Source organism: Cavia porcellus, unplaced genomic scaffold (assembly GCF_034190915.1).
Source record: "Cavia porcellus strain 051 isolate PalLab524CR breed Dunkin Hartley unplaced genomic scaffold, mCavPor4.1 scaffold_32, whole genome shotgun sequence".
NCBI lineage: Eukaryota > Metazoa > Chordata > Mammalia > Rodentia > Caviidae > Cavia > Cavia porcellus.
This window is the reverse complement of record NW_026947515.1, coordinates 21,555,040-21,626,962: the sequence shown is the minus strand read 5'-3', so window position 1 is coordinate 21,626,962 and position 71,923 is coordinate 21,555,040. Positions and strand designations below refer to the sequence as shown.

The following is a 71,923-nucleotide window of genomic DNA, read 5'->3' as shown; positions in this document are numbered from 1 at the left end:
CATCTCAGAACTGGCCCATGTGCATGTAGTCAGGGGTCACTGTGATCCCCATCCCAAGGGAAGTTGAGGTCAGCTTTCACAGCAACCTCGGGTTAAATATGGCCTTAGCAGAAACCTGGAACACTGCACATAAGTAGCCAGAACCAGCCTCATGTGTTATGGCTTCCCATTTCCTTTATTGGCTGATTCACTCATCCTCTGTCTAGTGTCACAGCCATCAGAGTACACACTTTATCCTCTGTTCCTGGGGGACAACCTAGCATCACCCTGCTTTATATCTCCTTAAGCATACAATGAGAGGGGGAGGGATTTTACCAATAATGCTAACACTAAAAACTTGTTGGATATAGAAGTTTGGTTGTTTGAAATAATGGCACTGGATTAAAATACAAGAAAGATTTCATGATTTTTTTTATCTCAATTCATTCGTGAATTAAAATACAAGAAAGAAAGTGTATTTAAAGCTCTTGGAATCAGGTTTCCAAACCAGCATTTTTGAGGGGAGTAAATTCTGCCAGCAGGTGGCAAGATGCACAAAGCAGAGCATTCACTGCAGCTAGAATGTAGCCAAGTCTGTTATATTTTAAATATAGGGGCTGGGGGTTTAGCTCAGCGGCATAAGCACCTGCCTTGCAAGCAGGCGGTCATGAGTTCGATTCCCGGTACTGATAAAAATGAAAATGACCAAAAAAAAAAAAATGCAATAGGAAACATCTCAAGTAAAGAGTCAACAGGCAAGACAGGTTTTATATCTTAGTTTTCAATATTTTGGAAGGGTTTTTTTCACAAAAGCACAGCCCACATTTTTGAAACCTGAAGTTTCTGAAATACTCTCAGTTAGAATGGATGGTCCACCCAATTTATTAAGCAGAAAACGTCTCCCTTTTTTCTAATGGCGCTTCTTTTCCTTTCTGAGTCTGAGGAGGTAAGAAATGATTCTGGAATGGAATGCGAATACCTGTGGAAGCCATACTCCATAGTTCATTTTGGAGTACGGGGTAGATAGAAAGGAGGTAGATATGGTCAAAGTATGTGTATGTATAAAAATGTGATCAAAGTACATGCCTGGGTGAAAATGTCACAATGAAACCCAGTAGAAGTATTTTTCTAAAAAAAAAAAAAAAAAAAAAGATTGTGTAAGTTGATGCAGTTATTCTAATTTGCAGAAAAGGCTTCATTTGTGAATTTTTAAAGACACTACTAAGTCACACCGAGTATCAGTTTGCCAAAGAGGGGAGTCAGAGATTATGTTATAATTCTTCTCTAACTCAGTCCTACAGCACACCTAGATTGAATTCTCATGATATTAAAGCCTATAAATGATGTCCTACTAAGTAAAAAAAATAAAAATAAAAATTGAAGTCATGGAGAAGGATTTACCCAGTATGATCAAAAATATGGTGAATGTTTAAAAATTATTAGAATGTGTCACAGTAAAAGATACATTGCCTTTAAACCCTCTCAAAGATATTCAAAATACTCCTCTCATTTCCAAAGCATTTATTCGACCATTCTTGACAATGTAATAATTTTTTTTTTTAAAATGTAAACCTTCATGGTATTTTTCAATCATGGTCCTGCAAGCAGGACAAAAAGAAATCACACAGTGCCCAGAAGGGTGTTCTGGGAATATGGTCTTTGGTGAGATGTTAGCTGCCACTTAGGTACCACTAAGCTTTGCTCAAGAACTCATTTGTTCACCCTGCACGTTCAACGTGGAGGGCTACTGCAATGCATCAGGACGTAGCCACATGTGCAGAAGGATGCAGCACATCATGCCCAGTCATCCCTAGGAGGTCTATGCAGGACAGGGTGTAGTGGAGAGCTTGTGGGACTAGCAGAGCCAGCATCAGCCATGATGGAAGTATGTCAGCTGATGGTGACAGCTTCACTGTAGAATCTGGCAATGGCCAAACCATACAGTTCAACACGACCCAGGAAGGAGCGCAGTAATGTGTCTGAAGAAAATATCACAAATTCAACTAAAGTCATACTCCTTTGGCTCTTGGGGACTTTGGTCTGGTCTATTGTCTCCCAATGCAAAGCTATATTGATTTTTTCCCTTTGCAGGCTGGAAGATGGGGACGTGGCTTGGCCAGCAGCTGTCAGTTCCTCCCCTCATTTACTTCTGCTCCTCCTCACCCCTTGACTGGATTGGGACAGTTTGCTTCAGTGTCCTCCCTGGCTGTCTAACAGCGTCCTTCCCAGTAGAACCTAGCAGTGCCCTTCTTAGCTATCCAGCTGTCACTCTCCACTCCAACTGAGTGCATCCAGATGGTCAGCCTGGCACCCCTCTCCACGCCGGCCACTTCAGACACTGCTGATGCCTTTCTGAAGAGGGTAGGGAACACTCTGGCTTGGCTAAGAGCAGAAAGGAAGGGATCTGGGCCCTTATTTACATATCCACAACTCACAGCAAACCTTCTAGAAGATTCCCTAATTTCAGCCCTGCTCCTCACTGACACGGGCTTGTAGCTGTTTTATAAGCAGCACCCCCAGCCACTTCTCAGGTTTAGTTCAAGAGGGTCCCCCTCTGTGTGTTGACCCCCCATGCTGCAACATGGGCTCTGTTAAAATAAAGACTTGCTTTGGTGTTTCTGTAAACTTGCTTGTGATTTGGAGTGTGGTATCCTGGACTCCAAATGTGCCGTAAATATACTCAGGATTCTTATCCTGAATAGTTTGGACAGCATGGTTATTTCAAAAGAAAGCACAATAAACAATCAGAGCTGTTAGCCCTGAAGAGGGCCAGGGACCAGCAGCCTTCGAAGACCAGAACCTGGGAGAGTGCAGGGGCCAGAAGCTGACAGTCTCAACTGTTGACACCCAGTGTTATTTTGCCAATTCATGATTTCCACTTGAATTAAGTGCAAGAGCCCTAGGCTGATTGGAAATAAATAAATTGATAAATATATGCTTTCAAATATTCAATATAGGATTGATTTGACTCTGAATTCAGATAATTTTTGTCAAGATGTCTCCTCCCAGTCCTGGCCGAAGGCTAGGTTCATTAGCTACCAGGCAGTCCAAAGCCCTGGATGCTGCAATCAGGGGTCTCTGAACAGAGCTCAAGGGAGACTCACGAGCAGTTTCCCCTGTGAATTGGACACATTACGACTTAGTCCAGAGAGAATTCTACATGTATTCAACATCTTTCTGCATTCGGTCTTCAGCCTGACACACATCTGATAGAGACATTTTCCCAGAGCTCAGACTGGCCCCTCTCCTGTGAGAGGTTTCATCAGTGTGTAACTGCTACATAAGGCATTGGAGACTGCCAGATGGTAGCTTCCATGGGTCATGAGCTATGACAGGGGAACTGTAGAGGATAGTTGTAAATGTGCCATGTGAGACTGGAGAGTGTCTACTTAGCATGGTTAAAGAAATATTCTTGCCACAGCCAGTACGAATATGTACAGAAAAATAGGTAGATGAAAGCCAGCTGATGTCTTCAGGTGTTCCTAGCACCACATTGTGGTTTGAACAGGGTTTTTCGCTACCATACTGAGGCTTAGTCCCCAGTGTGATGCTGATGAAAAGTTGAGAAGCCCAGAACACGCATTTTAGGACACAGGGTATCAGCTTCAGAAAGGATTAATGGCTCTCTTGCAAGAATGTATCAGGTCTCGGGACTTCCGGGAGAACATGGCGGACAGATAACAGCAACTGCCGGAGGCTCTCTGAAAAACTAGGCTCAGAAGCCAGGTATGGTGCGGACTAAAGAGACATAAGCTGGTGGAGTTATGCTCTGCTGACTCAGGAACGAACTCGGCTGAGAGAAACCAACTTGGAATGCAGTCCTGGTGCTAAAACAGGAACAGAAAAGCCTTGCTGCCGAGGCTGGACCCCGCGCCATTGGAAGCCGCGATTTGGGTTTCCCGCCGCGCGGTGGCTGGCTGCCTCTACATCGGCTCGGCAAGGAGAGAGACGCGCGGAAACTCTGGTAGCGGGAGTCTGCGAACGGAGTCGAAAACAGGACGGGCAGGGAGGCATGTTCTGACTTGTGGCGAGGTGAGTGAGAGAGGCTGACACTCAGCCACAGTTTGAGCCACAGTTTGACTCCAGCGGACTTTCTGGGCCGGAGCAGTCCTGCTGGAGCAGGGCGCGGTGGCGACTCCAGCCACACATTCCCCTCTCGGGCGGGATTGGTGAAAAGTGCCTGGCCTGCGTGACGCTGCTGGCGGATCCCGTAGGCTGTCCCAACCCAGATCCCAGAGCCTGACGGTGGCCGGGAGGGGAGACGCGTAGGCTGCCTGGTCCATAACTCCCTGGTGCGCAGCGGTGAGCTGGAACACTTAACTGGCGCAATTCGATCAGGCTGTGGCTGACTGGGAGAGAAGCTGGGCCTCTTATATAAGCTTACTTATATAAGGAACAGAGAAGAAGAGGCAGCATGGGAAGAGGCAGCAACAAGAAAGGCTCCTCGGCCCCCAATTCTGAGAATCAGGCAATAGCAGACACCGCACCAATACACATAAGGCGCCATATAGAGAGCCTCATAGACCAATTCAGGAATGAAGTTATCAACGACCTGAAGCTAGAAGTAGGCAAAATAGTTAGAGAAATGCTAAGTACCACCCAAGAAAAAACAGGTGGTGGAATGGAAGAACAGAAAAAAAGGGGAGAATTGTTTGATGGAGAAAACAGAGAAAGCATAGAATACGTGAAGCAGGTTCAAAGGGACTACCAAGATACTAAGAAGTCTATCGAAGACTGGCATAACAGCTTGAAAGAAACTAAGGACAGACTATCTGAACTGGAGGGCAGACTTGTAATATGGGAGAATGAAATGAAAAACTTCTTAAAAATAACAAAGAAACAAACAGCAATAATACAAAGACAAGAAGATGATAAGAGGATCCATAACTTAAGGATTAAGAACATAAAAGAAGAAGTAGGGACACAAACAAGTGAACTACAAAAGCTACTCACAGAAATAATCCAGGAGAATTTTCCTAATTTAGCAAAAGGTAAAGATACTCAGATGTATGAGGCATACAGGACCCCAGCCACCTACAACCCAAACAGAGCAACACCCAGGCATATAATAATAAAAATTCCAGAAATTCAATACAAGAACAGAATATTAAAAGCTGTCAGAGACAAGAAACAGACCACTTACAAGGGAACACCCATCAGAATTACAGCAGATTTCTCTGCACAAACCATCAAATCACGAAGAGCGTGGGGGGAAATAATTCAAGCTTTGAAAGATAATAATCTCCAGCCAAGATTGAGATATCCTGCACAACTGTCCCTGGAAATTGATGGAAAAACAAGGTGCTTCCAGGATAAAGAGGAACTGGGGGAATTTGCAACCACCAATTCAACTCTACAGAGAGTATTGCAGGATATTCTAAAAAAAGAAAAATACAAAGAATCCAGAAATAGTGGAGGCCACAACGAATGGAGCAGAGAACAAAGTGAAGAAGACAAACTGACAGCTACTGACAGAATAAGAGCTTAACAGAAATGAGACAGAGAAGATTGGATGATAGGAACAGCTTTTTTGGAGAAAATGACATCTTAATAGGTAATACTGATTTAGTATCATCTTGTTTTGAAGTCTCATCTAGCTTTTGTCCTTCTGTCTCCAATGGTCTAAATAGGTTGTATCTTACTGGATTTTATTATGTACGATAGTATAAGCAAAAACCTTTTAAAGACAAGGAGATTATACAGAAACCATTGTTCATTTTCTGTTAGTCGATTCGAAATTCTCTGTAATGCTGTCATTCTCTTAAATGGTTTTACATTGTTTTGATATACTTAATGCTACAGTATACGAAGTTGTACTCAAGGATTTCAAGGAAAGAGACAATATGGTAACTACTCTTAGGTCAGGATTATCTGGTGGTGAAACACTATTCTGCGTAAATGGTTATGTTTTGATCTGTGCTGTTTCGTTGTTATGCCCTCTTTTATCTCAATCTCCACTCCATTATTTACTTTTTTATTTTTATCCTTTTAATTAAAGGAAAAAAATAGCAGGATATGTTATAGTAACCCACTTTGACTTTCCATTACCTCGATTTAAAGCCCTGTATTACTCTCACCATCTGGTTTTTAACTGATGTTCCCCTATTCTGTTTTGCTGGATAGTATCAGGTTCGAAAATTTAGGCATCAGCTGTGAAGATAATGAGATTCATTATAACGCCCATTCTCGTTGACTTTTATCTACTTTTGAAGACCTGCAATGTCTCCAATGTTTTGGTTTTGTCGGTTTTATTCTTTACTGTTTTGTTCAATTGTATTATAACTAATGATATAGGCAATTCTATTAGAGATAGCGGGAGGCATTATGGTAACCATTGTTGATCACCTTGTATTATGTTTTCACATTATCTATTATGTCCACCCTTTTGACTTGACCGATTCTGTTCTGTTATGTCACATTTGGTTTTACTCTCTTCCAAAAAAGTAATAAGAACCGTGGGAGCAATGAAACCCAAAATGTGTAATAGTCATTGTACAAAAGAGAGGAAAAGAAAGTGCTCTAAACTATATAACTGCATGTATATTTAAGTGTATAAGATAAAAAATGATATCACAGAGTTTTATTGGATCATTGAACAGAACTGTTAGCAGTATCATTGTTGGAATGTCCACTCTACAAGCTTTAATTTTGTGACTTGAACAATTATTTCTAAGATGACAATATGTAATCCATTAACTAGTGATTTCCTACTGTTCATTTTTTTTCTGCAAATCTGTATAACTTGTACCCTTTCTCTGTTTTTTTTTCTTTTCTCCTTAAATAAAAAAAAAAAGACAAAAAAAAAAGAATGTATCAGGTCTCTTGGGACTAAGTTAGCTTGAGAGCAGGTGATTATCAAGCAAGGTGACCCCATATTTGGTCTCCTTTGCACATGCTCACTGCCCCTTCTGTTCCCTGTCCCATTGCAGTGCAGCCAGGAGGGCCTTCAACACAGGCTGATATCTTGATATTTGGACTTTCTGACCACCAGAACATGAACCAAATAGACCTTTTTCCTTCATAAATCACCCTGCATCGGGTATATTGCTGTAGCAACATAGAGGGCACTAAGATACTAAGAGAAGATATAACTAGAGTCTTCAGGGCGGAGACAAGCCCCTTGAGTCTGGACCACTGAGTGGCAGCACTCACATTCTCTCTCATCTGCTTGACCCTTTGAGTTGGCAACTTCAGCACCAGAGAGGTTTCCACCTCCTGCAGCCACAAGCCTCTCTGTGACACACACTGAAGAACCTGTAAGAAGACACCTCACGCAAGTTCATGTGCAAGACGCTTAGTTTTATTGCCATATGTGAGCAACCACTTTTTAAATTTCTAGGAATAATACTTAGCAATATTGGGAGCTATTTTCCTTTAAAATACTTCCATGATTTTTTCTTTGCACACAGTATCTAGATCAGGTTTTTCATATGATTCCCAGCAAAGGAACATATCAAAAATTGTACTAGAAGGCAGGCATAGTGGTACATGCCTATAATACCAGCATTCTAGGAGGCTGAGGCAGGAAGATCACAAGTTCAAGTATAGCCTGGGCAATTTAGCAACTTATCAAGAACTTCTCTCAAAAAGTTTTTCAAAATAATTATATAAAAAAGTCAGGGATGTCACTTATACCACATTCCCAGTGGAGCAAAAACAAAAAAAAAATTTTTTTTCCAGTAAAGGAAAGCCAAACTGCAAGCCAAGGGCATACATGGATAGACAGTGCCTTAGCCTGTTTTGGGCTGCCATAACAAAATACCTGAGATTAGTATTTTATAAAGAAATGAGATTAATGTTAACTCACTATTCTAGAAGCTAGATCAGGGTTGTGATGACCTCTGCTGTGTCACAAAAATCAAGAAGCAAAAAAGGAAATAGCCACATACAAAAGGAACACATGAGCAGGCAATTAAGCAAGAGACCAGGGAAAGACCAGGTCACTCTTTCATAACAACCGGCTCTGGAGGCGCTAACCTATTCCAGGAGACCAGCATTAGTCCCTTCCAGGGGTGATTTAATCATCTCTTAAAGCCCCTGCCACCTCTATATCATTATGTTGGGGCCCTCCGGCTCACAAAACTTTGGGAGATAAAATTGCATCCAAAACGTAGCAGAGGGCACCTATAGATGAGAAAAGACAAAAAGGAGCCCAGTGAGGACTCATCAAGAACTTCTCTGCCTTGGCCAAGGTCAGAAACTCTAGCACTCAAGTTCTGACTCACAGCACAGCTTAAAAATCATGGAGCATTTTCAGCCCAAGACCAGAAGTACTTGTTCCAGAACTTAAACCAGTGGTCCCATCTGCATCCTTCCATATTTCTTGTTTAACAGAAGAAACAGTTCACGGATAAGTGCAGTAATGTCCCCAGGCCCTAGTGCTAAATGTGCCACAGAACCAGGTCCGGAGAAAGATCATCTTTCAGTGATCTTTTCATTCCACAAAACCACAAATCCTCCTACACACACCACGTCCAGAGGGGAAGAAGTGATACGTGGAACACTACTGCTTTAAACGGTCCCTAGGGAGGATTTAATACCATCATAGCAAGGTTCCCCACTTCAAAGGCTTCGGGACTCTACAGGAGACCTGTAGAACAGGAGCATGGGGAGATCAAGTCGCATTTCTAACAGTGCTAATTTGCATCTGATCTTGGCAGATAGTGGCTTTGATGACTAGAGTAGACAAGGTGTCAGTTATTTTCACTTGATGCTGGGAGACATACATGCAGCCGGCTCTAAAACACCATATGGTCACCACTGAGCACAGCACATTGCTGTGATCAATTTGCTGAAAATGAAAGTTGGCAGCTGAATTTCCTAAATAGCAAACTTCCACACTCCCTGACCTCACTGACTAAACTCTTAGGTTAGCCAGGCATAAATTAATTGTAGAGCAATTCCCATGAGAATGGGCTGTTTCTAAATCCATTGAAGGTCGCTAGGAAGGGCTCACCAACTGGTTCTCAATTTATTTCATGGAACCCTTGGAAGGATAGTTATTCATTGACTGTTAGAGTGGTTTGCTTTCTAATGAGTATAATACTTATGGAGACATGTGTATCTGTTTCTCATATCCCTCATAATTATTCATTGAAGCACAAAATGAGATAAATATCCCAAACAGAACCACAAACAAACTAGGACTGACAGTTTAAATAAGATCAGGAAATCTACTCAGAAAAATGCTTTTCTATAGCTGTGAGGACAGTCTCCATCTGAGAGAAGTTTCTATGCAAATGGGAATAGAATAACCAACAAGTTCTAAGGGATTAGAGACACCGAGCAGACTTCAAAGGACACAGAACAGGAAACTGAGGGTCACCATAAACACCCAGAACCCCAGAAACAGAGTTTCCAGTCTTAAAAGAAAGTCACAGCTGAATGACATCAAACACGGGAACCTGTATTTTACTGATTCAGCTATTCACTGATGTGCATCTTGTTCTTACTAACAAATATACATGTCACCACCACCACCCTTTTTTTCATTCAGAAGAGTTAGTTTAGGGAGTATACATATGGATATGTCAGTCTAAACAGCAATCACAGAGATATTTTCCTAAGAATAATTATATTTACAGGACATATTGCAATGGAAGTACATGTGCCGTTATAAACCATGAGTGTATTCAAAGAGGTTGAGGCAAGGAAGAATGTTTTAGCTGTCATTATTTTGTTTTGTTTGCTTTTTTTTTAGCAGTACTAAGGTTGGAACCAAGGACCTACAGTGAACTACAGCCCCATTCCCCCACCCCTTTTTTGAGGCAGAGTTTGGGAATCTGAGGCAGGAGAATCACAAGTTCGAGCCTAGCCTGGGGGCTTGACTTAGTAAAGACCCAATATCACAATTAACAGAAGAGCTTGCCTTAACTTGGTGTAAAGGGCCTACGTTCACTTCCCAGAACATACACACACACACACACACACACACACACACACACACACACACACATACACAAATCATAGGGTGACATTGAAGCTGGGGATAGAACCAAAGGCCTGATTCATGGTAGGCAAGCACTCTGCCACTGAGCCACATCCCAAGCTCTACAGTTGCATTCTAGACACATGACCCTAGTACTTTTGTATGAATAAGCATTGCTCTGCTGTTTAAAGCATTCTTGACAACAACCTAACTTCGTCGAATTATTTCGACCTGCTTCATCCCTGGAAAGCCCAGTCCTCCTTCAGGCAGAGATGGTTCTCATAAAATATTTCATGAAGGGCAAAAATTAATACAGCATGATCAGATGCATGAAAGAGGAATAGATAGAACAGAGAAGATTCAAAATAGGCAAAGCATTTCTTCGTAGCTTTGCTGTTGTGAATGGAAACAAAATGAAATACAATCATGACAGCTTAACAGGAACATGAGCTATGAGCACTCTGGAGTGTGTTCACACAGATTAAACAGCTGCACCATCACTCGGTGATACAATCTTAAGGGACCATCATTAGATGTAAGGTCTAAACATCACTGTGTGGCACAATGATCGTAATAAAAAGTTGCCAGTAAAACCAAAAGTTTCTTACATCTAATGATAGCAGTTAAAAGAGTAACAGCAGGGGCTGAGTTTGCAGCTCAGAGGTTGTGCTTGTCTAGCATGCTCAAAGCCCTGGATTCATGCTCAGTGCTACAAAAAAGAAAATAAAAATAAATATTATCTTCAACTTGCGAGTCCCACAGGGAACTTGGAAAATGTGAAATAATAGTAAAAGTAAACCCTGGTATCAAAGGGACTTGCTAGAACAATGAACCTCAGTCCTCAGAACGTGGATGTGTCATTTCCCTCCCAGACTGCCTCTCCCTCCTGACCCCGCCACCTCCCTGAGTCACTCTGAAGAACTCCGGCCAGAGGTTTTTGTCTTCTCTGTGCTGGGAGCATTAGGTCAATACAAGATGGACACAAAGTAAAGTTATCTGAATGAAAAGGGAGCAGAGGCCAGACTCCAGCCCGCTGAGTCAGACCCAGGCCCCTTAATAGAATCTTTAAGAGTTGACAAAGAGCCTGAAAACCATTGATTCTAGATAGTCAGACTTCCCTCTCTTTCATTCCTTGACAGATTTAATTATGTAAGTTATGTTTGTTAATGAAAATAAAATTTGCACTGGACCTTTATTGTTTTTATACGACACCCAGGATGAGGTTAAAGTTACATTTCCAATTTGCCACTCTTACAGAAAAATGAGAAGAAACTCACTATTTTGAAATCTTTACAAATGAGTTCAATAATTCTTTTGGATAAATTAAAAGTGATAGGTTGGTTCACATGTGATGTAGTTGCCCAGATCTCTTTTGTTTCTTATATTCTTTATTCTTATATTGTGAACTCTGCATCCTCCTGTACTAATTATCAGGATATTTAATTTTTGATATGTGTATTAGTTGTAACGTGAAAAGAACGTAAAATTTAAAATAAAATTCCATCCACGTACTCTGGCTTTTATTTCAAGAGATAATCATTGGTAAAGTTTCTGGTGAAGAGTTTCTGAAAAGTTCTGAGTAAGTAGATCTTATAAGCATCTATGAACCAAGTCTCAATCCTTGGTTCTTTCCTATGTCCTTTAAAGAGATTCATTCTCAGTACTAACATTTCCAAGGGTTAGATTCAGCTGTTGTGATGCCCACATGCCTTTCTGTAGACAGACAATCTGCTGTACCAAGAGCATCTCTAGGAAAGCCACACACCTCCTATGAGCTTCCTGTGCTCCCCGACCCCAGCCCACATAGAGTTGTGCCATCGTCACAGAAGGCAGCTGATTGGTGTCATAAGACCAGCACAGTGGCCCTAGTGCCATGAAAGGACTGTTACCCGAGCACCCACACCTGGCTATCCAGTCTGCTAGCCTCAGGCTTGTCAGACTCCTGACAGGAGGGCTCAGAACCCCCAAGAGAGACAGCACTGAGAGACAAGCAGGACCAAGCAAGCACTAGCATCTTTAAAAAAAAAAAAACAGAAGTGTAGAAATAGTACAGAATTTTAAAAAAAAGTAAGAAATCAACACTAGTAAATATATTACACATTATTATCTTAGAAGTAGTTGCCCAAGTTGCAAAATCAAAGCACAAAAAATGAACAATCAAACAATGACAGCACAAACTATTCTTTTTGATGAACTAACAGAGAATTAGCATGGTTGTCTAACTTGCACACTTATCCATACATAGAGTTTTACGTGTATACCTACAAGGTTTTCTGTCCTTTTGAGCACTTTCTTTCCCTTTCACTATTATTGTATCTATTAAGTACATTTTGGATCTTATTACTCTTTCATTTTATTGTTATCTATTTTTTACACAAGAGACAATATGATATTTACAAATGTGAGTCTGATTTATTTCACTTATAAGTTGCCTCCATTTATCTATAAAAGCTTCAAGATCATCCTTTTTTATAGCTGAGTGACATTGGTATAAAAATACCACATCTTTTTCATCCATTCTGTGGTTGATGGGCATTTTGGTTGTTTCCAAGATTTAGCTATTATAAGTTGCGCTGCAATGGACATGGGTGCACATATATTACTGTGATATAACCTTTTCAATTCTTCTGGGAAAATACCCAGAAGGGGAATAGCTGGGTTGAATGGAACTTCCCATCCTAGTTTTTTGAGGAATCTCCATATGGATTTCTGCACCAACTGTGGAGAAGTGTTCCTTTTTCCCCACAGCCCCATCAACATTTGGTATTGGCTGATTTCTTGATGGCAGCCATTCTTTCTGGAGTGAGATAGACGCTCAATGCTATTTTAATTTGCATTTCTCAAATGACCAGTGATGGTGAACATTTCTTCATGTATTTATTTGTCATCGTATATCTTCATCCGAGAACTGTGTGTTCATCTCAGATGCCCATTTTTGAAGAGAGTCTTTGAATTTGGGGGGCTTGATATTTTTCAGTTCTTTATATGTTCTGGATATAAGTCATTTGTCTGAGGAGTTGCTGGCTAAAATTCTTTCCCATTCTGTGGGTTTTCTTTTCACTTTGTTGGTGATTTCTTTTGAAGTGCAAAAACTTTTTAATGAGGTCCCAGTTGATTCTTTGAAGTATTTCCTGTGTGACTTGCGTTTTGTTCATGAATTCTTTGCCTGCCCCTATGTCTCCAAAATTTCTACCTTGTCTTCCAGTAGATTTAGTGTTTCTGTTTTAATATTTAGATCTTTGATCCATTTTGACTTTAGTTTAGTTCATGGCAATAGACATGGGTCTAATTTCAGTCTCCAACATGGAGAAAGCCAATATTCCCAGCTCCATTTCTTAAAGAGGCTATCCTTCTTCCAGTGAACATGTTTAGCCCCTTTGTCAAATGTAAAATGCCTGAGTGTCTTCGTAGTTGAAGCACCAGCATCTTAAATCTTGGACAGAAATGAGCAGATGGATCTTCCACCCTCTCCTATGGGCATGGCTGGCAACCTGAAGGGTATGTGACCGGCCCTCTCCAAAACAGAAGTATTCAGTGAGAAGAGGCCCCCATTCATTCTGGGTCACATGAAGTCAGCCCAGCCCCCCCACTGGCCCACACAACTCTCCAGTTTGCCACCAGCTGCTCCATGGCAGAGGTATAACACCTAAATGATCAATCATTTGTGTCTCAGACACAGGATCAGGCACAATTACTCACATACTTGCTGTAGTTCCCATGGCCAACAAGTCCCCAGGTTGGGGTCTATTACCTGGACTTAAGATGACACATGCATGGCTGTAGATGGTCAGCAGGAAACTCTGTGTCTTTAGACTTAGTGTCTAAAGAGAGTACCTCAAGGGTCACCCCACAAGCCTGAGTAAACTTTGTTTCTGCCTCTAAATAACCATGGTCAGGGTTTCTAGTATCAACCCCTCTGAGCCCTGCCTCTGAGCCGTGAATATGCAAAGATGGTGTAAGGGTCATTTTTACTCTCTTTTCTATTCTATTATTCTGTCATTTTCAAGAGTTTCTTAATTAGCTAGATGAACCTTCTATTTACATGGTGCACATACTGTTTCTCAAGGTCTTACTTGTATTTCAGCTTCATTGACAGTGGGCGCTGGCCATATGAAAAGTTTTATTTAACATTTACCTATTAAATTACTCACTTGTTCTTCAAGGACATCAGAATTTTTGAAGCATAATCAGACAAGACTTCTCCATACCAGGACTTTCATGAAATTATCTTCATTTGCTCCTAGTTTTAAATGGTTTGAGTTTCCACCTATAAATCTTTTATCAATTTGGAGTCTGTTCTTGTGTGAAATGTGTCATGAGCCCATTTCATCCATGAAGGCTTCTGCTTTTCCCAGCACCAGTTATTTAAAAGCCTGTCTTCCCCACAATGATTCGAAACGACAACTTTATCACCTACTAAATTTCTGTGTATTGTTGGGACTATTTCCAGACCTTTTGTTCTTCTCCATGGGCCTGTTGGCTTATTGCTGTGCCTATGTATCCTGGTTTTATTAAAGATAGTTCTTTATATTTTGCAGATGGCATAAAAATATCAGTTTAGCTGCCCTTGGCCCCATTTGCTCTTATTTTTCAGGGTTCTCCCATTGCATTAGAGGGAGACAATTTAATTTTTCCTTATATACTAATTTATTCTCAGAACACTTGAGACACTTGTAGCTTTGTGCCTAGGAGTAACCAGGCTTTCTTTGCACCTTCCTGAATCTGACACTTGTGTTTGTATTTCTTATTTTTGGATATTTAGCCAAAGAACCATTCCAATGTGCTTTGTAGTCAGTGTGATATTTAAAAGATCTCACATATAAAAAGGCCATTGGAGGCTGTATTCAATTTGAATTCACTTTTCATTTCTTTGTAATAAAAAGTCAAAAATGGATCTATGATATCAAAACTTGTGAGTGGGTCACCGGACACGATTGTAATACCTTTAGGGAACTGTGCCTAGAGAAAGAAATCTTTTCCAGGACCAGGCTTTGCACTGAGCTACATCCTCAACTTTATTTCATTATTTCATTCTGAAACAAGATCTCACTAAGTCACCAAGTTGCCCTGTCTAGGCTCCAACTTGTGACCCTCCTGCCTCAACTTCCCAGAGTGCTGCAGTTACAGACGTGTCCCACCACACCTGGGTTGGAGAAATGTTTGCTAAGGAACCAGATGGATGTTCTAACTACCTACTAAATGATGCACATCAAAGCAGCAGGAACCACAAGGCAGATACAGCCACCTCCTGGGCAGCAAGATCTCATGGAAGGAATGCAGCTCCTCCAGCACCATGACCCTGTGACCATCACTAGGTCTCTGCGCCTCTCTTCCATTTCAGTCAGTGGAGAAAGAGCAGACAAGAGGAAGGAGTGATCTGCAGAGACTGTGTGCATGACACAGTGAGCTTAGAGGTGCACACAGCTGAAGTCCATCCGAGCTATATGTCAGAATCCAATGACTGGGTACTAGCGCACAGCGAATGTGTACTCCCTGCACTTCTGAAGCCCAGAAGTCTATGCTCAAGGTGCCAGCAGATTTGAACTCTGGTGTCTGGTGCAGGCCTGTTTCTCGGTTCATAAACAGTACCTTCTCACCGTGTCCTCACAAGATAGAAGGAGCAAGTTGCTTCTCTGGGGCCTTTTTTAGAAAAGCACTAACCTCATTCATGAGATCACCACCTTCACAACCTGTTCACTCCCAAAAGCCTCACCCTCCATCACCATTTCCTCAGAAGCTGGGATACCAATGTATGAATTTTGCTTCACAGAAAGACACAAGCATGCAGACCCCAGCGGCGGGCCAGCCTGGTCTTCTCTGAAGGAGGTGTCTGCAAGGTAGGGGAACTCCTGCTGCGCTGCACACCATCCCTAGTGGGTGGGCCCTGTACTTAGTTCCATCCACATTTAATTCCCATGAAGAGGCCGAGCAGAGTGATGGGGAGGCAGGGGCCTGGGGCCCAGCTCCCTGCCCGTGAACCCCTCTTCTGAGAATACTTCTGACATCTTCTTTGAAAACTGACATCAACTGCTCTCAGAATAGGAGCTTCCCAGAAGGGATTGGGACTCAAATAAGGATGAGACAGCAAGATTATCCTCCAGGGCTCCTACTTCGGGCCTTCTCCAACTGTGTTGTTAGTGTCAGACAAGAAAATGAGAGTTTGGGAGCTATGGCTTCTCACTTCTCTAAGCAGTCAGCCATTCATTTTTAATCATATGATTAATAATTAGCTCTGTGTGTCTGGGGGTTCCACATCCAAAGATTAAAGTCAAAGATAGATCAGAAATATCTAAAGGAAAAGTTATATCTGACCTGTAACAGACTATTTCTTATTACTATTTCCTAATCAATATAGTATAAAAATGATTTATATAGCACTTGAATTATATTTAGGTATTATAAGTCATCTGGAGATAATTTAAGCATATTTCTGAAGATGTGCATAGATTATAGCAAATATTATATAATTTTATTTAAAGGAGACTTGAACATCTATGAATTTCGATTCCTTGTGGGAAACCAAATCCTAGAGATATCAAAGGATAAGTATGTATATAATTAATACTTCTGTATCAGTTTTATTAAGACATATATGTTTCTGTGTCATTATTTCATTTTATTTTTGCCATATTAGGAATTGAACCTAGAGTCTTCACACTGAGCTACCATCCCTAGTCTTTTTAAAATTTTTAAAATTTTGAGTCAGGGTCTCAAGTGGTTAAATTTCCAAAGTTGGGCTCAAACTTTCAATCCTCCTACCTTGGCCTTCCACATTGCTGGGATTACAGGCATGCCCTGCCATGCCCAGACCTGTATTACTTATTTTTTCAATTGATAGAAAATATTTTCTTCTGGCCATGCTCATCAACCCCAAATAAAGAACTGTTTTCTACGCAGCCTTCCTTCTAAGCACAGAATGTCGGATCTCAGGCACACACAGGACCTGCTCCTGAGGACAGTTCCTAGGATCCCTGCTCAATTTTAAGGGGCATATTTGCTGTTCAGCTCAGCCTTCAACAAAGGAGGTGGCCCAGCCCAGACGTATCAGCGAAGAGAAGGTGGTCGAGCTTTAATAACCAACCTACCACAGCCTGACCAGCGTACAGGGGTTTCTACCCCAGGATCCTGGCCCTCACCAGGATAAATGGTCTTGGATTCTTGAATGCAAACCCTTACCCTTGCTCTTGTCATGCCCAACCTGTTCTACATTGATTATGCCTGGATCCCATCCCTGAGGTCTCCATCCCAAACATAGTCTAAAAAATAGAGAATTAGAAAGGGAAGATGAAAATCTATTCTTCAGCAAGAGCCCTTGGGTTCTACTACTTGATTTGTGCCCATATTTCTTTCCCAAACACAGGCAAATACAGTAACATGGCAGCAAGATCGTAGCTCTAAACAAATAAAACTATGGGACAAGGAAAATAGACGGAACCAGACTCACTGGTTCCATCACAAAATGCAAGCACAAAACACCAACCTTGACTCTTAGTTGTAGCTAGAAGGTCATAGCTGTCTCATGTAACTGAGCAGAGAAGAGGCAGTGTTCTGCAGACTAGTGGTCCAGGCCCACATCAGAGAGCTACGGGACAGTCATAAAAAGATCTGGAGCAGGGGAGGTTGGGAGATGAGGTAGGTGAACCCAAGAGCCTTCCTCACCATCTTGACCTGCATTTGGCCCACTCTCATAGTCACTAGAGATGCAGAAATAAAAATCAAAACCATGAGATAGCACTTCACACCTACCAGGATAGCTATGGTTTTATTTTTAATGGAAAATAACAAGTGTTGGCAATCATGTGGAGAAATTGGAACCCTTGTGCATTGCTGGTAGAAATATAAAATGGTGCAGCTGCTATGGAAAACATCATGTCAGCTCCTCAAAAGTTAAACATAGAATTACCATATGTCTCTGCATTTCTACTCCTGGGCATGATCCCCAAAGAATTGAAAATAGGCACTCACACAAACATTTGCATGCCAATGTGCACAGGCACATTGTTTGTAAGAGCCAAAAGGTGGAAACAACTCAAGTCCAGCAACAAATGAATGAATATAAACAAAACGTGGTGACTGCTGTCATTAAAAGGGGAGACACACTCATGCAAACGGTAGCATAAGTGAATGTTGAGAATGAGATTGAGCGACTTAAACCAGTCACAAAAAAACCATGTTTTAGATCATTCCACTTCATGAAATTGTCAGAGTAGGCAAATTCATCACTATCAATGGTACTAAACATTTGAAGAAGAATGTATGCTACTCTCTTCCTTCTCCACAGCGTGGCCTCTGCTCCAGTGGGGTGGTCAGGGCGTCTCTGTGGCTTTAGACCTGTGGCTCCCCCATCTCTGCATGTACACCCAGATTTGAGGGCTCCTGTAATTAGTTTTGACCCATCTAGCTTTTTCTTTGAAGTCTCATTACATCCACACACAAGAAATGTGTTCTATGAAGGAAATGTATTTAGAATACCAGTTTTCCCTATTTGGTGTGTGCTATTTTTCCAAGATAAAATCACCTTGCATATTTGGAAGTCCAAAACAAAATACAACATAAATGAATTTTGATGGACTTTGAGTTATAATTTATCTCAGAAAATGGTAAATTCCCTCTTAGGTGTGGTCAGTATTGTATAATTCGGTATTCCAGTTTACAAATCTATTTTCCTTTTTAACGCTTATTGAACATTTAACTTTTATTGAATATTTCAGTTCTTTAAAATGAAATCACAAAGAAGAGAAGTATAAAGATATTTTGGAAGCACTTGGTCTTATTTTAATGCTGGAAAATAGAATAAAATTGAATTCATATGTTAACTATGGCTGCATGTGCTAACTTCCTGTGATTACTGTAGAAAATTACAAGTGTGGCAGCTTGAAATGACTTCGATTTGTTCTCTCACAGTTCTGGAGGTCAGAAGTACCACGTCAGTTTCACTGGCTGAAATCGAAGTGTTGGCGGGGCTGACTTCCTCAGGAGGCCGGCAGGGAGCTCATTTCTTGTCTCTTCCAGCTCCAGTGGTTGCTGACTTCCTTTGGCTTGTAGCCACAGAACTCACTTACTTCCTTGCTAATCACAGAGCCCCTGCTCCTCTGTCCATAGTAGAATCTCTCTGTGGCTTCCTCTTAGAAAGACACTTGTGATTTCATTTAAACCACAAGGAAAACCCACCATGATGTCCCATCTCAAGACCCTTGGCTTAGTCACATCTGCAAAGCCCATTTTCCCATATGAGGGGGCACTTACAGATTCCAGGGATGAAGTCTGGATATTCCAGGGATTATTACGGCTGATCACAATGTGTCTTCCCTGATCTCACTTGACTACCATAGCAAAGACTGTTTGTTTGTCATACACGTGTGTTAGTATCTGCCACGTTTGCCAGCGTGGGACTTTTACTAAGAAAAAGTCAGAGTCAAGTAAAGATAACATGTCTCTAGGCCACTGATCTCTCAGATCAACGCTCTGGAATAATCCAGGACCTGGCAGGACAGTGCATTCCATGAGCGCCAGGTCATTGCCACACTTCCTCTCAGAGGAGCGGCTTCCTCCATCAGAGCAATGCTGGTGGAATACCTTGAAGACAAAAAGGTCATCTGTGACTCACAAATGGAACTCAGGGAAGCATTATAAGCACAGAAGTTAAATATGTACCCGGAGTGTCTTCCCCCATGAGACTATCTTCCCTTTCCACCCTGAAAGTGATATAATGCCATCGTCTACCGTGCAGAAAGCCTGACTGGGCCTCTGGGGAATGGTGCGGTATCAAGCATTTCCTTGGCTTACAGATGGCATCTTGTCCGTGTCCTCACTTGGTCATCCCTCTGTGTGTGTCTGTGTCCTATTTTCCTCATCTTATAAGGACAGATTAACGGTTCACTCAAATGTCCTCGTTTCACAACTTTAATCACCACTTGAAAGGCCTTATCTCCAGATGCAGGCATATCCCGAAGTACCAGTGGTTAAGACTTCACTGTATGAACTTGGAGAGGGGCATAGCTCAGCCCACAGCCGGAGGCAAACTGGCCTCTATATCTCTGGTGGGTTAGCCCAAGAAAAGCCGAGGGAGGAAAAGTGCTTTGTTACATGGCATATGATTCGGATGAAAAGGAGAGAAAATGCAACTCAGAAAGTCAGGTTTGAGTTACAGCCTAATCCCAGGAGGTGCTCTGTGTTCTGGGGACTGCAGTCTAGTATCCAGCCCTTGGCCTCAAACTCCCAGCCTCTAACTCGTGTCCTTTACAAGATGGTCACTCAGGCTTCTCCTGTTCCCTGCACTCTACCCCTCGGCCTCCACATCTTCTGTATCGCAGCGGGCTTCACCATGTATCACTCCACCCCTCTCATCAACACCCCACTCACTGCCCTTTTTATCAGTTCCTCCTGGGGAGAACTTCAACTTTTGTCTCTCCTATACTTGCCTCATAGTAAGGACCTGGGACCTATTGGATAAATTCTCACAAGATGCTAAATTTTGCTACCATAAACTCATGCTCAGTTTTAACTACTGATCAACTGCAACACTGCATGGAAATCACCACTTTCTCCCCTCCGACCACCCCCCAGCTACCACACCCATCCACCCACCCCTACCCCATCCACTCTGGCAGCCATGCATCCACCCCTCCGTGCATTCATTACATATACACTCAGAAAATGACTTCCTTGTTAGAATACATCCGTATAAAAAAGAGACAAAGTTGGCCACTTCCCTGAGCTTACATCAGAGGTTGCTAAACTTTTACCATAAATAGAGAGATAGTAAATATTTTAGGCCTTGCAAGGCATGTGGTCTCTGCCACAAATATCAAATTCTGTCATCATTGTACAAAAGCAGCCATCTATGATCCATGAACCAATTAGCCTGGTTCTGCTCCAAAGGACACAGACATTTGAAACTTGGGTCATTTGCATGCACCGTGAGGATTATACTTCATTCAGACAGCTGTCTTTAATCCGTGTGTTAGTGCACATCACGAGTGCTGACTCCTCCTGTCCTTGCCTGTCTTAGTATCAAGAGCTGGTCTCTCCACTCTCTTCTGTGGGAAGCCTTCTTTCTCCAGTTCCCTTGTTTAAAGAGATTCTTGCATGTCAGCTTATTACTACTTAATCTGGAGTCTTAAAATTAAGGTTGCATTTTTAAACATTTACTTGTATGCTGTTTGGGGTGAAAGTTTTATTTTTGCATGTAAGATATTAATGAAGAGATCCGTAATTGCTGCCTCCAGCTGGAAGAAGTCATGTTGCTGGCAGTGCTATCAAGGATTCCGTCAGTTAAGACACAGTTAGATCACTTAGCTTCTAAACATGATTCTCTTTGATCCATACATACGTCTATAAATGTAGAATTTGTAAATAATAAAAATTAAGAGAAAGATTAGTAATTTCAGTAGAATAATCGTCATTCACTATCTCATCTCACTCCCACAAGACTGTTCATAGAAATAATTTTAAATGAAACTTGTTATTTTTCCCCTTTACTTTGATAACTGATCTCTATCCTCTGCTAAGTCATTGCTGAAAAAAAGATCTGGATGCCTGAGTGCCGATAAAGTCAAAAGACTTACCTATGTTCCTTAAGGATGCTGAGGCCAGAGGATCACAAACTCAAGCTCAGCCTAGGCAATTGAGCAAGACCCTGTCTCAGTGGAGAGGGGTGGACCAGCTACAGCAAATGGACAGAAATCAGGGAACCAGAAAGGGAGTCCACTAGTACTGTCTACAGACTGAATCAGACTGAATCACTTATTCCTGGCACTAGAGTTTTCTGCCCCCTACTGGAATGGGATGGAATTCTCCTTTTAGATACATTCCAGAAAAATGGCTCAGGGTATTATTTTCACGTAAGTTTCCTCTGAAATACAAAACAGACAAAGATAAAGTATCAGTGATTAAATGATGTGTACTTTCAGTGGAATAGTGAAAGAGCAGAAAGTATTTTGATCCCATACAAGATATGGCGCCCTATGTCATTAGAAGGTCACTGAAACTGCAACATTTTGCAGACTATTAGATTCATAGTAGCAAGTAGAATTCAACAATGTCTCCTTCAGTCCTTCATAGAGACACCCTTTGCTAAAGCACAAGGAATGCAAACACACCACACATCTAAATACAAGTTAAGCTGGCAGACTCTTACTCTTGCAAATGCTTTTTATTTTATTTTGCTGAAACCAAGGAGCTTTCACTAGTTCAGCAAATTAATAAAACAAATGCACCCACTAGCATGCACAGAAACACACACAGGAAAGCACATAGATGTGGGTGACCAAGAATGACTTCAGGACCAGCAAACCCACTCCCTCTGACGATACTGGGTGCTCTGCGATATCTGTTACCCAGATGATGAAACGCTGTGCGCTTGGAGCTCATCTTTTTCCAGCCTCCTCTCTCTGCTGCGCTCCACTGAGTGCATTCCCTGAGGATGGTTGTGGGTGTGGACAGGTGTGCGGACACCAGCACCCCTCACTGTCTTCACAGTCCCATATCCCCACAGTGAGGGCACTGTCAGGGCGGGGGACGTACAGCTGATACAACTGCCTGGGCCTGTGACTCAAGCTCCGGGTCTTTGTTTTTTAAATGCCCATTCTTACTCCTTTCATATAAGGGCATGCCCAGCTCTTCCCTGGTCAATCTTCCCACACCATCATTGGAAGGTAGGAACTCGGGATCCAGGTCAATTCAGCCACAGGCTAACCAGCTACAGTGGTCTCAGGTGACAGTGGCCAACTGTCAACTTTACCTAACTCAGGGGAAGTTTAACTTTTGAAGGTAAAAATTTCTTTAAGTGAGGACTTGTCAGTTTACAAAAAAAAAAACAGTTCTTTGTGCATTTTAAAGAGCAACAGTGAACATGAGCCCTTAATCTATAATCCATGCAGGTATCACTTCTTCCTGTAAGGCACCATTTTGCTGTCATTTGAACTCCCTTCCTCTGTTCACACACTCAGCTCTCAAGAACTTTACTGATCTTATATGTGCACACAGCACCTAGAGAGGGCCTATCCATATTCAGCACCAAAGGGAGGCACAGACAAATGCTAACCCACCCAGTTCCCTAGATCCATTCAGAGACAGATTAGACTTTAATTCCCAACCCCACCACCTGTGTAGAGGATAAAACCCAGGCCCTTTGTACTGAGATACTTTTTAATTTTGCTTTTAATTTTGAGATAGAGTCTCAGTAAGTGACTAAGTTGCCCAGGATGAACTCAAACTTATGAATCTTCTGCCTCAGCCTCTCAGAGTTCTGGGATTACAAATGTGTGCCATCATGCCTGGCTTGGCAGTAACGTAATCAGCAGATCCTAAAGTAAACTTGGAGCCAGATATTGAATCAAAGGAGTCCTCGTTGGTACCCATGCTGGCTCTAACTGGGAAACCAGACAAAGCCAGATGATAGATCTAAGAGCTGGAAAAAATCAAGACGTGCTTTTTATTCACTCTTATACAAAGCCACCTGTCTACCTGCCTGCCATCCTCTCTGCCTCTCTGTGTCTGTCTGAGAAGCTATCTTACGCTCTATCTGTCCATTTATCTGTATGTCTACCTTTCTATTTTTATGTGTGCCTATATTTTCATCTTGCTGTCATATTGATCCATCTTTCTGCCTGCGTGTCTCCATATCATCCATTTGACTGTCTTCTGTCTGTACGTGTTCCAACTGTCTCTGTCTTTCTGCGTAGGGATGTATTGCTCTGCTCAGTGATGTGTGGGTATGAGACACTCCAGCTCCTGTGTGTCCCCTGCAGGGACAGAAGGTAGCAGCAAAAGGGCCAAGCTGAGGAGATCCCTGGCCTACATGGACAGGTGGGGTGTTCAGCTGCTCTGCTAGGGATGGTCACATTTCACCTACACATTCCCCATGTAATTATTACTAATCATGCCTCCTTTCATTTGGAAAGGGCTTTGGCTGAGACCATGATTTATTTGCTCACCCTCAGATTTAAATCCCTTTTAATGTGTTCCCAAGGGACCTGAGGTAGGTGGCCAGAGTCTAGTCTCTGCTCTTTGGCGTTTTTTCCAGGGAAAGGTTCAGCCATGGTTGATGCTACCTGGGCCCCATCCCCTCCACCTCTGCAGCCCTTCAGTCAGAACACTGACCCCTTTGCCTAGAGACATTACCCTGCAGCTCAAGAATGACGCCTCTGAAGGCATCGCCCTTTCCTGACTTTGGGGTGACCAGAGTTACAGTCTCTGGTACCTCAGGTGTTCAGCAGAAGCCCCCAAGGGGTTCCTTCGCATGGCCTAGATTCCTTGAGCACAGATGGATCCCCATTTCAGCCGCCAGTGCTCCCTCTGCCTTTAAGTCCTCAGTGACACCCAAATGTCCCTCTACTGTGGCTCCAGGCCTGCCATTGACCCATCCCCAGAACACCTCTAACTAGACCCACGTAAAGGATGGTGGCCCCCAGAAGGCGCCTATGTGGTCTCATGGCAGGAGCACTAGGAACACACCAGACGGGGTGGGGACTTGGCTCTGTGTGACAGGCATCACTCCAACAAGGACACAGTATGACTCTGCCATGGAGATTCAGGGGGAGGGCACGATTCAAAGGACTGTAGTTCTCATGATCCTAGCATTATCTGGTGCCAGTGAAGGCTGGAGTGAAGAAATAGATCAGTTGGGTGCCGAGAAACCCAGAGGCCTCTGCTGATACCTCGAATTCAGCACCACCCCACCTCCTCCAGAGCCACTCCCCAGCTGCTGTGTTGCCATGTAGGTGCCCAGACCCTCCATTACTGTCACTCTCAGGTCCTCCCACCTCACCCTGCTGCGAATCTTGAAGTTCGTAACACCTCTTGATCTCTCTGTTCCACCCGCACCGTGTCTCCCCAGACTCCGTGATTAGACTTGATCCCTCCTCTCAAATACACATCAGTGGCTTTATATATGAGTTTTATTGGCAACTTCCTTTTCTTTCCCCCTTTAAAAATAAAAAATGTAGAGCTGGGCATGGTGGTGAACATCTGTAATCCCAGCACTCAGGAAGCTGAGGCACCACACTGCAGCGAGTTCAAGGCCAGCCTGAACTACAGCATGCGACCCAGTCTCAAAAAATAATTAATTAAAAAAATAAAAACTGAAAGATGTAGTTTTCTTATATGTATCCATTGTTGTGTGCAAGGCTGCAAGTTTTCACACTATGCATATATCCAGGTGACCATTAAAACCAAGATGTGACACATTTTGTCCACCCCCAAATCACTTCAAGCACCTGCAATCCACCACTCTGTCCTGATCCAGTGTGCTCCCCACACCCATGACTTGGCCTTTTCCAGAATGTCCTGTTGAGGTCATAAGCGTTCTCCCAGCAGGAAGTCTGTTGGGTTTGGCTCTTTCCACTCAGTGTAATACCTTTGAGGGCCTCCATGTGCCACCCAATTCTTCTTGTTGCTCAGCAGGATTCCTTTGTGGGGATGGGCAAGGTTTGGTTGCCCATAAAAGAGGTAAGGATGTGCTAATGTGGAATTCTCAAGACTTGGTAGATTGACTACCCTGAACTGAGGATATTGGAAAAATCATAGCTGCCCAGGATCATCCCGTTTTGCCCGCCATGCAGACACTTTCATCTTTATAGAGAAAGGTTGCCTTCCCCAAACCACAGTGAGAGAAGAGTCTTCGGTGTCAGAGGCTGGGAATTGAGTTGCAGTGGACCTGGATGAATGAGCCTCCTCCTGTGCTATCTTTGCACCCCCATTAATTGCCTGGTGACTTCCTTGGAATTTACTCCTGCAGCCTCCAAACCCCTCTGTCTTTTTCAGTCTGCACACATTCATCATTTTTTGTCTAAAAGGTAGGAGAGCATCTTGATCTGACCATTTCATTGTCTCTTCCGCTTCTTGTGAGGGCCTCATTTTCAGGTCTAATAGCAAAACATAGGTGCTTGGTCTGGGGGTGTGGCCTGAACCTTTACCTTATTTGTGTACAAGGACCTGGGATCCACCCCCAGCACCATAAAAAATAAATAAAATTTAAAACTTGGCTGATTTCCTCTTGCTAATCTGCCTGGTGTTTATTTGGTTCCCAGACCTAGCGAGCAAACCCGTTTTGTTTTTGGGTTTTTTTCCAGTGCTGAGGGCTGAACCCAAGCTCCATGCATTCAATGCAACTGCTCCACAGCTGAGCTCCACCCCAACCTGACAACCTTGCTTTAGATTGTTAACGGATGAAGACCACTATTAGCATACTCTCCATCCATTCACCAGCTGAGGGACATTGGTCTTGCTTCCTGGTTTTGGTGAGGACAAATAAGTCTTCTGTAAATACCCACTTACAAGTTTTCATGTGAATGTAAGCTGACATTTCTCTTGAATTATACTTAATTATGGAATGGTTATGGAAGTATATGTTTGACTTTGTTACAAAACTGCTGGCCAGAGGTGTAGCTTAGTAGCAGCACGTATGGTTAGCATGTACAAGGGCCCAGGTTCAATTCCCAACACAGAGAGAGGAGGAAAAAGAGAGACTGAGACAGAGAGAAAATAGAGAGAAACTACCAACCTGACTTCCATGGTAGTCGTTCCATTTTTTGGCATCTTAATACATCCAGAGAAGCCATCACTTTGGCCAAGCCTGGTTCTCCATCTCCCCAGCCTCTCACACCCATGCCAGCAGGCAGCCCGGGTGTTTATGGCCCCTTAGACAGCCTGAGCCCCAACCCAGTCCCAGCCAGCCCATGACCCAGTCTGATCACCAGCTCTGTGTGGCCAGCCACATGAGTCTTGCATCTGCTCCTCACACTTACCCACCACCAGCCCTAGGCTGCCATGTCTCACATGCTTGGCTCCCAGACACCTGAGAGAAGAGCTTGCAGTCAGGCAGTTCCTCTGTGCAGGACACCTTACAAGCAGTTTCACTGTTTCTTCATTTCTTTACATATTACCATGTGGTCATCAGTCCCATTTCACAGAGGAAAAGAGTGAGGAATAGAGAAGTGGATCACTGGGCTAGGACAAGAGTTGGGGAGAGGTAGAGACAGGCTCACACTCAGAGAGTCAGTCTTTAGGGCTTAGGTGCATTTTCCGGTGGCTTCGGGGTCAGTGTGAGCCTAAGGGTCTCTCCAAGCACACTTGCTCCCTGCCACATCCTTGCTTTGTAGCATCCATGGTGTGCATCACTTCTGGGCAGCATGTGGGAAAAATGCCCCCCTAAATGCCACTAAAGGAAAGTTCTTCCCTCCTGTCTCTGCCTCCACACAGCAGTTGGGTTGATGATCACCAAGTCTTTCCTGGTGCTCCATGGGGCCACTTGGTGAAGTAAACAGAGGAGGTTACTCTGCCTCTGCCTCCATGCATATGCCTGTAATCCCAGAAATCCCAGAGTGTGGGAAATTATGGCAGGAGGACTACAAGTAAGTGAGAGCCCAGCCAGAGCAACTTTGCAACTTAGTGGACTCTGTCTCAAAATGAAAAAAGCTGGGGTTGTAGCTCGGTCCAGAGGCTCTGGTTTCCATCCCCAATACCAAGAAAGAGAGGAGAGGGGTAGAGGGAGAAAGAGAGGAGAGAGAAGAAGAAAGAAAGAAAGAAAGAAAGAAAGAAAGAAAGAAAGAAAGAAAGAAAGAGGAAAGGAGGGAGGGAAAGAGGAGAAAGGAGAGGAAGAGGAGAAGGGTGGGAGGAAGGAGAATGAGATGAGCCCACCTGCCATCGCTGTGGTCTGAAGGACTCAGGGTTGAGCAGCACAGCTCAGGGGCAGCCTGATGGTGCCAGCCTCCCCAGGAGTCCACGTCCCTCGCAGATGGAAGTAACTGGTGGCAGCAGCAGTGTCTGTGACTCTGTCACCCACCAAGCCAGAGGCGTTTCCTTCCCCCACAACATTGCTGGGACACTGAGCTCAGCCCTGAGGGAGGCCAAGATCAGGGCGATGGGCTGTCAGTCAGTGGGTCAGTGAAGAAACGCAGCTATTCTTAGATCACAAATGTATTCATTCATTTTACAGCAGCTGCATTTCTATAAAGTGAGTTTCCTTTGAAACCTGTGGGCTTTATTTCATCCTACCCCTTTCAAATGTTACTCTGGCACAGGGCACTTTAAAACCCTGGACTGTGGACCCCTAATCCCTAGCTAGTGTTTTCAGGGGAGCCGCCCCTCAGCACCTCAGGCTGCTGGTCTCCCAGGGGCAGCCTCCTGGACCTCCCATGGCCCGCCACTCCCTGCTCCTGATCACCACATTTGCCCCCACACCCTGCACCCTGTGCAAGCCCCAGGCCCTTCCCAGGGGCAGGATACACAACCTCGAACCTCCTGAGTCTTTTACATCTTGCTGAAGCAGATGCAGACTACTGAACACCTCCTGGGTATTTGGGGCTCACTTTTCTGTATGAACACAGCCATGAAAAAGGAAGAACAGAATGTCCTGCTCTTGAGAGAATGACATTCCAGAGAAGGTAATGTAGCCATGCTGTGGTGCAGGCTCAGGAAAAATGTGGAAGGTAAAGCCCTGCACAGTGTTCAAGGGGCCCTGTGTGACAGCCACCTGGCCCTGACTTCACAGTGTCCATGAGGTCCAAGGAAACGTAACTTGCTGTGATCATTTTCAGAGGGAGGATCCCTGCCAGCTCCCTTCCATTGGCCAGAGGAAGCCTAGACCTTAAGGATGAGGAGTTATATTTGCTAAGGACCAAGGGGAAAGTTTTGAGTAGCTCATGCAAAGGTCGTGGGATGGAGAGAAAGATGGAGATCAAAGAAATAAAGGGAAGCAGAGAGCAGAAATGAGATGCAGGAGGACAGAAAGACAGCCGAGCAGGGTGAGGGAGCTGGCTGGTGCAGGGAAGTGGTGGGGGACACAAGTGAACTCTTAGCTTCAGTGTGGCGGGAAGCCTGAGAGGGTTTCAGGCAGGGGCCTATAGGCTTGCTTTTGATTTTAAGACCACTTTGCTGCTCGGAGGAGAGTGGACTACAGAGGAATGGGCTGAGTCTTTGGAGGCTACAGGTTGCCAGAAAGCAAATGAGCAGTTCAGACTTGGCCCCTCGGGGCCGAGGAAACACCATGCCTGATTCCTTGGAGTCACAGGCAGGAGACTGACTTCCAGATGGACAAAGCATTGAGTCCCGACAGGTAGACAGAAGCCCCGAGGGGTTAAGTGCTCCAGAGTGGGGTCTCTGCTCGAACCAACCTGACACAAGGGGTCTGAAGTGTAAGTCCTGGCTTGACTCAAGGTTGGTCAACTCCCTCTACTCCCATGACTCTGGGAAAGTCCCTAAAATCACTGCACCATTTTTTTTCTAAAGCAAGGTAACAGTGTCCCCAGGCCTGCCTAGAGATGATGTCCAGCATCAACCTCGTGTCTCTCAGCCCTACCTCGAGACTCAAATCATTGAGGCAGGGAGGTTGGATTCCCCTCCTCACTAGAGGTTACCTACCGTGCTTTCACCTATCTGAAAGCAGATTCTGAGTTGGGCTCATTTGAACCCTGAGGAGGCAGAAGGTAAGGAACAAGCAATCACCTGAGAATGACCTAGAGCTTCTTACCTGGTCATGGGGAACCATCTAAATCCACAGAATGAGGCCTTCCTGGGGCCCCTCACTGGGGCAGAAGGAGAAAGATGCTCATTTGTGGAAGCAGTTTAGGTAAAAGAAGGGGTGCTCTCCCAAAGGACTTGGCCATGGAGACTGTAGAATCTGAAGTCCAATTCAGCGAAAGTGTGCCATGTGCCTTTGTTTGCCTTTCTCCCTCCACCGCCAGCCTGCCCTGGTTTCGTGGGGCTATCTGAGCAGAGGTGACACCAGTATGCCCTCTGCCCACTCCAGGCTGTAGTAGGACAAGCTGAGGTCTCACCACTTTCCTTTCTTTTTTACAGTGGCAGCTGGCCTTGCCCATTTCTAAAGGATCCCAGGGAGAGTCTGCTGCCTTAGGTACACCCATGCACCTGGCAGGGGCTTGGTACCTCTCTGTAGAAAGGAAGGACAGTGAGACACACGGCAGGGAAAACAAAGCTGCTGCCTGGGGGTGTGGCATCTTTGGGAACTCAAGTCCAGGAGCAGGGAGATTTCCTGGGCTCTGATCCTTCATCAAGACATTACTGTCATGTCTCACCCCCACCCTGAAAATGCATCCCAAGGAGCCACCTAGCTAGCACACAGGGGATTGGGAAGCAATGGATGCCTAGCACACACTGCAGCCAGGCAGGGGTGATCAGACACATATCTCACACAGTGGCACTCAAAGAGATCAAAACGCATTTAATGTGGTCTAGTCTCATCGCTACATCTTTAGATACCGCTATGTATTGAAAATAACATGAAAATTCTCCAATTTCACCATTTAAAATAGATTTGACATTCTATGACCTCACACAGGGCAGACACCCCACACAGGGGCCCCCCAAGGTGGTTCCTTCTGTCCCACTCCCAGGCCCCTTGGGTGAACAGGGACTGGGTGGCACAGCACCAGCAGAGGTTGGAGGACAGCCGTCCGTGCTCTGAGCAGCACAGATACACTGCCCCACTGACGCATTCACACATACCCCAAGACCACACACACACACACACACATGCGCGCATATACTTGTGTCCACATAGACAGACATCCCATGGCCTCCAACACATGGTCCAGGTACAGACGCTCACCTCCGATGCCTCACACCAGCACTGATGGGACGATCAGGGAGAGGACTGGGAGCTCTCAGGTTAGGCAGCACCAAACTCTGAGGTCAGTGTCCAATCTGACCAGTGTGAACCCAGCCCTGACCTGGTAAGTGTTAAACCAGGCCCGCAGGAGGAAATAAGCACACGCATGCACACACATACACACACACACACACATACACACACACACGCATGCACACATGCACCCAGTGTGTAGACACATACATCTGAACATATCAAGTATCCACATCATCAATTCAATGTCACCTATGTGGGGAGTTGTGTGTGCATACTCACACATATGCACACGTGTGTGTACACCCCTCCCCTCCCCACACTCACCCCAGGGGTCAAGTCTCCCTCACTCCTGCATGCACTCAAGGCTCCTCATAGCTGTCCTCACGCATCAAGTGCACTAAACGGGGAACTATTTTGGTCTTTAGCACAAGCAATAAATAAATAAATAAATACAGGGAAAGAAAAAAAGAGGACAGATGGATTTGAAAACGCGAGAGATGAAGGGCAGCTCGGCCTCCCCTCCAAAGGGTTGAGTCATTCTGGTGGTTGTGGGCATGGGAGGACAGGCCGGAGAGGCAAATATACCAGGCCACTGAAGTGACAGGGACCTGGGCCCCCTGGATCTTAAGAAAGTAGAAGACTTGCCCATGCAGGCCTGGAAGGGCAGAGCAGGGCACAGGCCACCACCTAGTCCCAAGACTGGGGCCAACCCTGTCCCTCAGCTGGAAGTCTAGGCTGGATGGGTGAGAACTAAGCACCCCCATGCCAATTTGATTTCCAGAGCACCAAGGCTAAGGCTAAAAAAGCCCATCAGACTTTAGAGCCAGGGGTCAGAGCCAGGAGCCCAGAAGAGCTGAGGTCCCTCTGGCAGATCCTGAGAGGAAATTGCTGTCCAGAGCTAGATCATCTAGGCCAAAATTTCAGGCTGGGTCTGATGCTAGGGCAGGGTGCCTGGAGTGTGGCCTAGCTCAGGGTGAGAGGCTAAGCTGTCTCTGGGCTCTGTCCTAGGTATGTTTTCAGAGAAATGGTAGCCTGTGTCTAAAATGCCCATGGCCCTGACCTTCAGGGAGGACTATCTAAGAGGCAGGAGCCCCTCCCCAGGACCCAGACTCTCTCTGCCCACTCACTGTGTGACCTTGTATATCCCCTTTGCCACTCTCAGCCTCAGTTTCCCAACTTGGGCCATAAAGTCCCTGGTGCCTTCTTGTCCTGAGCATGGGGGCTTGGGTTAAAGCAGGCTGGGATGGCAGCCAGGAAACACAGGCTTTCCCATTGCTACCTTCCTGAGGGGCTAACCAGGGAAGACAGGTTTCCCCAGCAGCCCCGAGAAAGGCTGGGCTGCTCCCTGGCCTGGCCCCACAAGCTGGAAGAACAAGGCAGAGTCAATTTGGTCATGACAAGGGGCCTCACACCTCTTCTCAGTCAGGGCCCCTGGAGTGAGGCCTGTCCCAGGGCAAGAGGCCTGAGGTATCTCCGGGCCCTAACACTGCATCTTGCAGGGAAGTGATTGCCACTCCTGGACTCTCTGTGGCCCCTGTCCTCAGGAAAACATGGAGGGAAGAGGAAGGAGCTCATCCCAGGTCCCTGAAGCCTGAACAGGAATTCTTTGTTCCATGGCCACTTTTTCAATTCACCTTTGAATAAATATGATCCTAAATAATGGGGGTGGGAGAAGACAACTCCTCTATGTCCCCACATTCTTTCCTCTGCCCTTTGGCAACAGACCCCAAAATGGCTGGGACTCTCTGGGCTACCCTGTATTGCTTGAGGTATGTAGGGGAGAGGGCAGGCAGGGGTGGCCACGCGCCAGGGGCCCAGTCTCTGGCACCTTCCCAGGGCAGATGGAGAGGGTTGGGAAGGGTGCAGCAAGTCCAATAAAAACAGAAACAACTCAAGTCAGACAACCTGAAGTCTCTTAAGGCACAACTCCCACTGTGGGCCCAGGGGGAAAGCTGACTCCCTTCCTCCGTCTGAGGGAACCCGGCGTCCCCTCCCCCTTTCCAAGGAGCCGCCCATGGTTCCTAGTTGCCCCTCATCTGAAGGGTGCAGACCCTGGCAGAAGTGAAGAGAGAGGCCAAACATGGGCATGGAGGCAGGGAGACCCTCAAGGGCAGGTCCCACCCAGCCCTGAGACCTGAGACCACCTCTGAGGTACAGCATCAAACTCAAAAAGAGCAAACCAGTTTCTTCCCCAGCCCCACCCCAAGAGCATCTGAAAGCTTTTATTAGGATCATCAACATGGTCTTGGCTCTTCTGTGACAAACAGAACCTAATTCACCCCTAAGCATGATGAACTGTGGGGACCCTAGCACACATGGGGGAGAGGTCAGTCCAGCCTCAGGGAACCTTCTAGTATACCCATCCATCTAGCCACTTGCACTGCGGCAGACCAGTGGAATTCTTATTGTCCTTCCCCCACAACCCCATGAATTAAAAATAGTTTTTTTCAATTGCATGTTATTATTATTATTTTTTTGTAAACAGTCTTACCCAAGCTAAGGTTGAAAAAGCTGAAATCTGGTGTTTCTCCCCAAGTTAAAAATCATGGAGGTGCCTGCAGCCTGCCAGCCTATAACCGCAGAGGTGGGCCACCGCAGGGTGACTGTGCAGGCTGCAGCTCCTTCTCCAGGCAGAAGCTCCTGGCTCCTATGGCTGGATTCCCAGGAGGCCACTTCCCTGACCTGTGCCGCCTTGGCTTCTGAGACCATGGGCTGCCCACTCTGGCCACCCACTCTCCCACCAACTTTCCAAGGCTATTGCGAAGAACATAAAACGACTAAAACACTACTGAGTCTGCAACCCAGGCCACCTGGCCCACTCTGCTCAAACCCAGGGCCCCAAAGGACACTGGGCCACTCCCTGGTGGGTGAACCCTGCATTTCGCCACCAGCAGCTCAGATCTCTGACTCTCGTCTGTAGGGCCTCTGCTCAAGGGCAGCGCCACCAGCCTGCAGCCTGTCAAAGTCATGCCGAGGCTGGGGACTGAGGCCATCCCGACTGCAACCATCTTGGTCTCCTTCCACCTCATCCTCCTCATCACGGCTCAGGAAGGCCAGCTCGTTCTCATAGCAGAAGGAGTTGGCGCTGGGCAAGAGAAACTTGTTCTCCACCAGGTCCTTGGCGCTGCAGCGAGGCGTGGAGGGCACCTCGTAGGTCTTGTGGAAGTGTGAGTAATCGATCTTGTACTGATTCTTCTCTTCAAAGAGCACTGGCTCAAAACGGTGGCCCCATAGGATCTCGTTGGCCAGGTAGGAGCTGCGGGCCTGTGTGGTCATTGCTGTGGCCTCTACCATGCCCTCCAGGATCACCACGATCTCAAAGTCATCTGTCTCCAAGTCCTGTCGGCTGATGCCGAACAGTGGGCTGGCCTCATCAATCTCATGCAGGATGGTGATGGGCGACACCAGGAAGATGCGGTCCAGGCCCTTGTCAAAGCCCACATCAATGTCTATCTGATCCAGCGGGATGTACTCGCCCTCCTCCGTGACCCGGGGCTTGATGAGCTGGGCCCGGACGTGGGCCTCCACGATGTGGCTCTTGCGCAGGTTACCCACGCGCCACATGAGGCAGAGCTTGCCATCACGCAGTGCCACCACGGCGTTGTGGCTGAACAGCAGAGTCTGCGCCCGCTTTTTGGGCCGTGCCATCTTGGCCATGATGGCACCAATCATGAAGGAGTCGATGATGCAGCCCACGATGGACTGAGCCACCACCATGAAGACAGCCACTGGACACTCCTCGGTCACACAGCGCAGCCCGTAGCCGATGGTGGTCTGCGTTTCAATGGAGAAGAGAAAGGCTGCCATGAACCCATGGACCTGCATCACACAGGGGGTGCGGCCACGATTCTCGGCCGGCTCCAGGTCACCATGGGCCACAGCAATGACCCAGAAAATGACACCAAACAGCAGCCAGGAGGCAAGGAAGGCCAGAGAAAAGATGAGCAACATGTAGCGCCAGCGGATGTCCACGCAAGTGGTGAACATGTCGGCCAGGTAGCGCTGCGACTTCTCGTCCATGTTCGCGAACTCGATGTTGCACTGACCGTTCTTCTTGACGAAGCGGTTGCGGCACCGGCGCCTAGTGTGCACCTTGCCATTGCCAAAGCCATTGGCACCCGACATGGTGACCAAGTGCAGCCCGTCCTCCTCTGATGACACGATGCTGTAGGGGTTGGCCCGACTGGCAGCAGTCATCCCGGGGGTCAGGGGGCCCTGACCTGGCCCCAAGCTGGCTCCGGGCAGGGAGGCTCCTGGAACAGAGAGGACAGGAGTCTGCGGGGCAGAGTAAATGGCATTCTTCTGTCCCACCCAGTGCCCACAGCAGTGACCAGCAGACCTGGGAACACTCATTCATCCTTCACCCAGATGTCTTTCCTCTACCCTATGTCTTTTCATCTTGGAAAGTGGCCTCCTAACACCTCACATCAGAAACCTTAATTCACTCTAATTCCTCTAATTCTCATACCCAAGGCTCTGTTTTCAAAATATATTTAGAACAAAACCCCTTCTCCCACTCTCATGGCCTGAGTCCCCATTACTGTCCACCTGGTCCAGAGGGCACCTTGCCACCTTGATCCCTACAGCAATCACAGGCTAAATCAGATTCTGTCCCTTCTCTGTTCAAACCCAGAGGGTCTCTGAGACCTGCAGCGCCTACACAGGCAGGATCCATGATCCTCTGGCACCACCTTGAGCTCCCTTGCTCACCCTGCTGGACACCCCTCTACTCCAAATCCTCCTGCCACCCACTGCCTGTGCCACCCTCAGACTGTGACTTCAATATGCCATCCCCAGAGTCCTCTCTGGGCTCAAGGACTGTCCATCCCATCCTACAGTCACTCATGGCACTGATCTGCCATTGGAATAACAACAGCAGCGACAGCTATGTTGGCACAGGTGGGTTAGGACCTGGCCAGGGACCCCATGGTGACATCCCCATCCCCGGGAGCAGGCCTTTCCTCTTCTGCTCATTGTTACTGTCTCGCCCCTAGGGCAGAATAGGACCTACCAGCCTGGTCCCTCCTCACTTCAGATACACCAAGTGGGGTCCAATCCACACTCCTGACATCCACATAGCTTGCGTATTGTGCCCTCTTACATACCAACAGGCCATGTCTGTGACCTCTGTCACTAGTGATGGTAAAGAATGGCCAACCCAGGGTCACTTAGGGTTTCCTCAGTCTCAGCCCAGGGCCCTTTCCAACCTCAACTTCTTTCATCTCTAAATGAGGACCAGAGGGTCACTGCCCCAGCACATGGGAGCATGGTACTCCCACCATTACCCTTGACCCACTGGCATATGGGGTAACTCGGCTCCACACACACGCACACATACAGTCGCCTCAGTGCATCACAGCCCAGCAGAACAAACCCTGCTCTCAGGCCCAGAACACCCAGTTATATCCCCTCCCCCATTTCCTACAAGCTCCACTTGGATCAGTGGTGCCAGGCTGAGCTAGGGGTCATCACACTGCCTGGTCTTGTGGCTACTGACACCAACAGGACGTTAGCCTGTCTGGGCTGGACTAGGCTGGACTCCAGAGCAGAGCTGGAGCTCCTTGTTTGGGCAGAACACCGAGGAGTTAGACATATATGGACCCCACATACCACATACCACCAATTCTCACCCATCATACCACAAGGTCAGAGACAGACAGAGTCTAAGGGCCCTGACCACCTGCCACCACACTAACAGGTAGAGATATTGAGGTTCCCCAGGAGAAGGTTCCAGGGCTGCTGCAAACCTTTCTGAACCTCCAGGAAGGGGTGAGTCACCCTATTTTGAAGACAAAGACCTGGAGACACAGCAACTAAAAGACATTTGCCTGAGGCCCCCAGAAGTAGGTGACAAAACCAGGAATCAGCACATCTGGCCAAATGCTCAGGAGCCAGGCTCTTAGAGGAAACATGACCTCCAATCTCTGCTCCCAATACCAGAGGACAGTGAGACCATATGACTGGCTAGGCCAGGAAGCATGCCTGGGGTAGAGAGGGATCTATCTGTGCACTGTGAGCCCTGTCCTGGAAGGTACATACACTCCCAGCTCCAGAGGCCCAAGAACCACAGGAAGAGCTAGACACAGCCACCTCCCTCAGATCACCCTCTAGCAACCCACAACCATCATCCCTTCTACTCTCTGAATGAGGGTTCAGCAAAGTTAAAGGACCTCCACTCCCACCAAGCCACACAGCCTAAAACTGTAAAAAAGCTGATATCCAAACCACTTGTGCCCAGTGCAAATTCTCCCTCTAGGAGTATCCAGCTCCCCTGAGATACCTGTCCCCACTCTGCCACTGTCCCCCCACAATACTCCAGCTGACCACCTCACCATGGGTCTGAGAAGCTGAGACCCGATGCTGTAATGGGGGATGCTGCTTCCGCCTGGGCCAGGAGGCAGAGAGCTGGCTGGATTGGGGAGCCTTGGGGCTGTTCTGGGAACATAGTTCAGCTCCAGATTCTGGGGTCATCGGGGGGCAGGTGGCCAGGGTCGGTGCACTCAGGCGCCGGCAAGAGGCCGCCACATCCCAGGGGGTGGGTTTGCATGGCCTAGAGGCCTGGAGGGTCATCCAGCGGGTCATGGCTGCTCCAGCTTGTGCTCTGGGCAGCTTAAAGCCTGCAGAGAACAGAATCATCAGAATCAAGGAACAGACAGCTCAGCCCAGCAACCTGTTCCTACACCCTGGTGGCCCAGCCACCAGTAAGGAAGGGTGCTGCAGTGGTTCCTGCCATCTCCACCAGGACTGGACATCTGGGACCCACCTAAACAGTGCCAGACAGGCCCGGGAACTCCTACTTCTGTTGACGTTTCTCCTAAAATCGCACAGAGAAAATCAACAAGGTCAGGTTCACATCTCCTCCTCCTCCATTTTCCAGAGCCAGAAACTGACCTGGCACAGACTCACTTGTCCAAAAACACTCAGAAACTAAGAAGCTGAGACAGAGACACAGTTGTAGCCCAGAGCAACAGTCCTTGGCCTTCTATAGCCTCTCTATTGCACATGCGTGTGTATGAGCAATATATGCATGTATGTGTGTCAGACAGACAGACAGACCACTGAGGCATGGGAAGTCTCACTGGGCACTAGTTAAATGAGCACAGAGCCCCAAAGAAGACCCAGAAGAGATTCAAGCAGAAACTCAGCACCACAAGCCAAGCTTGCCCAGTGTTCCAAGGACGCTCCCACACAGCACAGGCATGGCAACAAGGTTACACAACTGTGCGATCCTTAAGAGCTCACTTTAAGAAATGTAGGTCAGTCCCCTCAGCCAGAGATGTGCAGGTCTCTTTGGCTCTGGGCTCAATGGGATGCAAATGGTGAAATCAGATAAGAAAAGGAATTGGAGAATTTGTTTGCTGCAAGAAGCCTTAGCAAGCAAGGAGGCCAGCTCTGCATTTATAGATGTGAAAACCAAAGCCAAGAGAAAGAGAGACTTATCCCAGGTCAAGACAAGTTAAGACCACTCTAGGGAAGCCTGGGTGGTCAGTGGGGCTTGCAGACCTCACTATAAGTAGGAAGGGAGGGATGCTGGGCACTACCTGAGCTGGACAGAGCAATTCCACACTGGACAGGCTAAAGCCAGCCCACCAGGCAGAGCTCAGGGGTGTAGGGACAGACCCAACCAGCAGCGGTGAAGTCGCCCCAGAGCTGCAGCCTTGCCAACTGCTTCTTGCCAGTCACGATGCCTCCAAACACAGCCTCCCATCGTCCGGTGTGCTGGGAGCACCAGCTGGGTCTTGGGCTGGAGCTTATAGAGAGGACGCCACACCGCAGCTGCCACCCGACCCAAGGGTGGAGCCTGAGAGTCACCGGGAGGGGCCTCCGGATGGAGTAGGACACCCCATGCCCAGTCCCTGAGGATCTGGGCACCTCAGGTTTCTGTAACATCCGGGAGGAGCCAAGACAGGACATGGGGCCACATTCTCAGTTCCAGAGAAGCATGGATGGGAGGGACAGGCTCTGGGCTCCTGGAAGGGCACATCAGCAGAACCTCCAGCAGAATCCCTGGCTGCCTGGACCAGCAGCACTACGAGCACAGTGGTCAAAATGTATAGACCACTTACCCCCCACCCAAGATGCTCTTGTAAAAGTTCTAACAAACTCACTCACTTAATCCCTATAATAACACTGTGACTAAGTACTATTTCTACTTCCTAGTGAGGAAACTGAAACTCATAGTGGTCACCTTGGAAAAGCAGCCCTTCCGATCTAGGGGTGGGGACAAAACACCACCCTGTCACCACAGGCTCTGGTGTGGTGCTATGTCCGTCTCAGTCCTGTAGACCCTGTACTTCCATTTGGCGACAAGATGTACAGACATCCCCAGACTCACATCCTTAAGCTTAAGTAGGGACACCCATTAGCACTGACCCATGGCCCCCTGCCCTGGTTTGGAACATCCAGAGATAGGACCCTGATTATCTATGAAGATTCCTTAAAAATGCTTCATGCAGGGAAGGGCAGTGGGTGGCCTACATGCACAGGCACCTCTTCCTCCTCCTCCTCCCCCTCTCCCTCCTCTTCCCTCTCCCCCTCCCCTCCTCCTCCCCCTTCTCCTCCTCCTCCCCCTTCTCCTCCTCCTCCTCTTTCTCCTCCTCTTCCGCCTTTTCCCCCTCCTATCACCTCAGGCCTGTGACAGACATCACTAATCAATCACAGACCTTTCCATTGCATCTAGGATAACCCCAGAATCTTTCCTAATCCAGTCACTATCCATGAGACTTAGCCTATGAGGCTCCAAGAAGGCTCCTAGGCACAAGAAATCAGGGGCCAGGCAGGCTAGGTGTTCAGAGTTCTCTCTCATGCCAAGCCTTGTCTAGAGAGTAGAACCACAGTGGAGCCAGACCGGCAATATGGGATAGTGAAGAGGGGTATTCCTGGTGGGGTATGGCCAGATCCAAGAGCTAGAGGCCAGCAAGGTGGCTGAAGCTGTCTAGCGAGAGCCAAGCATGTTGGGGAGGGAGATGAAGAGCTGGTAGGGAGCCAACAGTTCTGGAAGAAGATGATCTCTCATGCGCAACCGCCTATCCAGGTGTGACTGCATACTTGGCCACCCACAGTCGGCAATGAAGTACAGGCCTTCTGTGCAGGCCCATGAGGCCCAGGACAACAATGATCACCATAAGTCAGGATGTACTGTGAAAGCGGGTAGGTAAGGCAGCCCTTATATCCCTGAGCCCTCCTTACCACAGGGCCCACCTCCCCAATTCCAGCAGCCACCATCATCTTCTTGCCTGGAAACACCCTCTAGGCCCTGGAGCACACTCTACATGGGCACAGGGCAGCTGATGCCACCAGGAGCAGAAGAAACACTCCAAAATTCTGACCATGGGTGGCAGACCTCTGCCTGGCTGCCCAGCAGCAGAATGCCAGTGCCCCTGCAGTCACTGCTAAGTCAACAGCACTCCTTTGGTTGTCCCTTTCTCTTCCTTGTCTCACTCCCTCACTGCCTTCTGGCAGTCCAGAGTTTACTTCCTACCAAACTATTTGCACTGGGACTTTTGTCTTCTGGGACTGCCAGCTGTTTCTACCCCACAAAGACTCCAAAACCAGGCTCCCCTCCTTGGCACCACATGGCCAGTAGTGACCACCTTGCTGGCCTCTAGCTCTTGCTGACCTCTCCTCTTCTTTCTCTTCCTCCTCCTCTTCTTTCTCTTTCTTCTCCTCTTCTTCCTCCTCCTCCCCTTCCTCCTCATCTTCCTCTTTCTCCTCCTTCCTTACCTCCTCCTCTTTACCCTCATCCTGCTCCTCCTCTTCCTTCATCATGAAGACTTTTTGGAGTCTCTAGTCCTGAGGTTTTTCTGCTAGGGCCAGAAGCCACTTTTTAGTTTGCACCCTTGCATAACAGGTAATCTGTCTGGCCCCATTTCTGATAGACCTCAGAGGGCAGAGAGGCTGGCACAGAGAAGGCCCAGGAAATGCCTCCAGCCCAAATGAAAAGGACAAGGTATAAGCAGTGAATAGAGGGATGGATGAGGAGGTGATGGAATCATGAATGAGGAGACAGATATATACATAGGTGGGTGGTCAAGCAGATGGATAGATAAATCAGGCTGATGGGTGGGTGGGTAGATAGACAGGGCTGACCAAATAGATGGATAGGTTAGGTGGGTGGAGAGGTAGATGGTGCAGCAGATGAATGGGTTGGGGAAATGAGTAATGAATGGATGAGGTGGGTGGGTGGATGGATTAGTGAGTAGATGAATGGATGGGTAGGTCAGTGGGTGGAATAGATGGGCGGATGGATGGCTGGGCGGAGAGGTGGGTGGGTGAATGGGTAGGTGGATGATAGGTAGATGAAGCACATGTAGCTGCTGGATGGATGACAGTGGGATGAGAAGTCAGACGGTGGGGGGATGGGCAGAAAGGGCAAGTGAGTAGGTGGGAGGAGGTACCAATAGGGTCTGGCAGATGGACACTGAGAAGCACAGGTGCATGTCAGGAACCTTAATCTCACCTCTTGAACCTTGTCTTCTAAGTTATGGTGTTGAGCGGGCAAGTGACTGTCCTCAGGGCTGAATTAGCAGCAGCTGCCATTTTCCAGGCCCCAGGTGGGAAGGATCCAATCACCCGCAGATCCTAAAATGAACAGAGCAAAGCACGTTACTGCACACATTTCTGCTCCCCTCAGAGGGGCTCACAGCTTTCTTCCTGAGCCACATTTCTGCTCTGGTCCTCCAAAGTCCCATGGGACATGGAGGGAGCCTCCAGCCTACACCTCCGATGCCCCCATCATTCAATCCACCCATCATTCAATCCGATGCCCCATCATTCGAGCCCTGTCCAAGGCAACTATCTAGAACCACACAAAGCAAGAATAAGATGGGTCCTCAGAGAAAACTCTAGCTGACAATTACAAGTGCCTACTGCATGGATATCATGATAAATGTTCTATCATCTCCTATAATCTCATAACCCCACAAGGTTGAAACTATTGCTATTCCCATTCCAGAGAAGTGGAGAATGTGGTGATTCTCTTAGACTGGTGATAGTGAATCTTTTAGAGTTTTCAAACTGTTAGAGTAACAAACTGTTTGCTGTGGCACATGTGCCACCACTTCCCTAAAGTCACAAGGGAACTCTAGCCCCTGACTCTTCTCCTAGCTACCACCTGCCAAGTCCTCCCAGTGCCACCTCTGGGGCAGCTGGTTGGATACGTGTGTGGGCAGACAGATGAATGGACAGAGGGACAGATGGAGAGCTGGAGGACAGATGGGTGAGTGAATAAAGGATGGATGGATGAATAGATGATTGACAGGTAGACAGACAGATGGGTGGAGGAATGGGTACCTAGACAGATGGAAAGCTAGATGGACAGGTAAGTAGATGAAAGATGGATGGATGGATGTACAGACAGAAGAATGTTTAGATAGATGGATATGTGGGTAGATGAGTGAGTAAATAGATGAATAAGTGGGTGAATAGGGTGTTTGGGCAGGTGGGATAGATGATCAAGTAGAGGAATGAATGGAAAAACTGATTATTATAAAAATCAGTAGGCTAAGAATTTGCACTGGCCACATATACACCCATATTGGGTCTGCAGTCCCCCAGCATCAATTTCCTATGGCTCAAAGGCCCCTGCCTCTCCAGTAAGGCTCACGGAAGAAGGTGGTGGGAAGAGGCTCTGTGAGCTTCCGGAGGTCAGCCACCGAAAGTGGCCCCAGGCACTGGGTTCACGGAGCCCTACCCTTTCCAAAGGTACAAGGAGTTTGCTTTGTCACACTGTCACACTGGCTTTTCTGGCTGGGATTAAGGGAATGGTTAGTGAGTCACCTCCACATCACAAGCCTCTGGGGCAGGTGATAGTGGTACACAGACATGGGTTCAAATCCTAGTTCTACCCCTTACAAGGTGGATGACTTTGGGTGAGTCACCTCTACCCAGTAAGCCTTTCCATTCTCAATCCCTGCTTCCCAACCTCCCCCATCAGTCCCTGGGTAACTGTCATGCCCCCTCTTTGACTCTCAGCTCTTCCATTCTCAAAACTGGTGGGATAGCTGAGACCTGGGAAGGCTTCATCATAGATCAATGCCACACAGTGGACAGTTGACATTAAGGTTGAAAGAGGTTGGTCACCTAGAGCTGGCAATGGGGAGCCAGAGAAGATTCAGAAGAAAAAGCAAAGGTGAGAAGAGTTGTCTCCCCACCTCCTGTTGGGCCTTTGGTCTGCCATATGCTCTCATGACCTCATTCCTGACTCTCTATTCCCCTGTGCTTCTCCTAAACCTACAAATGTAGCCCTAACTTGTTCTCACCTATGATTACCTTCACTCTAAACAGGAGGAAACTGAGGCTCAGAGCATGAAAGTGTCTTGCCCTCGGTCACAGAGTTGGTGAGTGCTGGTATGGATAAGAACCCAGGTCTCTAGAAGCCACGTCCAGGTTCTTCCTCTCAGTCCCCAGTGGCCGAGAAGCCCACAGTGTGAGCCAACCCTCACAAGTTCACCAAATGCTTTCCTGGGTTGTGGTCACCATCCTAGGGGAGGCTGGGTATGTCTAGTGCTTCCACTGGACCAAGGGACTCAGGCAGGCCTGAATGACCCACAGTAAGGGCAAGGCTCAATTTTCCCAGTGCTAAATTTGCCAGCAAGACCAAGATTGAAACTACCTCAGGGGATAGGGCAGGGCACTTCCCCTTCCTGAGGCTCAGCTTCCTCCTCCAGAAAATGGGGGTGATGATGACAGCTTCCCTGGCCTCCCAGTGGATGTACCTGGGAGACTGAAGACGGTGATGGGAGGCCACAGGCACAGGGTCAGAGACAGGCCTGGGCACCAGCAGGACTCTGGAGGCAGCATCATTGCCAGCAGCCCTCCAGGGGACCTGGCTACCCTGGCTCACTGTGGCTCATCCTTAGACTCTGAACCCCCTGCTGCAAAATGAGGAGATGCCAGGACATGCCCAGGTGGCCCCCGAGTCCTGAAACCTGGAGGGTGGGATGGACCACTGACTTCAGGGTCAGGCCACACTGCATGGCCAAGAGAGGAGAACACCCAGCCTCTGGTCCTTGAGGTGAGACCAGGGCAAGAGGCTCTGACCCCACCACTTTGGAAGACAGTTATACCAGACACCAGGGAATGCTCTGGTAGTATTTTTATCTTGAGAACATCCTTTAGAGGGAGGACAGAAAGAGTATAGGATGTCCTTGGCCCCAGGCCCTTGGAAGCAGCAAGGGATAGAGGCCCTGTTGCCCTTTCTTGGGATGGCAGTGCCTCATCCCCAGACTTTGTGGTGACACAGGAGCAGGCAGCACATGGGGGTTCATGGGGTTTTGAGTTCTGCCCCTCCACGCTGTAACCTGGGGCAGGTCTGTGTCCCTCACTGGGCCTTTCTCCTGAAGTTTGTCTTTCCTGAGGGCCTGCCCAATGTCAGACTCGGTGCTGGGTACTAGGGACTTGCAGAGGAGCCAAAAGGTACCTGCCTTCATGGGATGCCCTGCCTAGCGAGGCAGATAGCAAGGAAGCCAGGAACCACAATGCAACCACGTCCCAGCCCTTGGAAACCCAGGGGGAGGTTGGAGGGAGGAGGCCAGAAAAGCTTCAGTGAGCTCAGGGTGGAAAGAGGGAACGAGGACGGCTCAGCCTGGTTTGGACTACAGGGCCAGGGAGGAACCACAACACTCTCAGTTGCCCCAGAATGTCACAAAAGCCCTCGGAGTTCTGCAGACCTGGGAGCAGCCCCCAGCTCTGTTCCTCACCACTAGGCCTGGGGAGGGCTCTCCCTGTCTCTGAATCGCACTGCTCCTGTGTGCAAACCCAAGGCAGGCAGTGGGTGGCCCACAGTACCGCTCCAACCAGGCAGCCTCACGTACTAGAAGATCTGGGACAGGGACAAGTAAAAAGACAGCCAGGGTACACACGGTCACCTACGAACAGAAAACATGAACTGTACGAAGTACCCAGTGGGAGCCAAGAGCCTCCACTGCCCAAAGAGAGAAACTGAGGCTTGAGAAGGCTTAAATGTCATATTAACAAGTTCAGACTTAATCCCAGGAGCTCTGGTTTCTCAAGGACCATAGTAGAGTCTGGAAATATAAGAGCTCTGGGGCATTATGCCCTGAACTCATATTCCATCTCTGTTCCTTCCTCTGCGGTCTTGGGCAACTCACAGAACCTTCTTGCATTTTATTTTTCTCAACCATAAAATAAGACTAGTAACAATACTCATCTCATGAGTCTGAGCTAGCACACAGGAACTTCCTGCCCTGGTTCTTTCTGACGCTCCTGCCTTACTCCAGAGGGAGCTCAGAGCTCACCAGGGCCTTGGCTGGACCTCATCCAGGAAGGGACAAATGAGCAAATGCCCAGGGGAGGGACCTCCGTGGGCAGAGGCAGTACAGTGTGTTTCTCCCACAGCTGTTTGTTCAAACTTCAGCTGAATTTGAGTCTCAAGGCATTTCCTGAGCATCTGGCACGTGCACAGGAGAGTGAGAACTTGAGCTACAGAAACAGGAAGCAGCCAGAGACCAGAACACCCATCAAAGAAGGTGGAGGAATGGCCGACATAAGGATATTTATGGTGCTGCTTATCCAAACCCATCACTCATAAAATGTTAATGGTAGGTATTTGTTATTAAAAGGATTCATATAGTCAACATATAAAGAGTCCTTGTAAATCAACAAGAAAGTAGGGTGCAAGAAGAAGGAGCAGACAGCTGAGGCCAGGCTCCCCAGGAACATCACATGGCCCTTGAGAGCTCAGGGAATCCAGCTGAGTGTGAACTGCCCCTCACCATGGCCTAGGATGGGATGCCTTTCTCTGACTTTCGGGACTCTCTAAGCTCAGAGGTTATCTCCTCCATGCAGCCTCCTCTGCTGCTCCTCCCCAAGTAGTATTTCTTGAGCCCCTGGAAGCAAGTGCCTTTCTTGTGCTCACTGCATCAAAGAATGTTCCGGGTGGGATGGTTCCTGCCACGGATGGAGGAGGAAGCCCTACAGGATCAGGGTTTCAGGCACACACATAGTCTGACCACTCTGCACTGGCAGAAATCTGTGATGGGTGTTTTCTTCACTTGGTTTCTTCTCTGCTCAGTTTGTATGTCTGGCTTTATCTCCAGAACAGACAATTCCTAGGGAGGCCTGGCAGAAGCCAGGGGTTTACCCTGGCCTGGGCAAAGGCTGAGTTTGTCAAGGCAGAGTCCAGGAGGACAGTGGTCTGCAGAGGGTTGTCACCACATCTTAGGGCCACTCCACAGTGGGGATTTGAGCACCGGGCCAGGCCCAAACCAGGAAGGCTGGGCTCTACCTGCTGTCCAGGCACCCTCAGCATCCACCCAGCCAGCCAGTGACACTTACAGGGCCTCTTGGGCAGTAACTTGCCCGAGGAAGGCAGTGGACCTGGACCTGGCCTTGCTCGGAAAAGAGGACAGGATAGAGAAGACACAGATGCAAGATGGAAGCTCAGAAAGGGACAGGGATGATCAAAGACACCCAGCTAGCTGGAATAACTATCCGTATCGTATCGTAGGAAAGGCACTTGAAAAAACTGCTTTCTACTCCTTCACTTGTGATACGCCAGAGCCCCTATCCAGTGCCCTTTCTTCCCCACTCTCACTCAACCTCCTACACATGCTTCAACACCTAATTCCAATTCTCCATCCTTCGTGCTTCCCTGGAAGCTAATAACTCTCCTTCTAAGTCTCCAACTCCAAGTCAGAGCCCCAAGCATGAAGTCTGGATCTGACTGCCTTGGGGGACCCTGACGAGGAACCTGATTCTGAGGGGAAGTGGAGGAGGAGATTGAGAATCAGGAATCCACTCCTATGCCCTCAACTGTGACCTCGATCCCGCAATACCAGAAGACAGGAAGGGCTGCTGCCTGTTCTAGAGCCACTTCCTGCTCTTTGCTGTGAGACTTTCCCTGTCACCATGCACTCTGGCCCCACTGTCAAATGAGTGGTCCCTCGGGTCCTGCTCATCTTGCACAGGTGGTGGCAGTCGCCCACTGCCCCCTCTCACTAACTGCTCACAGCAGGGAGCCCCAACAGGGAGGGGCAGGACTGCCATCCTCAAACTCCACTGTCTCTGGGTGGGAAATGTCAGCTTCCCGCATGGCTAGCAAAGGGTTTCAGGCCAAGCCTGGGGGTAACTGGGGTCAACCGGGACTCTGATCCAGCTGGGACACTCCCAAGGCCTGGCTTGGGCATTTCTCCCACAGTAGTTGGGCGGGTGACCCTGGGTGCAGCTGCCCTGACCCCACCAAGGTTGGAAAACTAATACACAGAACCTAGTTAGTCTCTAGGCCCCAGAAATATTTGTCCAAGGAGACGGGGCAGAGCAGAAGCTATGTAGGACAGGGACAGCCCTAGTGGGTGCCACAGCTGGATTTAAGGATGCAATCAAGGTGTTAAGCAAATATGACAAGAAGACATTGTTAGAGGAGGAAGTGTTTGGTTTTTTGTTTTTGTTTTGTTTTGTTTTTGGTCTTTTTCCTTTTTATCGGTACCAGGGATCGAACTCACAACTGCCTGCTTGCAAGGCAGGCACTTATGCCACTGAGCTAAATCCCCAGCCCCGAGGTGTTTGTTTTTGAGACAAGGTCTCACTGTGTAGTTCAGACTGGCCTTGAACTCACTATGTAGCCCAGGTTGGCCTCACACTCATGTCGATCCTCCTGCCTCAGCCTCCCAAGTGATGGAACTACATGTGTGCACCAGTGCACCCAGCAGGAGGACATTGCTTTGGGTTAAGTTCCTCCTGGGCTCCACAGACTCAGCTAAAAATCAAAATGGAGTCATTCATGCTAAAGTTCCAGGTCACCAAGCTGAAACTGAGGGGTTTTTATCTGACCTTCCAATAAAACAGAAAAATGGGGAGGTCACAGAAAATTTCCCAAACAGGTCACTTTCAATCACTATAATAATGAAGTTTCCTTTGCCTCCATCCTTCACAAAAAAACATAACCCGAAGTAGTCTTATGTCAACTAGTCAGTTATGTTTCTATTGTTTTGTCTTCCTGTCCTTGCCTTGCAAGAAAAAGTCACTTTGAAATGACCAATCCCATTTTGGGGGGAGCATTCTTCTCTTTCTTCAGTATCTTCCTACCTATAAAACCAAACTTCTCTTCTTGGCTCATAGAATACTTATTCTGTTTTATAGAATGAAATACTGCCAAGAATAAAAAGAAACCAAGTAAGATCTTCAAACTGATTGCAATTTTGTCCTTTGATGGACAACATGAACAATAAAAGCACTTGGAAGAAGCTGCTGATAACTTCTGAGAGCCCTGAAGCGTGCAGGAGAGGAACTGCTGACCCCTCTGGGTGCCCAGCTTCTGCTTTAAGTCCAAGGGTTGCCAGGCAGTTTGTGATCTCGAGTGGAGAAGCGGTGCCTGGAATTCTGCAGCCTCTCAGCAAACCGGGGCGTTGTGCAGGTCCCACTGCAAAGCAGAGGCGCCATGGCCCACGGCGGCTCCATGCTAGGCACACCGCGATGCAGGGGACCACGCAGACAGCCAGGCCCACACCGGCTCCCTCCTGCTTGGAGCGCAGCTGGTATTGGAGCCTCCAACAGGTCCCACTGGCCACAGCGTCATCAAGCAACAGATGCCAATCACAAAACGGCGCATTCAGAGATACTGTTTTGATAAGTAGCTCAAAGTGTCTGGATCCTGTGTGGTCCTAGGTGGATTCGGTCATGCACACAGAAATATCCCAAGAAAGTGGATATCAAAAGCAGCCACAGTGTACCTACAAGGGGAAAAGCTGGGCCTCGACATGTAAGAGACCAGGGCCACACCCAAAGAACAGCGGGGCAGCCTGCTCACTCCTGCATTCATTTACCTATTCATTCTTTAGACATATTCTTTTTGAGTATTGGCTCTGTGCACAGTGTGACATGAACAGGTGGAAGGCTGTGCCCCTTGGCGACCTAACAGATAGAGACAGATATCTGAGAAGAAAATATAGGACATGAGAGATGCTGTCTGGACATCAAGATGGTAAAATTCAAGGCCAGCCAGGAGAGAACCAGGGCTTGAAGCAGAAAACAGGCTTCCAGGCAGAGGTAGCAAGTGCAAAGTCCCTGAGGCCAAGACAAGTGAGCAAGGGGAGGAGAGAAAGGGGAGGGCTGAGGAGATGGGGCAGGAGGGCAGCTGAGAGGCCTGGGCAGGGCCAGCACATATCCCTTCCCCATCCCCCAAGGAGCCTCTGCAGGTATGGCCACTTTCCCTTCCCAAGTCAACCCACAGCTGCCAGGGCTTGGAAGCCCTACCTGGGCCAGAGACCCAGGTCCACAGTGTAAAGCTGAGGAAGTTTCCAGAAGGTATGGACAGCAACAGCCTGCAAGGCATTCTTTCATCTAATCGTAGGTGAGGTGCAGTTCTTGTGGCCCCACTACCAGGAGCCTGGGGCACCCCAAAGCTGGAGGGCACCCAGCCAGTTCCCTGGGGCCATTTTGATCCCACAGCCATGGCTCTGACCTTTAACACCTCAAAGGCTTTTCTGACTCCATATCCTGGTCTGTACACATTCTGTGCATCAGAAATGCCCAGCACTGTGACACACACACTTCTATTCCTGCACCTGGGACAGGCCAAGTGCCATGCCCAGGGCCACACAGCTGGGCCACGGCAGAATAGGGACAGGAACCCAAGACTTCCAGAACCATAGGAACAGAGGCCCAGGAACTACTGCCAAACTGCTGCTGGCACAGAGATCAGAGTCAGGCCCAGGCTGGCTGAGCACCACCTCCTACAGGAAGCCTTCCCTGACTACACGGCTTGCTTGTTCTTGGGTGGCAGGCAGCTGATGCCATGAAGACCAGGGTTTGGGAACCCCCAGCGGGTGGGCCTATGGGGTCCTACGGCGGGTAGCACTGTGTGATTGTGGACTGCTGCCCTGATCTCAGCCCAGCCCTAACAGGACAAGGTATGTTCAGGGGAACAGGCGCGTGACCTGCAGACCCCTGCCTAGAGCGGTGAGGGCAGCCACCAACAGCTTTAGGCAAAGCCTGCCCCCCCCCTTGCCCCGTCTGTCAGGAAGGAAGGAGTTTATATTTTGTACTGTGTACACCTCTCAACAACTTTAGGAGATGCCAGCCGGGACTCTCCCTGCTCCAAGCTCAGACAGGGACCCCAATATCCCTGGAGAAATGGGTAGCTGCTGCCTGGGGGCATCTTGGAAAGTCCCCCGGGGCATTGTAAACACTGCCAGGATGTAAAGATGGTGGGCTTTTCCCTCCATTCTCAAGCTGGCACCCAGAAAGGGGCAGACAGATGCTGGCCGGGCCCTGGAACCTCCTGTATCCACTTGACTATCCCTGCCCATCCCTGGGCATGCATTTATGTGGTTAATTCCTACCTGGGTCTCCACATCTTTATAGTGGGCCTAAGCACCGCTGGAGAAACACAGTAGTTATCCACACGAGGTGCCTAGCACAGGTCCCGCACCCAGGCCCTTGCTCTCACCACCTTGATAGCTACACACTTACGCCTGTATGCATAAACATCCCAGGTAAGACACGTTCTTTTAGGCTCTCCCTAGAAACAGGCCTTGGGTAAAGGATTTAAGAGCAGAAAGTTTATCTCAGGAGGTGACCCTGGGAAATACTGGTACAGGACCTGAGACAAAAAGATGGCACCAATGATGGTGGGTTGAACATGAGTCAGGACATGGGAGCCCAGACATCTGCCCCTGAGCACAGACTGTGCAGCAGAGCTCTCCTCCTCAGGGGCCCCAGAAGGACCTCTAGGGTGGCAGGGTGCTGTAGGGTAGCAGGGGTGGAAGTCTATCCAGGGAGGTTTGGCACACTCATTCCCATGGAGCCATGCAGGCAGTTCTGGTGCCAGGGAAGGCACTCAGCAGAGCCTCAGGGCCCAGGACACATGTTCGTGCATGCGGCCGTTCCCCAGCACGTGGGCAGCCCACCGTGTGTGTTGGTGGGTACACAGATGAGAGTTGGGTCTGTCCCCAGCTGGAACTCTCTCTGCTCCACAGACACGGATCTATGCACATGTGAAGAAGCATCTCTACATGTCTGTCCTTGTGCACATGTGTGCACAGCATTTATACACACATATCCATGTCCACACACCTGTGTCCAGGGCTACATGCATATATGTGCACCACAGTCCCTTCCTGATCCAATCCTGGCAATGGCCACAGGGTGGCGAAGATGGTCTGGTCACCTTGGCAACAGGGCAGGAGCAGGTTAGTCTGGGACAGCCTTACTTCAAAAGAAAATAAAAAGCCAACCACTGAACACAAAAAGGCTGGATGAAAAGGGAGGTAGGAAGGGGTGGTGCTTAACCCTCATCTCTGCACACAGCTCCTGACCCCTCCTGGCTAAGCCCTGCCCCAACTGAGGGCAATCGGAGGCAGAGCACAGGCCTCAGGTCTGCGTGAAGCCAGACTGGCTGAGTCCCCAGCACCAGGTCCCTTCAGAGGCCCAGGAAGGCCACTCAGGGACAGTCATCAAGGAGGATACCCATGGTGGGGGGCAACACTGCTGGAGGTGACCAGAGTCATCAAGATCCCAAAATGGGAACCCGGGACAGCAGGCACACGGCAAACCTAGGATCACCGGGCCACACCCACACAAAAGTCACCCTCTTTGGACAATTAACACACTAATTGCACACTCTGCCTGTGGCCAGTACATTAGCTCAGGTCACATGATGATTTATTTGCAAGCTCTTGTCTCCCTGCATCCCTGGGGCCAACTCATCGGCCTCGTTCCCTTTGCTGGGTAGGGAGGGTAGGGAGGGAGGGGAAGGAGGGGAGGGAGGGCCCGGCCCGACCCACAGACGCTTTCCTATCCATGCTCGAAAACATTGCATGCTATTTATATTCCATCAGACAAGAGTGCTCGGGATGAAACCGCGGTGATCTGCTCCCCGCAGGCAGCCATGAGCTGCAACCCCCACTTGGACGTGGCTAGAAAGACGACTCTCGCTCTCAGGCCTGAGAAGCTGAGGTTTCCTGCATCCTTTGGGGGGCTCCTTGCTGGAGAGCTGGTGCAGGAACTCTGATTCCAGTTCCAGGAACTTTACCTGGGCTGCCTCACTGCGTCCTCTGGGGAGGATTCAGCTGCTCTCATTTGATAGATGAGGAAACGAATGGTCAGGAAGGCCAAGTGACTTACCATGGCCACACAGCCTATGAGAGGCCAAGCCTGTGGCTTTCCTGCCACAGCATTTGACCTCTCTAAGTGAATCCCAGAGCAGCCCAACAGGGGAGGCGCCATCATGACTCCTGTTTCACAGATGACAAAACAGAGGCCACGAGCCAGAGACTCGCCCAGAGTGGACACATGACCTTGAAAGGCAACGCACTCCCATCTGGGCCTGGTGACCCCCAAATTATGACTGGGGCCAGAACCTCTCAAACACCTGCCCACAGGGCTCCAGGGGCATCTGAGGCTGTGACAATGGTCCAGAACAGTCAGTCCCCTTACTGCTTGACCCCCTATCCCTGCCGGGGAATCTGCTACAATACCTGCTCCTCCCAGGTGCCACATGGAGGTCCAGCTTGGCCAGTTCAGGGACTCCAGGGCCCAGTTGTCAGGATAGTGACAAGTGTGGAGGCCTCTGAATCAAGCATCAATTTCTGGTTGTCATTCTCAGAAAAGCAGCCAGCCCCTCACCCGGCCAGCACAGGCCCTCCACATCAACCCTGTTCTAGAGGCCTCTGGGGAGACCTTGTCTACTCCTAGGGATCCAAAAACCAATGGCCATTCTTGAGCCCAGTGAGGATAAGTGCTAGAAGGCTGACCTCTGCCTAGGAAGGTCTCCTTAGGCCTCAGTGTCTTCATCTATAAGACCCCTTTGAGGGCTGAGGGTCACTTAAGGACCTGACCCCAGAGCAGAACGTGCATAGAATCATACCCAGCAGTAGCCACCATGATCAGTATACACACGGCAAACCAAGAAGCAGAGAATGTGATAAGCTCTTTAGGGACCGGCTGTGTGATTCCCTGGCTATGCAACCCCAGGGACCCTTTCTAAGCCTCAGTTTCCCTGCTGTTAGCTGGGGATTTCTCATATAATCCTAGGAAAACAAGTGTCCAGGTTTATATAGACCTCAGTTCAGGCCTCAAGCCATCCAGCCCCATTCCAGCTCCCAGCCAGGGGCAGCTAGTACCTTGAGAGATTCCTACCCCCAAACTACCCTGCAGTAAATCACAATACTGTGTGCCAGGCCTTGCAGGGACCCATCTACACCTGAGAAGTCAAGGGACAATAAAACTAGCTTCAGAGACCCAGGGACTGGGGAGGGCCTACTATGCCTGGGCCACACAGCAGGACAGGGAAGGTCACACTGGAAATGGCCCTGGCCACCAACTGGAGAGGCTCCCTCCACCCCTCAGCTGACCCCACCACACAGTGGGCCGGTGTACAGCCTCTGCTGCTCAGTCACAGTGAGGTCCCAGGCAGGCCGTTTCCCTCCTCTGCCTTCCTTTTCCCATCTGTAACATGAAGCAATAAAACGATCCGTGAGACTCTGTGAGCTTAGAGCCACACCTGGCATAGAGAAATACTGGTCATCATTCCAGGGCCAACTGTTCCGGTGCCAGGCATGGGGGACACTGCAGGGAGAAGCTGCCCATCCGGCACTAATATGGGTGTGGCCCATGACTGAGCCACCAGCCTCAAAAGTCCTCTGGCATAACCAGTACCCCAAAAAGGCTGCAGAGAGTTTCTGGAAAGGAAACAAACAGGCTGGGCATTTTCTGATGGTTTAGCTCCTGGCCACACTGAGCTCCCTGTAGCCACTGCCTCCCAGTCTCAGCCCAAGCTGTGCTCCTAGCATGTGTGGGGCCTGGGGCTCTGTGTCACAGCCTGATCACACTGGGTGTTCACTGCCTTTCCCCTCCCTTCCCCTCGCCTCAAGCTGAGACTCTGTCCTCACTCCTCTCTGGAGTCCCGCATCACTCAGCATGGGGCAGGCACAGAGCACGGGCTCCACATCTGTTTGCATTAATAGCAACAGCGCACTGTGAGAGCTTAGCTTTACTGAGCATTTGCTGGGCCTATGGTCCTCAAATATTATATCTGGTTTCTTTCACTTAAACCTCATGAGAGCCTTACAAGTTACATATTATCATTTTACAGGCAAGGAAACTGAGGCATGAGACATGATCTTCAAACATTAAACTCTGGCCCCCTTCTCTGCTCCTCCAATACATCCTCTCTCCTCAGTTCAGTGGATGGTACAGAAGAAGCCACCACCAGTGACCAGTGGTGGCCTGCAGTGGGTGGTACCCTCAGCCCTGGGTGTCAGCCCATTGGCATGCTTGGAGAAGCCATGTTCTGTGGACCACGGGCCCAAATGAGTGGCCTTGGGAAGATGTTCCCAGGCTCAGACCATGGCCAGGCATTTGCCCATGGCTCAGCATGGAGTGGGTGGCAGAGGGCTAACTTCAGTCCCAGGGGGTTGCATTCCGGGCCGTGTAGCCTTGTCTGCTAAATGGGCTGAGAGGACTGAGTGGAACCAGTCAACCTCTGACACAGAATGGTGCTTGGCCAGTAGCTGTGGGATGGTGAGTTGAGGGGCCTCACTGCACAGGGCCTGCCCAGCCCCAGCCCCCAGGGGCAGCACAGGGCCTGTAGAGACAGGGCCACAGATGGCGCTGGGCCTGAGAAAGGCGATGGGGCAGAGAAAGGACCTCAGCAAAGGCAAGGAGCTGTGGAGGATGTGTAGGGTCAGGCTATGTAGGGTGACAGTGTCTCAGCCATGAGTTCAGAGTGGCAATGGCTAGGTGAACAGGGCCAACCTGGGAGCAGCCAGACATGGGGACAGAGTGCTCTGGGGACCTGATGTTGGCCTTCTGAAGGTTAGATCACTCAGTCTTGGATCAGGGGAGTTTCTGGTCTCTTAAACCTCTCTGCACCTCAGTGTCCTCATCCACACTAAGGGGACACAAGTGTCCCACAGCATCTGAGGTCATAGTGTGAAAGTGATGTTTGAACAGCATGAACTTCTAAGCACACAACTTCTGCTCCACGTGCCCCAGCAGGGCCCCCCATCCCGCCGGTGGGAAGGGAACTGGCAGATATAGGGAGGTATAGGGAGGTCCCAGGAGCCTAAGGCACATGTGGCCTTCAGATTCCAGCCAGGGCCTCAGAAAGCAGTAGCTACATGAGAGGGAATGGAAGTCACTAAGGGTCACTGCAGAGCCAGGGGAGAGCCCAGGCTCTGCGGTGACCACCAGGACCCTCATGTGCCTACACTCACACAGAATGTCCACATCCTTCCACACTGGCCTCTTCATACATAGCTATTAGTGTGTAGGTGTCTACCCAGCACACCTCACACCCTGCCTATGAGGTCTGGACACACCAACACTTCCTGTGGCCTCCATGGAGTCCTGGCACACACACACACACACACACACACACACACACAGCCACAGTGGGCCCCCTGTTGCTGCCCCCATCCCCACCAAGATTTCCCATATCCACAGTCCACTATCTGCCATGGAGACAACCCGGCTCTGTCTACACATCTGGCCCTGGGCTCTACTCTCTGAATCCACTTGTGCAGGCTCTATCCCTGAGGATACAGGGTTGGGAGAAGAGGAGGGTCCATGAATCCCACACTCCCATAGCAGCTCCCCAGGCTGAGGAGCAGGTGGCTTGGAGCCCCTCCAAATGCATCCTTTGGGCATAGCTCAGATGGGGGGTGGGCTCCTGCCACTCCTGAGCTCTGACAGGCTGATTAGGGGTTGGGGGATCAGCTGGGCCTGGAGCCCTGTATGGAGCAGCTGCAGCTGGGGTGGAACCCAGAGAGAGAAGCCAATTGGGGGCATCTATGGTCGGTCATCTGCCTGTCTTGGTGTCCCATTACAGCAGCCACCCCTACCCTTCTCTGGAAAGCCCAGGCCTGAAGATCAGACACCACCACGGACACACACACACACACACACATGCACACACACACGCACACACACCTGTGTCCATGACCCACAAGTGAGCACACACTGAGCACTGACTGCAGCCAGTCCTGTCAGGACCCTGGACACACACCACTCAAAGTCACAGGGGCAGTTTATAACTCCTGCTTCCACCTGGGAACGCTGAGGCAGAGGGGAGCTCAGTGGCATGCGCTGGGGGAGTCACTGCAGCCCAGGAACCCTGCAGGCCACACTTCCAGCACTGGGCACCAGTCCTCCTGGGTCAACACAGCTGCAGCCCCAGGAGGGAAACTGCTACTCTTAAGCCTGCTTTTTCAGGTGAAGAACCCAGGTGCCTAAAAGTGCAACCACCAACACCCACAGCCAGAAGCTTCCGGGCCCATCGCAGGCTCAGCCTCCCCACCCAGGGCGCAGTGTGGACCTGCCAGGAGGAAACTATGAGTGTCTCAGGGAGGTTCTTCTTCACCCTGGCCTGGAATGTAAGACCTGGCCCAGACACCTACTGGAGCTCAGAGAGGGAACTGCAGGGCACAGGGCCGAGGGGACACAGAGCACAGGGGAAGAAGTGAGTATGAGAGGCCTGAGCCCCAGAAAGAGGGAGGAGGTGGTGGAGGGCAGGAGCTGGGCACCAGGCGGGCACATATTTGCCACAGTGCTTCTGGTGGGAAGTGGGGATGATGAGCAGGACAAAGATGGAGGTGGCTGTGGAGGACACTGTGGCCCTGTTCTGGACATTTTTTGGAGACATCTAGGGCTAAAGAAAGAGAAATTGAGGGAAGAAAAGAACCTTGCAAGAAGGGGTGTAGACACTGGACCCAAGAAAGGAGGCAAGGCTGGAGGTCAGGACCACACTCATTGGAGCTGGGAGACAGTTTTCAAAGATCCTTAAAAGCAAATCACGGTTTGACACTTGGAATCATACTTCTGGGTACAGCAGGCAACCGCAGACAGGTGTTCATACAATGTTCATACAATGAACCGCAGACAGGTGTTCATACAGGTGTTCATACAATGCCATGCCCAGCAGCACTGGTCCCACAGCCAAAGAAGAAGATAGCCCTGGTGTCTAGCAGTGAATCAATGGACAGAGCTCTGTGATCCAGGCATACATGGGACAGTGCCCACCCCAGAGGAAGGGTCGAGTGTGTGACCACACAGTGGTGAACCCTGAAGCCAGGATGCTCTGTGAAGAAACCAGGGACAGAGGGCCACGTACTATACGATGTTACTCATATGAAATGGCCAGATTAGGCAAATCCACAGATAGAAAGCAGCCTATCAGCTTCAGGTCCAGGAGGAGAAGGAAACAGGAAATGACTGCTCATTAGGGCAGGTTTCCTTCTGGGAAAATAATTTGGTACTAGATAGAGACAGCATTTGCATAGCACTGTGAGTGTCCTCAATGGCCCTGAATTGTTCACTTTTAGTGGTTCAGTTTATATAGGATGTGAATTTCACTTCAAAAAAACAGTGCTGAAAGCTGAGTGTGAAGGGCTACACCTGCAATTCTGGCCCTGTACGTAGGGAGAGCTGGTGTCAAAATAGTAAAACTGTTCTGGGTATATAACTCAATGCAGAGGCTCAATACCCAGTCTGCAATCAATCAATCATCATTCAGTCTAGTTGGAGAGCACACACATGAAGCCAATCACAGCCTGATAGATCAAAGTCCAGCAGCTCCCAGCTGCTCAGCAGAACCACAGCCACCCCACGGACCACACCACAGGCTGGGAGAAAATGTTGACTGCTGTAAGAAATAAATAAACACTACCAGTAGAGCTGCTCCAGGACCCACAGAATAGCTCCCTACCCTATCGCTGTCCACCCTGGCTGGCCCAGCCTATCCACCAGGTCTGTCTCTTCAGACCTTCCCTGGCTCCCTCTCTGACCCCACGTAAATCTCTGCCTGGACAGTCTAGGGTCAGTACCTCTTGGCATGTGATCAACATGGAGCAGGACTCCATTGTGTCCTCTGGAGTGTGTAGGGGCCATGGGGAGCATTTTCTGCCCCAGAGGGTTCTCAATGGTCACTTCCAGAAGGAATAATTCCTGACCATAGACTATAGAAGAATCCAGAGGTGTGAGGTAGCCCATGTACAGCCATGGCCTTGGGAGGAGAGGAGACAGAGCCTGTGACACGCCATTTACAGGAAGAGAGGGGCTAGTGTTGGGCAGAGGGCAACCATGTCAGGAATCAGTGGAAATTTGCTTCTTTGATCTTTTGCAATGAAAGAGAGTCCAGGACCATGGAGAGGAGAGCTGGGCCTCAGAATCTAGAAGGCAGACATGGGCACTGAGGCATAGGCCCAGGAAAGATAGAGCCAATCTGGGACAGGAAAGGAGGAAGAGGGTCTATGAGACTGGCAGATGGGTTACCTCAGCAACACACAGAGACTGTACTTGGGGCTTTACATTCTTTAACTCTTGCTTCCTGAGTCCAGGGAGCCTGGAGAGGCAGGTGGCTGAGAACTTTTCGTCTGGGGTCCTGGAGATCACTCTGAAAGGCTCTCCAAGGACTCCCCTCGCTTTGACACCCCTCCTGAGGACCACAGGTTCCATAGCACCTACCTACAGGGCTGAAGGGGAGGCCACCCTCACTTCTGTTTAGTAAAAAGGCACAGAGCATGTCCCCTACCCTGAGAGCTTTCAAAGGGCCTTGGCATGAGTCTCACAGCTTAGAAGGGTTAAGCGGGGTCTGCCAGCTCCTGGCCTGGTCCACAGCAAGAATGAGGCCACCTGGACCAGCCCATATTGGACATGGAGCTCAAAGAGAGGGAAAGGCCCTGATCATTCAAGCTGGTCATCAGCTCTGTTGGACCAGCCCTTTCTGAGGACCCCAGGTTTTCCACTTGTAAAGTGGATGGAACTCAGGGAACCCTCTGCCTTCTAGAATTCCCAAGTAGTCCTAGCACCTGGCCTGGCACACGTCCAGCACAGTGACAGTTAAAAAGAGGGGAGCTATATCCCCATTTCTCAGAGTAGGGAAGTAAAGTTAAGAAAGGTAACACAGCTAGCCTTTGGTTACATGGCAAATGGAGTGGGAAGCCCCATTTCAGCGCAGGCCACCTGGCTCATAACCAGCACCACCTCTCCAGGCCAGAAATGCCCCCTGAACAGGAGGGCATCTACGGTCATTCAGAGGAAAACCTGGCAAGGCCTCGTGGCATTCTTTGGGGAGCTGAGGCCTCTTCTTGGGGCTTCTGGATCTGGGTGGAAATCTTGCCTAGCCGCCTGCCAGTGGCCTCCTCTCATAAGCTGCACTCCTCGTCCAGCTGGGACATTTTGAGAATTAAATGAGATAATGTTCGGGAAAGCTCTGAGCACAGCTCCTGGCACCAGCAGACCCAGGGTAAACAGTCATTCTCATTATTATATTTGGGTGCCAAGTTTCAGGGAGACGTCATGCCACTTCCTGAGAAACAAAGGCACCCGGTGACACCACCAGGCTCTGTGCTGCACTGGAGCCCCCAAAATATCCTGACAATGGCCAGGTGCCAAAGGAGGGACTGAACATACCCAGGACCAGACCAGGCACCACAAGTCACAGGCATACTCGCTGTCTCCAGGGGCATGTGGCTGGCTGGTGGCCCAGAGAGGGGTCCGAGCAGGAGACTGACAGGAGCAAAATCCAGCCTCTCCTTCTGATGATGGCAAACTTCTGGGGAAAGCCAGATGTCCATGCAGCCCACCTTCAGTCCCCAGGCACAGCAGGGATGCCGGGAGACAGGCTGGGCTGTCCTCTCTGTTCTGTTTGGCATCTGTGAGATGAGGCAGCCACTCCTTGTCCCTGGGGTCAGCTGTGAAGATCCAGCAACATAAGAAAAGACCCCCTTGAAGCAAAGATATCCCCCCCACTCCCTGAGGGCTCAATCTAAGAAGGGGATGAAGGCCTGAAAATACCCTTCTTGTAGGAGCCATCAGCTACCAGAAAGGGATCTACAAGAAGATGCATTAACATGGCAAAATAGTGCCCCCTCTAAACCAAGGGCAGTGCAAATTGTCACTGCAAACACTAGTGGTGTTGGCAACCTGGGTGGCTGGGGGTGGGTGCTACAACATGCACAAATTCTACCGAGATGCCCTGGAACAGCATGACTCTGTGGAAGGCTCTGAAAGTCACAAAGAATAGCCCCTGAAAACTGGTGGGGCCATTTCCAGAAACTTCTATTTGGGTAGCCCAGGCAGGAACACCTAAGGACTCCAAATTACAGCAACACTATGTCAGTATTACAGAGGGCTGGATAGAGACTTTCCAGTGAGTGCACCAGCTCAGCTGAAATGCCAGTTAGACTTTAAACTCATCTTGCTGACAGCTAGAATCATAAAAGGTGTCTCACATCTTCCTTTGTCCCAGGGCTGACCATGAGCTCTGATTGCTCAAAACTTCCTTCTGGATGAAGGACCACTACTATATCTATTCTTTAGCTAAGAAATCAGAAACATAAATCATCCATCCAAGGACACAGAGATAGTAAATAGCACCAAACCCTAATGCTACATGTCTCCAAAGAACACTGTCCCTCAGCAAGTACAATTTTTTTTCTTTTTGTATAGTTTTTTTTTTCCTTGGGATGAGACCCAAGCCCTCTCACGTGCTAAGCAAAGGCTCTACAACTGAGCTACACTCCTAGCCATTCAGTTTTCTTAAAGAAGAAAAGGTCAAAGTACAGAGCAGTGTTTCCAGATGGACCCTGTGATACATTCACCTGGAAGCTGTGACTATGATCTTATTTGGGTAAAGAGCCTTTGTAAGTATAATTAAGATTCTGGAGATAAGATCATGCTGCCCTAACACTAAATGCAATGAGAGTCCTGGGGGAGGGGGACCATGTGAAGTTGGAGGCAGAGACCAGAGAGGGGCATCTCTAAGCCAAGGGATGCCAAGACTGCCAGGAGCCAGGACGGGCATGGAACAGTTCTCCTCAGCACCCACACGGGGCACTAGCCTTGCTCACCCAGACCTCTGGGCTCTGGAACTAGGAGACCAAATTTGAACAAGTTGAGCATTTCCAGTCCCAAACTCGGAAATCCAAAATACTCCCAACTGTAAAACATTTGAAGCACTAATGTGATGAAGCCATAGGTGGAAAATTCCCTCCCACAAAAACTTTATGCACAAAATTCTTAAAGATATTATGTAAATTTACCTTTGGGCTCTGTGTTTAAAGTACACAGGAAACATAAGTGGGTTTAAGTTCAGATGTGAGTCCTGGCCCAGTATATCTCTTTATATATATGCAAATTTTTTAAAATCTGAAAAATTCTGAACTCTGAAACATGCCTGCTCCCATATTTTAGACAACAGATGCCCAGCTGTACTATTTTAAATCCCCAGGCCCCATGGGGGCCTGTCCTGTGACAGCCCAGTGGGCCACGGTGTATGGATTTGTTCAGTTCGTTTTCTCTGGTGTTCCCATGTTACAGGCTAGCACACTGGGCACAGGCTCAGGCCACATCTCCCAGAGCTCCTGATCCCCACCCTCCTCCCTTGTCCTAATCTCTTCCATGGCTACCCTTGCTTGATCTGGAGTGTCCTCAGCAGTTTGCAGCTGGGTCAAAACAGAACCAGAGCCTGGCCACTCAGCCCCGCACTATAGGGCCAAGGCATCTGCTGTGGGTCAGGGCCAGAACCCCTGAGGACTGAGCTTGGGCTGGCCAGGTCCAGGCCTGCACTCATCTTCACACCTAAGGGAAGAAAAGAAGAGGGCAATTGGGTGTCCTCTGACAGACAGCCCCTTGGATGTGCCCAGGCCACCCCAGGGGCTGCAGCAGGGGCTCCTGGGAACACTCACTCTGGTGGCCCTAAGTCTCCCAGTGCCCCAGGAGGGACCTGGCTGCTCTGGCTAGGCAGGTGCTGCTGACAGCTTGAGGCCCAGCATGGAAAGACAATGGCATGGCTGAGCCTCCGGTCGCACAGCAGAGGGGGAGCAGGAAGAGAGGAAGCTGCACTGCCCTGCCCTGCCCGCTATGCCCTGAATGCAGCGCCAAAACACACAGAGGGCAGGAGAGGATGGATGCCCAGACATGGCAGTGGATCTAATGCCCAAATAGGGAAAAATAGGGAATCTGAGGCTTGGAGGAAGGCACCACGATCATTATCATCTCTCCCAGAATCAGGGTATCAGATTCTATCGAAACAGGGGCCTGATAATTGTCAAGCTCCACTGCAGGAATGAAAGGGTGACCAGACAGGCAGTGGGCACTGACATACAGAACCTGCAGAAGAACAGATCTGATCCTTCCTGGCAGGGGCCTGCCCTTACCTAAGGACCACAAAGAAGCCAGTGAGCCTGTCTCTAGAAGGTTAAGGGAAAGATTGTCAGAAACTCAAGGACCCTGCCCAGAAAACTGATGGGCATCAAGCAGGACAGGCTCTGTCCTAAGTGGAAGCCAAAATTACTTCAAGGAGGTGGGAGCTGTCAAGGGGTTGGGGGTTGCAAGGCAATCCCCTCACTGAATGGGCTGGGTTATTGGGGGAGATTGAAACCCAAAGACTGCCAGGCTTACCCCAGAGTCTCTGAACCAGAAGTTGGCATGGAGCCAGGACTCTGGACCATCTAAACTGCCAGAGAAATCCCAGGAAGGAAGGACCAGCAAGGTCTCAACAGTTCGCTGGTGTTGAAATGCTCCAATTCTGCATTTCCAGGTTCTCTGTCTCAAAGCAACTGAGACTTTACAAAGAACCTGTGACGTGTGAACTTCAGTGGTTCTGCACATTCAAAGCCTCCACGTAGGATTCTGTGATCCAGAGACTTAGTGACGCAGCCCTCCATCTACGTCCAAAGGAGACAGGACAAGAGCCCTAAGTCCTTCAGGCACTGGGACACCACACGACCGGGCTCCTGGTGCGGGCGAAAGTGTGGCATGCGTGGAGTGATCCCTCAGGGGGAAAAAAGGCAGGGAGGAAGGAAATAAGGAAGGGAACTATAGATGTCAGCATGCTACAAAAGCTACATACATGTATTAACTTAGATCAGAAAATCTGAGTTCTCTAACAAGCCACGTCAAAAACATAAAGCTTTTTGGGTGGAGGAAGGACAGAGCTTGAGGATGAAAGATGTACTTTTAATCGTTTAATACTTTTTCATGAGTAAAGTATTAAAGAATTAATATTCACCCCAGGAGTATGCAACCATCTTGTAATTAAAAATCGTAATAAACAAGAAATGAGACCAAGGCTACAGTTCCTCCTGTGTCTGTGTATGATCTATCCCCCCCCCACCCACAGGTACCACGGCTGTGCCCCCAGACTCCTGGCTCAGGCGAAGCACACAGACATGCTTGTCGGCGATGGGCTGCTCCGGGTCTGCATCACCGATACTTGACAAGTCAAGACCCTAGGATTCACTGGGAAGGGAAGAGATAGGCCTGAAAGGAAAAAAAATCCCACAGCTGAGACTGAAAGAAGTACGTAAGAGGCGTACAGGTGCCCATGTCCTCTGAGTTTACAAGGTTTCAGCCCTGTCCAGATCCACATCCACAAGGCTGAGGCCTGAGGCCTGGGCCTCTAGGAAGCTCTGCTTTTTTTTTTTTTTTTTTTTTTCTTTTGATACAGGGTCTCACTAAGTATTCCAGGATGACCTGGAAATTTTGATCCTCCTGCCTCAGTTTCCTGAGTACAGGGATTACAGACAGGTGCCCCCATATCTAGCTCGGAAGTCCCAATCCTGAGCACCCCACCTGGCTTGGGCCCCACTCTCTTGTAGTCCCAGGTATCCATCTGCCTCTGCCCTCCATGTGACCCACTCAGTCTCCGTGGCTTGCTGGGCCATGCCAAGCTCCCATCCCTATCCCCCACCCTCGCAGGCCTCAGTGTCTGGCTTTGGCCTGGAACCAGAAGCCCCGAGGCAGAGGGTCGGGCCGGGGGATGGCGAGGCTGCTGCCACCCAGAACGCCAGCTGCTGGCAGTGATTTATTTTTGCTTTAAGTGCCGGAGAATTGCAGGGCTGGAGCCAGCACTTGAGGGGCTCAGGCTGCAGCTGGAGAAAGGAGGGGGTGAGCAAGGGTGAGGGCTCACCTCACTGGGCCCAATGGATCCTCCTTGACCACCCTCGCCCTGTCCTCCCTGCCTGCATCACATACAGCGCAACATCTCCATCTCCATGTGCTCCCTCCTCCTGCCCCCTCAAGCTTCCAGACAGCTGCAAGTAGGTTTCAGAGCTGCCCTCCCTCCCAGCGCTGCTCCCCACGCTGTGCTTCTAAAGAGCTACTGGACCTGGGGCAGGGCTTTGCCCCTCCCTAGTGACAGGGTGGCCACCCCCACAATGGAGGTATCACAGCATACAGACACATACACACCAAAATACCCCTTCGGGTACAAGCAGAGCAGCTGCAAAGGGCTCCTGGTCTCCTGGTACCTGGTCCCTCTTCTGCCTCAGCTGACCTCAGAAAAGGGCTCTATATCTCTCACTTGGCATAGCCAAGCTAAGTGACCCTGGCCCCAACACTGTGTGCTCAGGCTTAGACCAAAGCAGGTCAGCCTGAAAGTACCAGGCTCCTGACAACTAGGGAACTACTAAAAGTGATCACAACAAAATTTTAAAAGTTTAAAAAAATGCATATAAAATGTGGGTGTGCCAGGAGATTAGAAAGAGGAAATGAAATACACTGACATAAAACACAAGTGGCCGGCAGGCTCTGAAAATGCTTAACTGCGCAAAAAAATGAAGATACCCCCACCACACCACCTGCAAAGGCCACTGCCCCCGCACTCTTCCATTAAAGGAAGAAAAATGACTAGAATCTTCCACTTAAAGGGGTCTGCAGAGAGCTGAAGCTCAACTCCCTGGGCCTGAGGTTTGCTCAGCTCTACAATGGACCAGCTTCTAGCACTAGCAGGTTGGAGTGGGGATCTCCAGAGCTGGGATGCAGCCAGGCTCAGAGCCTGTAGTAGGTGAAGGCTGCATAAAAAGCTCAATATAGAGGAGGGACCTGACATAAATTCAGCTCCTTTCCCCAAGGCCAGACAGGTAGCTGGCCAAAGGCTCAGCAGAAAAGTCCGAATCCCAGCTCTGCCCCCGACAAGCCTCACAGTTCTGCAACAATGACATCAGCCTTGTGAAGTTCGATATTCTCATCTGCAGAACCGATAGCAATGTGTGGCTGTGCTCTGAAAAAAACACCACACACAGCCAAAGCAACCCATTCACGCCCCAGACATTTACTGAGCACATACTATACGCTGCCTACTGCTGCAGGCACAGAGGATACAGCTGTGGCAGAACAGGACCAAAACTCTGTAAATACAAAGGCATTTATATTTCAAGGGGAGACTGACAATAAACAAAAAATAAAATACGCTGTGGCAGATAAAGCTGACAGAAAAATTGAGCAGGAGAGCAAAAGTCCTGCAAGGGTGGACACAGCATTTCACAGGAGAGTCAAAGGGGCCTCAGAAAGGAGATGACATCTAGGTACAAGCTGGAAGTGGAGAGGGAGAGACTGTAAGGATCTGGGAAAGAGTAGTCCAGGCAAGAGGTGTATCACGTGCCAAGGTCCAGAGGCAGGAGCAGGCCTGGTCTACAGGAGGTATAACAGGGAGGGCAGGTGGGGAGGCCAGAGAGGACAGAGTGAGACAGGGGAGTGAGGCCAGCTGGAGCTGTGGAGGCCCTGACACAGTGTGTCAAGCAACAACACCCTCGATGGAAGCCTGTTGCTTTCTGAGATTTATTGTTTGCTCCTTGTCTTCTCTCCAAGCCTATCCTTCAAAAAGGCCCAGGCCACAGGTGAGGGATAGATGGGAGACTTTAGCTGCCGAAGGTCTGGAAGGATGGTTAGGGGTCCCAGACAGGTTCCAGGAATTAGTGCTACTCACCAAGAGCAGCACTAATGCCCAGCTGAGACAGAAAGGGCCCCCACCATGGCTGGTGGTGCTGCAGGACTACAGGCTAATGAGGGGGCGGTTTGGGGTCCGTAGAGTCCCCACAGCCTTATGCTACCTCAGCAGCTACCACTCAGCAGCCAAGAAAGATAGCTTGCACTGGTAACATCAGAGGAGGTGGCAGAGGGAGCAGCAGGTCGAGATGGAGGATACACTGGGACAGAGGCCACATTTGAGGCTACTTCCGCTATAGCCAACTGCCTCCCCTTTCTGAGCCTGTTTCTCCTAAGACCAAAGGAAAGCCAAGCTGGGGCAACAGACCTCCATGGCTCCTTCCCAGGGTCCCCTTTGCACACTCAAAGACCCCTTTTGTATGCCTCCCAGAAACACATCACAAGGTTCACATTTTCACTTCCCCCAGCCTAGAGTTTCAGTTCCACTTCACAGACAAGACATTGAGGCCAGTGGTGACTGTCCCATTGGCGCCACCACCTCCCTGGCACTGCTTGTCTGCCCTCAGGTCTCCTCCCACACAGTGACATCCATTGATTCAATGGCCTTTCATTCAGCACTCCTGCAAGCAGGATGCTTCAAAGTGGAGTGCCAGGGTCTCCAACCCCAGCGCTCACACCCACCACAGCTTGTACCAGCACAGCAGACCAAAAGCTACCAGTGAAACTGCATGGATACCCTCCTGAGCACCTACTGCACGCCAGCCTTCACTGGGTTCTAAGGATACAGCTCCTGGGAGCTGGAATGCAGGCAGGTACAGCGAATCCAAACAACCTGGCACAGAAATACCTAGGGCAGAGTGTCTGTGGTCCAAGGGAGGGTGTGATCTGTCCCAGGGAAAGCTCCAGGGCTCTGAGTTGGAAGCACTCAGACTGTGGCCCCTCCACAGCCTCCCCCACCTCCAAGCCCTGTCTACATGATAAAGCTAATGCCTCCCTCTGCTCTGGCAGGCCATTAGGAAATTAAATAAGCTGGCAGAGCACTGGGCCCTCAGCCAGTGCCCAGCTAGGGCTCTGGTCCTGCCCTGGGCCCAGATCCTCTGGAAAACCCACCTACCCCTGCCGAGCACACACACCCCCCCCCCAACTCTGAAGCTTGAAGCCTCAGGCGCCCTGCCCGCGCGGCCCAGTTTTGGGCAGCTCACTTTCATCTGCAGCCTTTCCCTGCTGCTGCCGGCTCCCCAAAGCACAGCCCTTCCCCAAAGCAGCCTCCTTCATGGGCTGAACCCACACCCACCACACCTTCCCTATGGCTGGCCCAGCCTCCACCCCTCCCGCTACTCATCAGCTGCCCTTCCTGGCCTCTCCTTGATGCTAGCCCATGGCAGGTCTCCAGGGGCAAGCCCCAGGGGCAGGGCAGGTGTGTCCATGTGTCACTCCCAGTAAAGCCCTGGCTAAGGTCCAGCCATAGCACCAACTGCACCTGTCAGAGGGATGGGCCAGGCCAGAACCAGGCTAGAAGCAGGGGCTGAGGGTGACCACTGCACAGGCACTGGTAGCTCCTGCCAGGGGTTGAAGGGTGGGGGTAGGTGAGGACCACAGAGGTTGCTGAGAGTGACAACACAGTCACTTCCCCAGCTGTCTGACAGGGCCTCCAGGGCTACTTTTGATGTTGCCAACCCAAGGCCCAGGACAATGACAGAATGGCTAGCTGGAGGAAACTGCCCACAGTCTGCACTGGTCCCAGCATAGTCCGAGGGTCCGAGTTTCCACACTGCAGAAACACGCGACAGTACTGTCACCAGTACTGCTACTATTATTGCTGTCATCGTTATTATTTCATTGCATAGCCACCCAGCATCCTTGTTCTCTTTGCTGCAGACCTGGGGGAAAGGATAGAGTAACCCTGCACAGCAAAGCCGGCAGGGTGGCCCCCTAGCCGAGGGGAGCTAGGGGAAGCTTCCATTTCAGCCCCGTTGCCGGCCATGTGACCTTGGGTAATACCTCATACAGGCACAACTTCCTCCTCCAACAGTTCAGCTCCTAACTCCCCTCCTCTGTGCACACGCCTGCTGCTGTGGTAACTGTCAGCATTTACAGAGTACCTACTGTATGTGCCCAGCAGTACTTCAGAGCAGGGGAGGGCCAGTCCTGCTGTCCAGGACACTGAAGCCTCCCTCTTTGTCCCAAGTGTGCTCAGGTGCCTACTGCTTCAGACCTGATCTATCTCAGACTTGAGCCTACTGGTTGGAGGGGTTCACCAGGAAACTGAGGGACACACTTTGCTGGAAATCTCTTTGGGGGCCCCTGGGAAACATTGGGGTGAGGGGGGCTCTTTTCAGAACACAGGCAAGAAGTCTTCTCAGAAGGACTCCTCAGAGCCTCTGGCACTCAGCTGTACCTCTCCTCTCTGGCCCTCTCCTGCCACATGGCGGCAGTCCAGGGTGGAGTTTGAGAGGAGGGGCCTTGGTCTCAAAGCTTAATAGCAGGTGAGGCTGGGGTTCAGTCCAGGTAGGGCAGCAGCCAGGAGATGGCCTCCATGGTACCTCTTCAAGGAGGGGCGGAAGGGTAGGCCAGAGGCTAACGCCTTCTGGGTTGGCACCTTCAAGGAGGCGGCTGCCGATTTCAGCGGCGTGTGGGCGCCTCGGCACTCCCAGGAGACAGAGCCTGGGAACCGGGTTCTGGGACGCAGATGCAGGGGGCAGGAGGTCCCAGCGTTTTGATGCAGGGCTCAGACCTAAGCACGGAGGAATGAAGAAGAAACTAGAAATGGCCACAGGCATAGCATAACTGCAGGATGGGTACACCCCCTGGGAAATGGGGAGGGGTAGCCCTGCTCCCTGTGCACCCACCTCCCAGAACCAGAGACCACAACAAACAACACTGTCAGATGACTCCCATTCCAAACATTGCATGTCTTAAAGACATGCACATGACACGTGAACAAGACAGACAAGCATGAGCCTCCACTCCCATCTGAAGCACCCCCCTCCCAAGAGTCCCCACTACACACACACAGCGGCCACTTCCAAAAGCCCTGATCGCCTTCCAGCTCCCACTTCAGGACCTCAAAGCAGGCTTGTGAGCACCTGAGGGTCCACAAGCCCTGAGCCTCTGAGGGCTTCGCAAGGCCGACTTTTAAAAAGCAAAAGGAAGCCGCTGGACTTGTCAGCTGGCTCCCTGGCCGAGAACCATTTCCAGAATATTTTCACTCCACTAGAACACAGGAGGTGGAGATGAGAGACGACCCCAAACACCCGCAGGTTTCTGACCGAGGTCTTCTTCGGACCGTGTCCTAAAGCCCTAGGTACCCACAGCTTTATCGAGGGGTCTCAGAGAAGGTCACGCCTAGGACCGATGCCCCGCGCAAAGTGGCTGTCGCTGGCTCCCTCCCGAGCCCCCTCATGCAAATCGCGCAGAGGGGGATCTAGGGCTTCTCAAAGTTTCCCGAAGCACCCCTCCCTTCCGACGAAGGTTAGCCTGGAGCAAAGTTCCCTGGTGGTGGCAGCCGGAGACATGGCAGCGGAAGAAAAGCTCGCAGTCAGCATTTCCTGGGATGGTTCACCAAAGGGGGAAAAACACGAGCAAGAAAAAGCCCTCCTGCCCCACCTTCTGTGTTGCTTGCACCACTTGGTGCACTCTAGGGGCCAGGGCGATCGCCTGAAGGTAGCTGGGGCCCGGCCCCGGGGTCCGTGCGCCGGCAGCCGCGCTCTTACCTTGGTCAGTGGCAGGGGCGCGGCGCGCTCCGCGTCCTCCGAGCTCCGGGCGGCGGATTCTGGCCCCAGCAGCCGCTGCACTGACTGCATCGCCGCCGCCGCCGCCGCCGCCACCGCCTCAGGACAGCCCTCGGGGGCGCTCCATGCTCTAGGGGCGCGTCGGCCCGGGCTCCGATAGCCCCGGTCCAGCCACGGGTCGGGGGTGCGCCTGGACGGCGCCCTCGGCCGCGGGGCGCTAGCTCCGGCTGGTGCGGCTGGCGCGGGTCCCTCAGTCCCGCTGTGAGTGCAGCCTGCTCAACCCCTCCCCCGCCGGCTGTTATCTGATCCCGGCCAGGGCCCAGAGCACACCCCCACGCCCGGTCCGGGGCACCTCCCCGAGGGTTTCGGCCTCGCCTGGCCCCTTCCTCCGGCTACCGTTCCCAGGGAGGCGGTGCGGCGGCGGTGTGGCCGGGGGAGAAGACAGAGAGCGAGGAATGGAGGGCGAGGAGGCGGCGGGAGGCAGAAGCTCGGCGCGCACCCAGCTCCGCGCCCCGCTGCCACCGTCGCCCGGCTCTGCAACTCCTCTAACTCTCCGCCGCCGAGAGCATGCCCGCCCCGCGGCCGCCGCTGCCCCAGCCCACCGCAGCCCCGACCTGGCCCGGAGCCCCCTTCTAGCCCCGGGCCACCTCCCCGCCACACACAGTGCCAGCCACTTGCGCACTGGGGCGCGCGCGCGCGCGTGCACACACACACACACACACACACACACACACACACATTCACACACGCACAGGCACATCCTCTCGGGGGGGAAAGGCGTGCACACAGGTGCATGGCAAGCATACAGAAGCATGCACACACACGCAAGGAAATCTTGGACGTGTGTACACATAGCCAGCTACACAGGCTTAGCGTCTCACTCACATAGACAAAATACATGCCCTGACAAGCACGGTGGTTGCAGGTGCACACACAGGGTGGTATCTGTACTGGTGCACAAATGCACACATCTAAGCTTGTGCATTCCCTCAGAATCATTTCCCCTTGCGCACTAAGAACACACACTTGCATGGGCACACAAACACATAACACGCACATCCCTTAAGGGCACTTCTCTCCTATCCATCTTATGCTCTGCCTTCTCCTATCTCCTGCTTTCTCCTCTGCTCTTCCTCTCGTCCTCTCTCTGCTAACTTGACCCCCATGTGACCCCTTCTCTTGCCCACCCCTGTCTAAGGCTCAGGCTTCCTCCCCAGCCTGTCCCCAAGTGCCCTGCTCTTCCAGCTTCCTGGGGTGTATTGTCTGGGCCTCAGATTTCTCTGCCTCCCACAGGGCTAAGGCCTTTCATCCTAGCAGACAGACCAACCCAGCTCAGCCTTGACCCAGGAAAACCCCATTTTATCAGTGGCCTGAACCCCAGTTCAGCCCTAGGGCCACAGAACTAAAATAGGTAGGCAGATCTATGCCCAGAGCATGAGCCTCACAGGGCCCCCGGCCCCCTTGGCCTCCACTTCCCCTTTAATGTGAAATATAATTATGTGTCTGCACAGCAGGGAGACTGGCTGCAGGATTCTAACCAAGAAGGACGACTCTGGCCTCCGCCCAGATCCTTGGCAGCTTAGCACAGAGCCCTCTGCAGGCACTGCCAGCCCTGGGTTCCAGGCCCCAGGCTGGTGCCCCAAGCCCCAGGGTTACCCAGAGCACTCGACTGACTTCAGGTTGTACTGAGTTTGAATTCTTATCTCCTCTTCTGAGCAGCTGTAGAGGCACGTCCCTTCACCACTCAATGCCTCAGTTTCCCTGTGGTCCAAGAGTTACTGAGGATTCCTACTTCATGGAGCTGCACTGCTAGAGTAGGTGTAGGCTCTTAGCAGGGCTCCCGGTTGAGTAAAATTTTTAGCTGACTACTGGGTGCTCACTCCCTGCTCAGCTGGGTGCTAAGGATCTGGCTAAAGTGACTGGCTGTCACTATGACGCTCCGGAGTAAAACATTCAGTGTCCCATTTTACAAATAAAGAAATTGAGGCACAGAGAATGATGGTCACTTGTCTGGATGGTCAGAGCCACTGGATGGTGGAGCCAGGACTCAACCAAGTCCTGGATTGAGAACTCTGCCTCCCTGCCTGGTGATTGCTTAAAACTACAATAAAAAGAAAAAAAGAGTATCAAGGGGAGTCTACACCAATGCCTCAATGCCTGCCCTGTGCAGGCACACAGTGTCCTGGTCAGTTCCTCCAGTTCACCCTCCCCTCCACTCCCTCCTCCTCCTCCTCCTCTTGGGAGACCAGCCTCTCAGGAGATCAAAAACTCTCCAGAAAATTTTCCTCCTTCTCCCTCCAAGTGACCAAGATGGGAAATGACTCAGCTCCCCATCTTCTGCTGCCCCTATGCCCAGAAGACAGAAGCTGTAGGCAGGAATTAAGGAAGCAGCCCTGAAGTTCCTCTTCCCAACCCTAAGAGACTTCTCAAGTATCCCAGCAGGAATAGGCCTGAGCCATCCTTCTCAGATGAACCCACCACGGGTGCCCAAAGGAGTCCTTCGGTACCCTCTCAGCTGGGGGACAAGAGCATGCACAGGAATACTACAGAACTCTAGATCTTCGATGCTGACAGCTCCAGAAGAGGGTGAATCTAGGGCAGTGGTGGTGAACCTGTGGCATGCATTCTGCAGCCAGCTATGTGTTAGCATGAACAGCTTTAAAAGGTTCACCATCACCCATCTAGGGCATCCTAAGTCCTGGAGCAGACACATACACACAGCCCTCACTCAGTTGCCCACCAGGATGGCTTGTCTTTCCCTTGGGCCTTATGATCAGACCCATTTCACAGAATGATGCTACACAGCCCCGAATGTCTCAGCAAAGAAGCAGGCCTTTGCATCCTCTTTCCCAACCTGCTTCCAGAGTCTGATGTTGTTTTGTTTTGTTTCATTCTGTTTTTGTTGTTCTCAGGATCAAACCAAAGGCCTTGCAAATGCTACTCAAGTACTCTACCACTGAGCTACACCTCTAGCTCCCAGGGTTCAATTCTTTTTTTTTTTTTTTGGTCTTTTCCCTTTTTATCGGTACCAGGGATCGAACTCATGACTGC

General features: G+C 49.6%; 1 protein-coding gene across 3 annotated transcripts; it reads right to left on the bottom strand.

Moving 5' to 3' along the window:
• Positions 1–30,069: 30,069 nt before the first annotated feature.
• Kcnj12 (potassium inwardly rectifying channel subfamily J member 12) lies at positions 30,070–69,090 on the bottom strand. Of its 3 annotated transcripts, NM_001173037.1 has the most exon segments (3): positions 32,964–34,765; positions 40,972–41,093; positions 68,855–69,090. In NM_001173037.1, a coding segment is annotated over 1 exon segment (1,302 nt). In that variant the 5' UTR covers positions 34,710–34,765; positions 40,972–41,093; positions 68,855–69,090; the 3' UTR covers positions 32,964–33,407.
• Positions 69,091–71,923: the final 2,833 nt, after the last annotated feature.

What these genes read in the sequence shown, in the direction of transcription:
- Kcnj12 (XM_063241613.1), bottom strand. Translation starts at nt 37,094, where the DNA reads ATGACCCGCTGGATGACCCTCCAGGCCTCTAGGCCATGCAAACCCACC. An exon ending in CTCAGCTTCTCAGACCCATG is followed by an intron (nt 34,766 to 36,844) that starts GTGAGGTGGTCA and finishes TCTCTGTTCCAG; the next exon opens with GAGCCTCCCTGCCCGGAGCC.